The sequence below is a fragment of the Tamandua tetradactyla genome, chromosome 5 (assembly GCF_023851605.1).
Source record: "Tamandua tetradactyla isolate mTamTet1 chromosome 5, mTamTet1.pri, whole genome shotgun sequence".
NCBI lineage: Eukaryota > Metazoa > Chordata > Mammalia > Pilosa > Myrmecophagidae > Tamandua > Tamandua tetradactyla.
The window spans coordinates 109,257,268-109,329,356 of NC_135331.1; the positions used below are offsets into that span (position 1 = coordinate 109,257,268).

Sequence of the window (72,089 nt, forward strand, 5' to 3'; positions counted from 1 at the left end):
TATGGGTGGGGGTAGAGGGAGTAATTATGGACTGCTATTCAGAGAAAAGGCAAGGGAGGAGACAAAATTGTATTTTAATGTCAAAAATATTTCAAAGACGTTTTTAGAAAGGGAAGAAGCTGAGCAGGAAGGAAGACGTAGAGCTGTCCCCAAAGAGATTTGCTTAGAGCTGAGAGCCCTCCAGATCATTCTCTGGAGAATGGTCTTAGAGTTAGAAAGAATCATTGAATACCTGAAGCTTGAACTTTATTCCCTGCTCTGTCTCTGTCTGGAAATGGCACTTCTCTTTTCTGTGTTTGCTTTCTCACTTTAAAAAAATTCTATCAGCCCTGGCTATTTATTCCAATTCAGAGAATTTCTTTAATTTATAATGTTCACCAACATTCTTTGCATTCAATAGTCATTAAATCAGTTTTATTTCAGTCGGTTTCTATGTCATTTAACTCAAATCAGAACTGAGGACTACATTTCTAAATGCAGGTGCCAATATTGGAGCACATAAGAATCGCTCTTCTTGCTACTAAGCGGGTTAGGTGCCACATATAGCACCGTCTGTCCTTGTAGAGAAAGGGCTCACTTCTCCATGTACGAAGCAGAGATAGAAATCCAAAGTTTGGCTATAATTCACCATGACTCATGCAAAGAAAGATGAGCAGACTGGTGTAGTGGGAAAAAATAGGAACTCTGAAGTCAGACAGGCCTGCCTGGCTCATCCATTTACTGGTTTCTTGGTCCTGGCAAAGTTGCTTAAACTCTAAACTTCGTCTTCTCTCAACTGCAAAATGGATTTATAATATTTATATTATAGGAATGTTCTAAAGGGTTAATGAGTAGGGAGTGCAAATCACTCAGCACAATATCTGGCAAATCACAGATATTTAAATCGACATTAATTGAGCAAATCCCTTCCTGCTCTAATCCATTCCTCTCACCCCAAATAAAAACACTTACTTTAAAGGCAATGTGTTCTATGAATTGTATACCACAGCAATTGTTCAATGAGGTGGACTCTTCGTGATGTAGCTGTATTGGGTGATGAATGGTGGTGCTCCTACCTTGGTGGACAGAGCTACTGCCGACTCTCACCTTTTTCTTTCTTATCAGCACCCAGTCCTCTAGTTCTCTGTCCTCAGGGACACATATCTCTGTCCTAAACAGTGGTAAACTAATTCAACTCCCTGTTCTTAGTGGCTGGGATAAATTGGATTATGTATCCCAATGTAGGCATGTTTTTAATCTTAATTTGCATTCCTGTGGATGTGAACCTATTGAAAATAGGAGCTCTTAAAGATGCTATTTTAGTTAAAGTGTGGTCCAACTGAGTGCAGGAGGGGCTTAATCCGGATGCTGGAGACTTCATACAGAGAAAGAAACCAGAAGTGAGAGTGAGAGAAAGGGAGGGTCTGGAAGATGGAAGTCATTGGAACTAGGGAAGAAAAGGAGACACCATCATTATGTGATGCAAGACAAGAATATAAGCCAAGGAACCCCAGGGATGGTTGACAGTCAACACCTGAATAGTACAGACTCTGGAGAGGCAGTATAGCCTTGCTGATGCCTTGATTTTGGACTTCTCTAGCCCCTAAACAGTGAGTCAATAAACTCCAACTGTTAAGGCCTATCCATTGCATGGTATTTGTCATAGCAGCTTTGCAAACTAAGGCAGTGGCTTATAAGTAAACCATCTGCCTGCACCTCAGTTAGTGATTCAGAGGGGTTAATAAGCAATTGCCACCTGCTGAGCTATATCCTTTCTCTTTTATATTTTTCTGTATTTAAACTTCAATTTTACCATATTATTCACTATTGTCTAAATCATTTAATACTTTATTAGTCTTGTATATATTTTTATATTAATAACTACAAATACATAAAACTATATATAAACCATAATATATGTAGGATTATAGTGACACCAATATTTTTCAGAGTAACATATCTTGTTTCTTCCTTTTTATTTAAAGGCCCCTGGTAAGGAATTTGATTTGGCAATGAACCCCAGGGATAATACCTTGCTGAGGCTGGGGGTCCTGCAAACTAATGTTAATTAGGATGAGACTCTTTTACTTTGGTCATCAGTTTGCACCTAAGTAGCTGAAGACAGCTGGGCTTTCAATATAAATCTGGCTGTTGTACCTTGACTATAATACAATAGCTTGAGTTTGGTGCCAATGTCATGTTTCAAATACAACTATGATGGCTTTTAGTTATATATTTTAAAGGGATAGTGACTTTTCCTGAGCCTGGCCTGAGCCAGGCAGGACTCCAACCAACTCACTCACTGGGCCAATTCTTTGGGACAGCCTGAGGCTACAACTAGCTCCCATGCTCGCTATAACCAGCTGACAGACATTTTTTTAGCCTAGGAACCCCCAAAAGGAAAGTTCAAGATAAGGGCTAGTATTCAGGTTGCTCATTATGGGAAGTGAGCCCAAGAAACAGGACTAAGAGTAAAGCAGAACAACAAAACCAGAAGAGGGGAAAAACCAATCAAATGGCATGCTATGGAACTGACAATCGCTGCATGACAGTGGTTTGCTCATGCTGGAGACCATTCAGAAGAGGCTGGTAGAACTCACACTAGACATAAGAGAGGCACCCTATCTTCTAGCGGCTAGTCCTTTGGGTCCAGAATTGTCCATCCCCTCACCCTACCCCACCCCACCCCTCCCCGGAGCGCTCGACTTGTACTTTCAGGTGTGCGCATGCGTTAGACTTGCTGTGCGTTCCCACTACGCAGAAAGCAAAATGTAAGCGGTCCCTCTGAGAGGGCTTTTCCTGGCGTCCTTGGGAATATCCCGAGGTAACAGAATGTTGCAAGAGTCATAAGAAGTATCTAGTACAGAAGTGCTTGTTAGGTTCCAACCAGTTGAAGAGGGACGTAGTTCCCCTGGGGACCTGACTGGTGTGGTGTGAAACACAACTTTTGATATCTAAGGTCCACGGGCTTCAAATACTTTAGGGGGAGGTCTTAGCTGGATTCCCCTGACAGCAAAACCTGTGACAAAAGTTTGAATGGGGGTAGTTTATTTATGTGTTTGGTTCTAAGGAGCCAAAGGGGTCCAATATTGGGAAGCAGGGAAAGTGAATGCAAGGATACATCAGGATGGATTTTTTATTTGGCCACCCCCCAGGGGCGACTGGGACTTGATTCTACCTGGACTTGTGAGGAACCTTATGACATGTGACTTTCATTGACCCCAAAACTTAAGGAAGGTAAGTATATCTCCTGAGGTTACAGGGTGTGGTAGTTGTGGATTCAGTTGTCAACTTGGCCAGGTGAAGGTACCTAGTTCTGTTGCTGTAGACATGAGCCAATGGTACGGTGAACCTCATCTGTTGCTCATTACATCTGCAGTCGGCTAAGAGGCATCCTTGCTGTAATGAATGGCTTTTGATTTAATTGTCTGGTGCTTAAATGAGTGAGCTCAACATAGCACAGCCCAAGCAGCTCAGCAGACCTCATCTCAGCACTTGCAGCTCAGCCCAAGCCTTTGGAGATGCAGAAAGAAATTACCCTGGGGAGGGTTGTTGGAACCCAGAGGCCTAGAGAGAAGGCCAGCAGAGATCGCCTTGTGCCTTCCTTCCCACATAAGAAAGAACCTCAGTTGAAAGTTAGCTGCCTTTTCTCTGAAGAACTAACTAAATAAATCCCCTTTTATTAAAAGCCAATCCATCTCTGGTGTGTTGCATTCTGGCAGCCAGCAAACTAGAACACAGGGTTAATATGCGGAAGAGGATGGAATTTTAAATTTTATTTTATATTTTTTATTAAGAAATCTTCACATATATTCCATACATGGTGTACAATCAGTGGCTCACAATATCATCACATAGTTGTGTATTCATCACTAGGATAATTTTTTAGAACATTTGCATCACTCCAGAAAAAGAAATAAAAAGAGAAAAGAAAAACTCATACATACCATACCCTTTCAGAGGATGAATTTGAATCCTGGTCTGTATGACTCCAAGGCCTTTCTCATAACTAGTAGGCTGTAATGATGCTTGTGTTCATAATTCATGCCTGTTCAAAACCTGAAAGCATGAGCAATAAAAGAAAAAATAGATAAAATGAACTTCATCAAAATTAAAAACTTTTCTTATGTTGCTTTAGCGTCTTAGCTGCTTTGACAAATACCATAGGAATTTTTTAAATCTTTTTTTTTTTAGCTTTAATAGTATAGGAATTTACTGGATTAAGAAATCCAAAGAAAGATTTAACAAATGAGACATGGGTCAGCCAGGGATGAAGTTAGGCCTCAAGATTGATTCAAAGAAAGGACACTAGTAAAAAGCTTTCTCCTGACTCTTGAATCTGTTCTTCACATTTGTCAATTATTTTTTATTACTGAAGTTGTGGGTTTTTAGAAAAATCATGCATAAAATACAGAGTTTTCATGTACCACTCCATTATTAATACTTTGCAATAGTGTAGTGCATTTGTTATAATTCATGAAAGACCATTTTTATAATTGTACTTAAACTATGCAGTCCATTGTTACAATGGACTATACAATGAGGTTCACTGTGTGTTGTAGAGTCCTGTTTTTTTTTTTTAATTTTTATTCTAGTAACATCTACACAACCCAATAATTTCCCCTTTTAGCCACATTCAAATATATACTTCAGTGTTGTTAATTTGTGTTCAGTGTTGTGCTACGATCACCACCACCCATTACCAAAACTTCACATTCAGCCCAAATGGAAACTCTGTACAATTTAAGCATTATTGGCTCCTGGTTTCAGAGACTGCAAGGCTTGCTTCCTCTGAGGCTTGATATCTTCTGGCTGGCCAGCAATCTTTGGGGTTCCTTGGCTTTTCCATCATATGGCAGTGTACACAGCAGCATCTTCTTTCTCTTCCAGGTTCCATTGACTTCCAGTGTAGTTGCTTCTCTCTGTAAGGCCTCCAGCTGTAGGATTAAGCCCCATTCTGATTCAGTTGGGCACACCTTAAGTAATATCATCTTCAAAGTCCTATTTACAATTGGTTCACACCCATGGGAATGGATCAAGACCAAGAACATGTTCTTCTGAGGTAGATGACTCAAAGCCACCACAACGTTGAAGGGCATTATCCAGAAAATGAAAAAACAACCTACAGAGTGTATAGAATGGGAGAAAATGGTTGCGAACCGTATGTCTGATAAGGTTTTAATGTGTAGAATATATAAAGAACTGTTATAAACTCAGCAACAAAGTGACAGACAACTCAAAAAATGGGCAAAGGATGTGAATAGATATTTCTCTAAAGAAAGATATATAGATGGCCAATAAGCACATGAAAAGATAGATACTCAATATCATTGGTCATCAGGGAAATGCAACTCAAAACTACAACACAAAACTTCATATCCCGTAGAATGGCTGTTATGGGGAAAAAAAAAAACAGAACATAACAAGCATTGGCAAGGATGCAGAGAAATAGGAATGCTTGTACATTGTTGGTAAGAATGTAAAATGGTGCAGCTGCTGTGGAAAACAGTTTGGAAATTCGTCAGAAAGTTAACTTAGAAATGCCAAATGACCTGGCAATTCTACTTCTATACTTCTGTGTATATACCCCAGAGAATTGAAAGCAGAGACTCAAACAGATATTTGTACACCATTGTTCATTGCAGCATTACTCACAACAGCCAAAAGGTGTAAGCAACCCTGAATAGATGACAAAAAAAATGTGGTATGTAAATGCAATGGAATGTTACTAAGCTATAAAAAGGAATGAGTTTCTGATATATGCTTCAATGTGGATGGACCTTGAAAAAATCATGTTCAGTGAAATAAGCCAAACATAACTGGACAAATATTGTGCGATTTCACTTAATAGGAGTTATCTAGAATAAGCAAATTCTTAGAGATAGGAAGTAGTTTTCAGTTTACCAGGCGCCAGGAGTGCACGTGTGGAAGAATACGAAGTTATTGCTTAATGGGTGAAGAGTTTCTCTTGGTTATGATGAAAAAGTTTTGATAGTGGTTGGTGGTGATGGAAGCATAACGTTCTGAATGTAATTAATACACTGAATTGTACATGTGAAATTGACTAAAATGAGAAAATTTGAGTTGTATATATGTTATCCTAATAAAAAGTTAAAACAGAACTCCAGCAATCTAGAAAAAATTAGATTCCAAGTAAGAGCAAAATTATCACACATCCTTATCATCAGTCATAGATTGGCTCTCCAATGGAATCTTTTGTAAACGTTGTCATGTCATTATGGCTTTTCAATTCTGTGTCTATCATTAGACTGCCACCAGAATTTAAGATAATAAATAGATTTGCCTGCCACTGGTGACTTCATGTACTATTGTTGTTTTGTTTGTTTATTTATTTTTTAACTTAGGAAAGAATTAGGGAATCATTTAAGTAAATATGTGCCACCATAATGATTAAGAGATATGAAATTATGTATCTTGGGCAATTTTTCTATGATGAGAATAAGTAGAACCATCAAAAGAATATTTTGTATTATAGCACAGCTGGTATTTTTCGATCGAGAGTTGTTTGTGTCTTCACTGTTTATGTTACAGGCAAGCTAAAGCATCTGCGGATGCTGATTTTTGATGTTAATGGAGAGATGGTTTATCTGTTTCTACAACTGCTTAGGACTTGCTTAACCAAAATGAAAACGGAGCAGAGTTTGTCTTTGATATCTTAAGGCTCTTTTTTGCTACCTGTTCCATTTCTCTGCATTCTCAGATGTCAGGTACCTCTATTCTCTCAAGACAGTCTTTGTCATCCATCATATTTATAGTTTAGTGGGGACTTAAATCAGTGGGTAGCCTGTACCAGAGATACTGGCATTTACTATCCCTTGCTTCTCCTTGTCTTTCTCTTTATGTTCCAACAACTCTGAATTATCTATGGTAGCCTAAACCCAACATGCTGGTTCTAACCTTTGCTCTACTCATATATCATTATCTCTAAGACCTTTTCTCCCTCCTTTTTCTTGGCTGGTTTCTGCTCATCTTTTAAGACTCAGTCCAGGGATGCGTATTTCCAGGAAGTGAACCCTGATTCGCCCATCCCTTCCAGAAGGTTTAGAAGACCCTCTTTGCTGGTCCTATAATGTTCTTTGTCTGTATCTATTCTTATACTCACCACATTATTTTGTAGCTGTTGCTTTCATTACACAGTGATCATATTAAAAATAACTGTTGTGCTTTATTCACATTTATTGGCTCAGCAACTACTAAGTAGGAGGCACTTAATAAATGTTGCTAAATTGATTTTGAATTAACTTGAATATTTTTTGGTTCAGGAGATCTTTCTGGAGCTCCTAAAATAACATGATAAAACTGCTACTTCCATTTCCCCTGGTGGAATATCAATGTTTCCATTCTATAACATCTTGCTTTCAGGGTTTATAACTTGGTGAAAAGTTAAGCTTGATCTACATAGTTTCATTTGATTAAAATAATTTTGCATAATAGTGGTGAGGGGGAGAATGAGATTGGCATGGAAGAGAAAATGTGTTTCTGAATTTTAAATGACACCAGAAACCATTTTCAAACCAAAAGCGTATCCTTTGGGTTTACTGATATTGTGTGCCAATTCTGAGTATTGCATAGCTTACTAGAAGCTTCAGAATAATTAAAAAATATGCATGCTTTGTAGATAGTGGAATGTCCAGAAAGTTGCAGCCTTGAACTTCTATACTCATTGTTCCTTTTCCTTCTTATAATTCCTTCATGTATGGGAATATTACCATATATATGTAGTCATTTATATTTAAGTGTTTGAATTCAGTGCTTAGGCAACCTATATAATTCTGAGTTTTAAAGACTGTATAAATACATGCTCATGGATATTAAGGGAATTTTCAATTCCCATTTCATACATAATCATGTCATGCATTCTAGAAACACAGTGTTGGGGGAAAATTGCAAATAAAAGTCATTCATATCTAATGCCATTAGTGAGAAAACTTTAATATTAAAATGGTAAACATCAATTATTGCTATCAATATGACCGCTTGGTAGAATGAACTAAAAAACTTGAAACATAGGCAGTTAGAATACATATTCTGTGACGTTTTAAATATTTGGAACTCTGTTGAATGAACGGTCAATTATGTGCATATATATGTGATTTACTGTTTACTTGTACTGTCAGTGTTTCTGAAGTTATTTTTCTCCACTATTATCTCTACCAGTCTTCTTTCAATGCTTTCTAATGACTGTTTTCAAAAACTTCTTTCCAGAGTATTCCTTAAATTGTACTAGCTTACCGAAATGATTTTTTCTGTATTTATCATAATTTGTTTATACAATTTATTGCACATACTTTTACATGCATACAGTACTCTGTGACCATTTTAGTGTCTTAGGTTTATTCAGTGGAATTAACTGTCTACTCCAATGTACGTGTGTGTTCGTATTTTGTTACACATGGTGCAAATTTCATAAAGAAGAAAAGGTTCTATCTAGTTCACTATGTGTATCTGTCAGGGTTGAACAGAGCTGCAGACCAGGAAGATGCATATATGCATATAAGTATGTGTGTGTGTATAACTTTGTATATAACTAAGAATTGACATTCAATTGTGAGGGCTGGCTAAGCAATTTCAAAATCTGTAGATTGGTCAGGAAGGGAAGATCATTGAGAAGATAGAATTTCATGGACATTCATGAGGAACAAATGTAGCTGTTGTGTACAGGGGGAGTTTCTTTTCTCTCTCTCTCAGAGTTCTCAACCTTGCTTTTAAAGCTCAGTGAAATAAGTCAGGACTACTGAAATTATCCAGGATGCTCCCATTTGCTTAAAGTCAGCTGATTGAGGATTCCAAGTACATTTGCAAAATCCCCTTAGAGCACACCTAGATTAGTGTTTGATTGAATGACTGGTGCCTGTAGCCTAGTGAAGTTGACACATCAAAAAAGCCATCACACTACATTTATACTATGAATAGGGGGATATGGTGCTTATTTGTGAAGTAACTAAAGAATAATTTAAGGCAGAGCAAGTATTTTTGAAATTCAGGGGATTTGAAATGTTGTTAAGTGAAGTAGATTTGAAGTATGGGAGTTGACTCTGCAGGGAGGCCATGGAGAATATTCCAGATTAAGAAAGAAGGTTAAGTAAGGGGCAGGAACACTGCTGGTTGGCAGTGGTTGCAAACTCAAATACCTCTGTGGGTCACACAGGTAATGCAAATAAATGAAGTGGGCAGGCATGTAAAATAGTCAATGGTGGGAATTGTGCTTACCTGAAGAGCTTATACTCATCTTGAAGTAATTTAAATTAAAGCAAGTGCAAAAACATACAGAAAGCACTGTTTCAGCCAAAGAAAAAACAAATACAAATAAACATACAAACAAAATACACTGGGTCATCTATCAAAGGATCTACATAGAGAATGCTGGTTGCTAGCTGAGTGATGTTGGGCAAATTACTTAATTTCTCATCTGTTAATGTACATTGTGATTTCCTATTTATTATGCTTATTTTTTTTTTTTTTTTTTTTTTTAAAGGAAAGACAGAGAGAAGGAAGGAAGGAAGGAAGGAAGAAAGGGAAACATTTTTAAACATTTTCTTGTTTTATTGTATTCTGTTTCTCCGTTTTTGTTACATGGGCTGGGGCCGGGAATCGAACCGAGGTCCTCCGGCATAGCAGGCAAGCACTTTGCCCGCTGAGCCACCGCGGCCCGCCCTATGCTTATTTTTGTTGCCTGTTTTCTTCCTATGAATGTAAGTTCTACATTACATGTCCACTGAAGTCCCCCAAGTGCCTGGAATAATACTTCACGCATAAGAGACTATATTTAGATGTGAATACAGATATAGTACAGATATTAATATGTATTTGAATGAATGATTTAATTCACAGTCACTTAGGTCACCCATGTCTTCAGCTCAAAGCCTGAGCAGAAATCCCCAGATTCCCAGAGAATAGGGAATATCCCATTTAATATCCTGATACGTACAGATTTTTTAAAAAACAACTTTTTATTTTGAAATACTTTCAAACTTATAGGACAATTACAAAAAGAATGCAAATCCCATACAGAGAATTCCAACATCTCTCCAGATACCCAGATCAACCGATTTTAATACTTTGCCAACTTTGCCGTGTCATTCTGTTTGTCCATCCATCAATCAATTTATCTAACTATCTGTTAATTAGTCCATGAAGTGTAGGGAGTATACATTATTTTCCATGAACACTTAATACTGCCAAGTACATTTCCTAAGAAAAAGACATTTACTTATGTAGCCACCTTAAGTGTAGTTATCAAGTTCAGGAAATTTAAAATTTATATAAAGCTTAGAGTCTATATTCCAGTTTTCTCTTGGATCCTGATAATGTCTTTTTTGAGCCTTTTCTCCTCCTTTGTTAGATCCTGTCCTGGATCATGAATTGCATTTAATTGTCACTGTCTCTTTGGTTGCCTTTTCTTTTCTTCTTTTCTTTAAAAAATGTTGGGTACGTGTCACAACATGAACTTTTCCATCTCAGTCAGCCCCAAGCATACATTCAGTGAGATTAATCATATTCACAATGTTGTAGTACCCTCACCACTTTCCACTGTGAAAATGTTTCTATTTCTCCAAATAGAAACCCTATACCAATTATGCATTAATACCCCATTACCCCAATCCCCTGTGCCTGGCACCTTTACTCTACTTTCTGTCTCTATGAACTTGTATATTCTCTGATATTGTTTTGTAGTTACCATGTGGCCTATATTTAACATACTACAGCAGTCTAATTTGTCATGATACCAACTTAACTTTAGTAATATACACAAACTGTGTCGCTATACTCCTTTATCCTCCCATCCTTTATGTAGTTCTTGTCACAGATTACATGTTTATACATTATAAGTTCAAACTGATTGATATACTACTTTTTTTTTGCATTTGCCTTTTAGGTAAAAAGTGGAGTTACAAACAAAAATACATTAGTACCGGCATTTATATTTACCCATGTCATTACCCTCATCAGGATCTTTATTTCTTCATGCAGTTCTAATCTATTGACTATCGATCTTTCCTTTGAATCTGCAAAACTCTCTTTAGCATCTCTTATAAAACTGGTCTAGTGGTGACGAACTCCCTCAGCTTTTGTTTATCTGGAAATGTCATAATCTCTCCCTCATTTTTGAAAGACAGTTTTTCCAGATATAGAATTCTTGGTTGGTAATTTTTTTGCTTTCAACACTTTAAATGTACCATCCTACTGCCTTCTTAACACTGTGGTTTCCAATGAGAAGTTGGCTCTTAATATTATTGAGGCTTCCTTGTATGAGATACAGATCTCTTGCAGTTCTCAAAATTCTCTCTTTACTTTTGGCATTTGACAGAGTAGAATATGCTGCAGCATGGGTCTATATGGGGTTATCCTATTTGAAGTTCATTGGGCATTTTGCATGTGTATATTCATGTCTTTTATTAAATTTGGAAATTTTTTGAGCCATTATTTCTTTGAATATTCTCTCTTTCCCCATCTCCCTTTCTTCTCATTCTGGGACTCCCATTACCTGTATTGGTAGTGTACCATAGTTCCTTAAACTTTGTTCACTTTTCTTCATTCTCTATTTTTTCTGTTCCTCATACTGGATTATTTCATTTGTCTTATCTTTGGAGTTTACTGATTTTTTCCATCGGCTCCAATCTGCTGTTGAGTTTCTCTAGAGAATTTAAATTTCTGTTACTGTGGTCTTCACCTCTGTTTCATTTTCATAATTTCCATCTCTTTATTGATATTCTCTTTGTGTTCATCTGTCATTTTCCTGATTTTCTTTTGTTTTTTTTGTTCAGATTTTCCTTTACTTCTCTGAGCACTTTTATGACTATTTTAAAAATGTCTTTTTTTGAGTGCTTACTCCGTACCATACTTTGCCAGTTTGAATCTGTTGTATACCCCAGAAAAGCCATGTTCTTTGATCCTCATTCAATATTGCTGTGTGGTATCTTTTTTATTGTTTCTGTGGAGATGTGACCCACCCAGTTGTGGGTGGTAACTTTTGATGAGATGGTTTCCATGGAGATGCATCTCCACCCATTCAAGGTGGGGCTGCTTACTGGAGCCCTTTTTGGAAAGAACCATGAGAGCCACCAGAACCAACAAAGCCAACAGAGCAGACAGAGCCCCAGGGAAGCTGTTGAAGAGAAAGCGATCAGGTCTCATCATGTGCCTTTCCACCTCAGAGAGAACCCTGAACATCATCAGCCTTCTTGGACTAGGGTATCTTTTCCTGGATGTCTTAGATTAGACATTTTTATAGCCTTGCCTTAATTTGGACATTTTCACAGCCTTAAAACTGGAAGCTTGCAATTTAATAAATCCCCCCTTCTAAAAAGCTGTTCTGTTTCTGGTATATCACATTCTGGCAGTTTACAAACTAGAACACAAGCTCAGAATGGTTTCTAGATGAGGATAAGATGGGGTTTCATTTTTATTTTCCTACAGGAAATACTGAGATGGGGATAAGTACTTGCTATAGGGTTTCGTTGGGGATGCACAAAAGCCATTAGTGGAGCATCAGTGACCCCTTCTTGGATAAAGTGATGTCTAATCTTAAACCTGAATCATAAACAAGCATTAGCTAAGTGAATGATGAAGAGTAGTAGAGGTATTTAGAGCATTTCTGGCAAAGGAGATAGTAGATACAAAACAAGCAGTGCATGGTGCTCTCTGGGAACCACAAGTAGTTCACCTTGTATACAAAAGAAAGTGTAGGCATTAGTAAGAGAGAGGAGCCAAGAAAAATATTTTGAAGGCAAAGAAATGTAGACTCAAAGTTTTATATCACCTTCTTATGGTCACATGGATAATATAGTTGGAACCAGATTATTCTAAGACTCTTTCCTGCTTCATTGGACTCGCCACCATGCCATACCTCAGGGACATCTTGCCTCTTCTTTATTACCAATATTGGAGAGAGGCAAATGAAGAATATCACTCCATTCATCTTGTCTCCTAGAGAATTCATGGGAAAAGAGTATTTTTCTGCAATTTCCTAATCAATATCCTTCTGAGGGAATGTTCTGCAGATAAAAGCTATTCAGAGGGAAGTTTTTTGACCATATGGACACATTCCTTTTTTTTTTTTTTTTAAATCTCTTATGGCTTTTGGCATTATTTAATATTTTTACCTTTTGGAATTTCTTGCTTCCTTACAGATTTATGAGTTTTGCTTTTTTAGTTCTACACCATAGTGAAAACTGGCCTATTTATGGGGAGAGTTCTTGTTCCTGTGTGGAACCTCACTGTTGGCCTTGGGTGCAGGCATCTTCCGGAGCTTGAATTGAACTGTGGCACATGGTGATATTGCTGTATTTCTGTTTCAACATGACACCATTGGTTTATTCAATACCTTGTTCTCTGTATACTATTTATATGCTGATTATATACTTTTTAACAGGTTTGAGAATATATGGTAAACAACCTAATAATGAAATAATGATATGCTCCAAATTTTACTCTGGCCCAAGCTGCTTTTATGTATTAAAGATAGAAATGTTCTAATCCTAAAATGATATTTTTAAACTGATCCAAGTAGCCAGTTTCTTGCAATATGGCTTGAAAACTTCACAGTGTGCATGTGGTTTCAAGTCTCTATTTTGCACAGTGCTGAAAAGTTGATTTTATCAGTTCTGGTGATCTGTTATATTTGCAAACAATTTTTAAATCATAGAATATACTATGATGTGCCTTGTGCTTTCTGTTTTACTTATAGATAAAATTTGGTGGCAGAACCAGGCTAACTGGAGACAAGGTTAGGAAAAATGGAGTTTTAAGCAATTTACTTAGAATATTGTGATTTTAAAAATCACCAGAAAATTCTGCAATTCATGATCACAAATATATTGAAGTGCATAGAAAGAAATTCTAGAATGAGATCTATCAAAACATTTATTTGTACATGATTTGGAATTGTGGAATAATGGTCAATTAAAAAGGCTTTTCTGATTTTTCCAGCTTTTCTACAATAACATGAATTAATTTTACAACATAGCAAAACAAAATAAGTGTCCATTTAGGCTGTGCATATTGATAAGATTTATGGACCCGTTGCTCCATTAACAGTATCACTTGCTAGTAAGTTGGATAAGTTGACGATCATTTACTTTTTTTTTTTTTTTTTTTTTTTTTTTTTTTTTTTTTATGGAAAGACAGAGAGAAGGAAGGAAGGATAGAAGGAAGGAAGGAAGGAAGAAAGGGAAACATTTTTAAACATTTTCTTGTTTTATTGTATTCTGTTTCTCCGTTTTTGTTACATGGGCTGGGGCCGGGAACCGAACCGAGGTCCTCCGGCATAGCAGGCAAGCACTTTGCCCGCTGAGCCACCGCGGCCCGCCAGATCATTTACTTCTTGAATAAGCAAAGCATAATAATGAAAAGACATTTTAGTCCAAACTGTTCACAAGAAGGACTCCTGTGGATGTCAGGATTGCTTTAGAAAAGTTGAAGATTGATTGGGAAAATCTCTGGGGATTTCTGCTTTTGAGAAATTAGAGATAAGGCTAGAAGGAGTCCGAAGTTTTGATTAGTGAGTATTGATGGTGAAAACCTGTTTTTAAATATTTAAAACTTTTGGAGTCTGTGTTGACTTCCCATTTTGTAGCCCCACTCCTTCCTTTTCTTTTTTTAAAGACCGCACTACAATTAGATTTCAAGTCCGTGGGGAGTTTCACAGTTATTCTGGTTATATGCCCTTTTCAGAGACGTAAAGCACTGAAGTCATTATCTGACATTGAAGGGAAGTTCCAGGACTTGGACAGTAGTTGGATCCTGTACTTCTCAAAATGGGACTACTGTTGGATAAATCTCTTCCCAAACTTTCTGATTTCATCCATGTAGTTTTTCTTGCTTACAACTCTCCCCTCTACCAATCCTCATTTATTCATACTTGAGTTAAGCTCTCTCTAGTCTTCTTGCCTCTATGAAGCCTTCTCAGGAGTTTCTATTCATTTCACTCTTTCTGTACTTCTATAACACATGACAACCTGTAGCCCTCAATTTAAAATTTAAATATATGCTGTATATTAGTATTTGTTGATGTTTAAAGTAATTTGATCCTGTCTCCATAATTGGAATGTAAATTTCCAGAGGGTAGTGATCAGAGGTATAGGGGCCATGTATGTTTACATTTCTTTGGTAATTCCTACATCTAGGCGTGCGTAATACTATCTTCAAAAGCATTTTAATACATTAATCATATGGGATCCTAAACTAGATATTAATAAAGATATGGCCTGTGCCATTCAGAATGACTATTTGCATCTTCATGTTCACTCTTTCAATCACCAGAATCTTTTAGACATTGGGACTTTAAATCTATAAAATGACTATAAATCTATAGAAAGAGCATAACTATTCATTAAATATTGGCTAAACATAATTTACTTGAATTCAGAAGTTATATGAGACTCAGTAGTTTCAGTTTTTGAAAGAAACAGCAGGGACATGTTTATGATATGTAGAAGAAAAACTAGATTGTCAAAATTTATACCTAAATCATTAACTTTTACAACTCTAAGGTGAATATAGTGAACGATTATTCAATGTTTTAAATATATTGATAGTGCAAATAAAAGGAAATAAAAATATTTTCTTATAAACTTCCTAGAGATCTATAAAGTGGGACAAAATTCATTTTCCTTGAGCCTCAAAACCACATTGTAAATAAGTCAAATAATTTTGTTAAAGGTTATTCTAGATAATTTCTTGTGATCTCTCATGACTCTAAAATCAGGGATTTTCTGATATTTTTATGTTTTCTTCTGCATTGGATAGATAAAGTTTATTTATGTTGTTTGCATGCGTGTGAGTGTTGTCTTCCTGGTAAGATTTTTCCTAAAGTCAGATTGTACAGCCAAAGTGTAACTCTCCAAGGAATATGTGGAAATATCCACAGACTTAGCAGCAGGAATAAATTCTAGGGGTTCACCTTGGAGTTCAGATGAAGGCACTGGAATCACTGAGGCAACTCTGAGAGAGATTATATTATTAAAGGAATTTGGTTAGAATATAAAGTATTGCAAAACACCATCACTCTGGCAGAGGGATGAGTTGATGGCATAGCGAGCAGTGTTCAGCTGTGGGTGTGTCTCTTGGGAGTGGCTTTGTAGAGGGCCAGTGAAGAACCATCATCTTAGCAGCATGTGTGCATTGGTCCTTCAATTTATGTACCATCTCATATTTTTAGGAGAAGCTTTATCTAAGTTTTTCTCCTCCAGGTAGAATATAGCCTTTTGTTTGTGGTATTTGTGGTATTGTTGTGGTTCTCTCCACAGTACTCAAAACTCAGCACGTAGTAGGTGCCTGACAACTTGTGAAGTGATAATGTAATTGACTGCTGGGAAGCTGCCAAAGAGTGGGGGTGGGGGCGTGTCTCTTCACCTGCAGCAGCTACAAATAGGAAGAAAGTGTATAATCAGTGAAGAGAAGGGCTGAACTATTAAGACATATGTCCTGTGAACGGAAGCTATGGCTCTGAGTCAACAATGTAAAGCCAGACTGAGAAGAATCAAAGTGAGTCTCTGTCCCACACAGGTAATTGAGACAGGAAGCTGCCTCCCACCTGAGGGGCTACATCAGCGAACCAGAAGGCATAGTTCTGGGGTCATTTTCTTAACTTTTCTTTATGGAGATGAATGGTCATTAATGATTGTATCAGAAACTTAAGTTTAAATCTAGGTCATTCTTTAAAAGAAGATAAATATTCTAATCTTTATAGCGGAATAGACTCCACCTTAAAGGCACTGTCTTAATCCCAGTGATTGAATTATATGTTTTGTATTACATGTGGGTTTGGCTGTTATTGATTCCTAGGGACAACCTAAATGGAGGGACCAGGAACTGAATGGTGTTCAGTCCTCACGAGGCCTGTTGTTTCTGGGTGCTTTATAGTTGCTCTTTAGGATTATGTGTTTTTAAGACTTTAGTCATTAATGCCTTCATACTGTTTTGTGGCTGTGTTATTGTTTAGAAATTATTGTCCTACAAAGTCAAGGGCCATGCAACGTAATCACAGAATACTCTGCTCCTGTTGAACTAAATAGCTAAAGAGATAGTAATCAGAGGTGGTGGAATCACCCTTTGCATATTTGATTCTAATGGAATAGAAACATTGAGGCAGATTCCCAGGAGACTTTTAAACCCTCTGAAATTCTAGTCTATTACTTTTGAAATAATAAAAGTTTCTGGAACATTGTGGGCTCTTGAGAAATATTTACTAAATGATTGAATTAATGATTTCTCCAGCTAAATTTTAAAAATTAAAAAAAATTTAATAGTTCTCCCCTAGTTTACAAACCAGAAAGCTCTTAGCTTTGTCTGTCTATCAAGGGCTTCTTGGCACCAGAAACTTTGCTAAGTACTTTATATTATTTCATTTAATCTCTACTCTGACACTGTGAGGTAGGCATTTTAACCATATTTTCAAAGGAAAAATGGAAGCTTTCACATAATAAAATGGTTCAGAGTCCCAGGATGGTTTGTGAAGAGCTGTCTCAATTCATGTGGCTGTTGCCTGATCATTGTAACCACCCGAATTAAGATGATAAACAGTAAGAATAGCTCCTCCATTCCCTCTTCCAAGAAAATCTTCCTCCTCCATTAGTCTCCAGTCTCCAAAACATCTATCTGGAATAAGTTTTACAAGAACTTTTCATAGATTTAGAAAAAGACTATGAATTTATTTTTGAGAAACAATAGCACTTTTCTCAGAATGTTCTCTCAAATATTTGAGACAGTACTATTCCAGGGCTGATAACATCATGTTCAGTAAACTAAATAATTCTTCTAACTTTCACTAGAAATGACATGCTTCAAGTTGTCAAATTTTCTTATGGTTGTGTAAAACATCATGTCAGTAGATTAGAGTACACCCTTTAGGCAGACTGCCTAGGTTTGAATCCCATCTCTTGCACTTACTGGGTGGAGACCTTGGACAAGTTACATTACTTCCCTGCTTCTCAGTCTCCTTACCTGTAAAATGGGGATAGTAACAGAAACCTAGGAGGTTGTTATGAGGATTAAATAAGTTTAATTTATAAAACACTTAGAATAGTATCCAGCACATCTCGATACTAAATAATTAAATAAAAAATTTCTGTTCCTTAAATTGGGTCCTTGCTTAAACAAAACTCCTCCAATACAAACCAACCTCAAAATACCATGTGTTTTCTGTTCTTGGAAAGAAAATGAATGAAATCATACTTCAGTGAAGACCCCCACGTGAAAAGAATTAAAATATTTGGTTACCTACATGTCTTAATTATTTCATTTGCTTGAGAAAAAATTGGGATGGAGAGAATTTATTCTTTTGAATTTGTCTCTGTTTGACAAAAAAACACCACAGTGACCAGTATACAAGTTTTAATCTTAATAAAGTTTAAAGAGATGGGAGTTTGGGAAGATCAAAAGCACCAAGTGGCATTAGATTACGAAAGATAAAATAGTTTCTGAGGTTTTAACTAGTTAAGAAATGGTTACGTTTGACATGAGACATGATAATTTCCGCTGAAAATGTTTTCTTTTTTTTGAATTGAAGTTCTAAGTTACCAGACAAGGAAGCCTTTTCTAGATGACTGAATTCCAATCACTTTGGAGAAAAGTGATAATGAAGGGACTAAGTGGATACTTGAGCAAGATGTCCAAAGATATGTTGCTTTCAACCCTCATTTCTAGCAGATGTGGCCTCTAAACACAAGCTAATAGAGCATTTATCCAGAATCTGTTCTTCGAAGGTTTTAATTATCTGTATGCACCTCAGAAAATTTCCTTGGACGAAAAAAAGAGAGTAAGGGACATGGAAAAACTGCCTTGTACCCATAATCTCTCTTTGGAATCCTGGGTCCCAGAGTACTGGATTCTGTGGTCATCAAGTTGTGTTGCTTAAAGTAATTCTGACCTTTCTAAGGTTCCATTAGGTCCAGAGATACTCCATGTTGAGTACACTTATTCTTCACTGGGAAGGCATTCAGATTGCCTTGGCCACCAGTTCAGAGAAACTTCTTCCAAGAGTTTTGACCAAATGGTGATGTCTTGATATTTAGTGTTTAAGGGGCATGTGATGGGTTAATGCTGAGATACTTGTGGCCTAGATTTCTTGACTGCCATCAGTGACAGTCGCCAAATAGAGGTTATAGCATCAAAATGCCTCCTCTTGTGGTCCATTCAGTGTTCTGATAAATACCCAGCTCCTTTAAATAGGAACCACATATCTGAGAGAAACAAACATAATTAGTATTTACCGAGTCATATTGAGGGTCAGATTATTAACTAAAGCAGAGGAAACTATGAAAAATAAAATGTGTTTTTTTTCCTATGGAATGTTCTTATTTAAAATTTTAGAAGATAGGGATTTGATTCTGTATTCCTCTGCTGAGTCACTATACATTCTTGAAAAATCACTTAATCTCTCTGGGCATCAGAATTCTTATTTCAGGAAAGTGAATATTATGCCATTTCCTGGCCATTTGCACATGTTAGATGTATAAAGTTTTATCTAAAAATGTTTTTTAATGAATCAGAATAGACACGATTTATTTGAATATTAAAAGAACAAAAAGTTTATCTTGTTTATTTTAAAATTCATTTGCAGAATATTATAGTTGGAATTACTGTTAGAGGTATTCTAGTCTATGCCCCTTCCTTTTAGAGGTGAGAGAGTTGTGCCCCAGAGAGGACTCGTGACTTGGGGGTCTGTAACTGTAGTAAAACTAGAACCTAGTGCTATCAAGCTATGCGTAGTCTTAATTTTGCCTCACAAAGAGTACTGCTTAAAATAATTGATTCAGATTTTTTAAATGTCTTGGTGAAACCTAGAGGCAAGCCAGGTGTTTTATGATTTTTTTTTGTTTGAATTATTAACTCTAATTTTGCATAAGTTGCTGTTTTATCAAAAGGGGCTGTTGGAAGATGGCAGGATTCATAGGTTTTAGACTGCAGTAAAGCAATGTGCAAAGAGAAGGGGGCTTTGGGGCAAGTAATGACAAATTCAGTACAACACAACACAAACTTCTGCCTACTCCAAGAGCAAAATGTGAGACAGCCAAAGCCTGAAAGCAAGCCTAAAAGGGAGAGTCTCTTCTAGGAGGCTTCCTCCACAGAATAAAGTTATAGCTTGCCAACTCCTGATTTACTTGCGGTATCAAGCCCTGATTGTCTAAAAAGGAATAAACTGTAATCTATTATTATTGTGATAAAACAAAAACAACCTTCATGTTAATGAACAGTAAAGCAATTTGCATGCTTGGTAACTTTAGTTTAAAGGCTCTTTTAGGAAAATAATTAAACTTTATACTTTCTTTTGCATTATCTACTCTACACTCTCATGGAAGCTTCATATTATCCTAGTTTATCATCGCACAATCACAATATATTGTAAATTGCTTGTTTAATTTTCTGTCTCCAGGACTAGACTTTTCATTCAGTTTCCGTAGAGGTCCCCAGCCTCACCTTGTGCCAGCATGTAGCAGGTGCCTGATCAATAATTTGCTGAAATAATGAATGAATGAATGAATGACACTTCCCCATCCCTAGTGACTGATAATGGCACCAAGGGTAAGATTAAGAAACAAAATTCTGAGGAATGAGGAATAATCTGCTTCAATTAATCCATCAAATAACCTTCATGAGCCTCTGGCAGAATAAAGTTAGGTAATATTTACGTTACTTTTTCTGGCGGCTTATTTTGGAGAGTCTCCCTTCATTAATGCCTCTGTCCACAATTTTTGGGTGCTTATCTTCCTATAGAGCAGATAGAAGCTGATCTCTAATCTTAGTAGGGAATTGGTGTCTCCTAAAATCGTGGCCCCAAATGAAATTTTTCTAAGGCTGGTTTGGTTGTTTTCAGGAATTGCAGTGATTGCACACTGTGAGGGACCATTAGTAGGTTACAATAGAGATGACTGGGATCATGGAAAATGAAGGGTGCCCAGCATACCCAAAATAGCCATCAGAGGGGTGGTGTACTGGGGGGCATAAGGAAGGGAGTAGATATTTGATCTGATAAACTCAGGCTATGATCCCAAGGAAATAAAATTAAACACCCAAAACTTAATTTCCGTGAGAGTGTCTCACCCTCCATAATAGCTAACCATTCGAAGAATGGAGTTCTTATAAGCTATCAAAACAGGGCAATCCTCACCACCCCCCTACCTCAAGGAATAGGCCAATAAACCAAAATCAATGGTTTGGAGCTTCCTACCATTCTGAAACATTCACAGTAACTTATAGTAATTTGAATGGGAATTAACAGTATGATAGTAGCAGAAAAGATAAAGTAAATCATATCAACTGTGTTTTTTCCAGCATCACACAGAGTCTATCGTATAATGTAGTGATACAGCTTGCAGGTTTTACGATTGTATTTTATTTTTCCTATCTTCCCACTATTGAATGGATTATCCAAATATATATTTTCTAGCCCAACTCTCTTTCCCCATAATACTGTAGCTAATGAAGCAAAAGGCAGTCCTACCCATCTAAACATGGCAGTTTGGCAACTTTTATTTCCTTATTTCAGCTGATTTTGTTATTCTTGTACATTTTTATAATTGCTATTTTCAACTATCAAGTTAACGCAGGTAGAAGAGAAGCCAGAATGAATCTGAACCTAATGCTTTGAGGTCACAGGAAGATTACATAACAGGACTGAGAAGCTTTGCAAAGTGTTTAAATAGCAGAACATTTCTAGAAGAGTGCAAGTGAAACCACAAACCCAAAACCTTTTGCAATTACTGACAAAACTGTGCCTTGTCAGATAATGCCGGGGATAGCTCGAGTGGAGGAGAGAGTGGCTAAAATGGCAATAGAGAGCATACATCTTGATTCTGTAACAATCAATTGCTTGCATCCGATTTCTTGCTGTAATGGTTTCCCTTGAAATTTTGTAGAATACATAGGTGGGACAAAAAAAAGATCAATTCTTTATGCGAAGGAAATGATAGAGATTATGTGTTCTTTTTGGAAGCAAACTCTAAAAATCTTAGTTCAGAAGCTTAAATGTGAACCGAGGGACTGTGTCCTGTTTCTCCCTGCTGGGTTCATTTAGGATAAATCCCAGGCTGTCCTGCGTTTTAGTTGGAGACTCTCACAGTGGGGGTGATTGGACTTTCTCTGCCCTAGGCACAACATATGCTACTTCCCATCCCTTTAATAGGCATTAGTTCTGCAGACAGCACTGGTCAAATGTACATTATTCACAATCACTTTAATGCAAATATGCAGGGCTCTGGGAGAAAATATGTCACAAAGAAGCAGTCATCCATTTCTCCTCTTTTCTGGTTCCTTCTTTCATAGACTCTCTCTGTTAGATTTAAAAATAAATACAGTATAAAAATAAAAAGGAACATGTACAGTCCACTGTGAGAGCTATAAACAATTTCCTAAAAATTCCCTAGAAATACCTTCTGTTAAATGTCATTAACTAGAACCCTATAAATTGTTTTGATTTTTTAATTGTTGTTCCTTTTCTCTTCTTCTTTTTTTTAATTCAGTGGCATGCCTGCATGTATCCTGACACTGTTGCATTTGTAAGAATGAGAAGAGGAATCAAAGCAAAGTCTAGAGCTATATTTAATCTGCTAAACGAAAATAAAACACACAATTGCATTTGTACTGCAAAAATTAGCTTCTGCAGCATTTTCAACCTCTATTTAAAGAACTGTTTGATTTCTCAATAACAAGGCATCTGATCTGTATCACAACATTTCTAGGACAGATTTGCAAATGTATATTACAACAGGCATGCATTTTAAATCTGATTAGAGATTATAGGGTATTTGTCTGTCTAAACCTTGAAGATATAACTTATGTTGTCAGCGGTGAACCTGAGTCTTATGAAAGCATCTGCCAAATATGGGAAAGACTTCTGGATTTCTGATACCCTATTTCTGAGAAGTTAAACATTTCTGTTTTGTTTTAAAGTGTATCCGGTGTATTTATTTATATATGACTCTGTCATACACGACAGCTTGACATGCTAAGGCACGCTTTACATTAAGCACATGAAAGTTCTTACATGTGTGGAATGAAAAACTAAAATGTAACCATCTGTGCATATTTTGAGGTACATAAAACTGTGTCAGAGACCTTGAGAAGCCCACATGCATGAACAGCAATACAGATCTAAAAAAAAATATGCAGAGTAATAGAACATTTGGAAGACATTGTACTTCTTAAAATAATACAATTAAAATGTTAAGCAAATCCTATGTTAGTTTAAGGTACCAGTGAAGCAAACATTTGCCATATGAAGAAACAATATGGTTTTATCGTGACTTCATTTTGTTAATTTAATGATCTATGTCAATGTGCCTACATATCATGTAATGTACTTTCCTGTCTTTCCAAAAGCAGACTCTCTAGTCTACCTTTATGCTTGCTTTCTTATTGTTATGCTTATGATTAACTTAGGCAGGGTGGGAAATACAAACCAAACCAAGTGTTAGGCTTCCCATTACCCCTTACCATGTCATTTTAGTGTAGTCTTAACCTAAGATAATTACATTGAGAACACTCCTTTTCCCCCCCCAAATTATTTTTTAGCTGAAATAGCCAATTACCCAATAGATGGGGGAGATCTCTTCAGCTATTGGTGCCTGGTGATTTACGCGGACACTTATTAATGCTAATGGCAGGTATGTGCGTAAATCTCTCCACTCCAAAAGGATAATGGCCTCCTATTAGTCTCCTATAAAAGAAGAATAAGGAAGGTCTGTCCTTATAAATGACCCAAGTAGTGAATTACTTAACAGAGATTTACATCACATGTAATTAAATAGTTTTAACGATTTTGGTAGCATTTTGTTTACATTGTTATAAATTTAAAAAATACCAAACTGCCAAAATTAATTCAGGGCATTATCATTAATTAAATGCTCACATTTTCTTAGGCACATATGTTGTGATTGTGATAATAGATCTTGAATTTCTCCTAGGAAAATGAATATATGAAATTTTAATTTTATTTCATTAACATTGTTTTCTAAAATATTGGCATTTGCACAATCTTGACTAAAGAACCAAAAAAGGCTCTTTTAGATTAGACTGCATGCATTTGCCTTTAAATTTAAAATGAATGAAAAATAACTGATTTTGAAATAAGAATGAAATGGCTTCATTTAAGTTAATAACAGCTATCAGTAGACACAGGGTGCTGTGAGATGGCGATGAATAGGAAGGAAGGGTATGTGTGAAGTTTTATTTTGACGACTCAGCTAATAGATCTTGAGATAATTCCTAGGCCCTAGAGAGGGTCACGATATTACAGCAGTTAGTTAGGCATCTGCACAGTGATAGGGTTAACACTGATGCAATTTGTTTTCATCATCAATACCCCATGTCTATAGTAGCTTCTCCTTTCTCTGCTACTCTTTTGCTTTTCTAAGCATTTAGATCTCAGTCTTATCAGGAACTGTTTTCTTTGGGAAATTATATTGCAAATGAATCATCTATGTCTTACTGGAAATTCGTCGAAGTGTAACATACCTCTAGGGGTATTTGCATTTTAAACCGCATCTCTAGTAGTTTACTTTTAGAATGTTTTGCCTTCTATTAAAGAATCCAGTTGTATAGGCAAAGTCCTTGAAATTATGTAAAGATATTGCTGCCTGGATTGCCTTTGGCTTATGGCCTGACTGAAATATTGCTGGAGAGATTGGGGAGCAAAAGAGGGGAAGAGAATTGGGGAATCCTGAAAACATGCCAAGGCATGTTTTCCTTTTGGGAACTTGCAAGTCTAGGGATATAGATGGGATTGTCTTATTCTAGATTTAAACGGCCACGACTGCCTCCCATTCGATCTAGATCTGCCTTTCTAGTCAGTATTCATTAGTGCTGGTGCCACTTGATTTTGGGTCTAAAAATCAAATATATGGGACCAGATTCCGAGATTTAGTCTACTATACACAGTATTTCTTTCATACTCTCAAATATAGGGCTATTCAGGTTATCTCTTTATAACTGAGTGAGTTTTGGTATTTTCTGTCACAGAAAATGTTCATCTGAATTGTCAATTATTTTGGCATAACTTTGATCGTGATCATTCTTTATTTTTCTTTTACTTTCTTTAGGATATGTATGTAGTGCTGTCACCATTTGCATTTCTGATATTGGTAATTTGTATTTTATCTTTTTTCTTTATGATCAATCTAGCTAGAGATTTATCAATTTTATTAATTTTTTCAAAGAACCAGCTTTTGGGTTCAGTGATTTTTTTTTGCTGTTTGTCTTTATTATTTTCTTCCTTTTAGGTTTAATTTTATCTTTTTCTAATCCTTTAAGATCATTAATTTTGTTGAGATTATTTTGAGGCCCTTCTTTTCTAATATAAGCATTTTAAACCTATAACTTTTCCTCTAAGCACAGCTTTAGCCACATACCACAAATTTTTCACATGCTGTGTTTTCATTTTCATTCAGTTCAAAATGTTTTCTAATTTCCCTTGTGAGTTCTTCTACATGGGTTATTTAGAGTGTGTTGTTTAATTTCAAAATATGTGGGAATTTTCATATTTTTTCTCTTATTAATTCCTAGACTAATTCCATTGAAATCAGAGAACATATCCTGTATAATTTCAATCCTTTTAAATTTAATTTGTTAAAATTAATTTTTTAATTTGTTAATTTAATTTAATTTGTTAATTAATTTAATTTAATTTGTTAATTTGTTTAATTTAATCTGTTTCTCTTTGATTTTTGGACAATTTCTAGAGTAATGTCTTCAGTTAAATTATCTTATGCTAGAGTAATGTCTTCAGTTAAGTTATTTTATTCGTCTTCAGTGTTTAATCAGCTGATAATCCCCTCCAGTGCATTTTTCTTATTGAATTTTTCATGTCTAGACATTCCATTTAGGTCTTTGATTATATCCTGCATTACTCATTATCATATTAATATTTCCCTCTACCTGTCTGAACATCTTAGCATATCTATAATAGCTGTCTTAACATCCTTTCCTGATAATTCCATTATCTCTGTAATCTCTGGGTCTGTTTCTTTTAATTGATTTTTTTTTTCTGAGTTATGGTTCAGGTTTTCCTACTTCTTTGTTCACCTGGTAATTTTTGACTGGATGCTGGACATTGTAAATTTTATGTTATTTGTTGCTATTATGTATTACATTCCTTTAAGTAATGTTGGATTTTTTCACTTACACTATTAAGCTACTTTGAAAATTTTTTTGTTTGAGGTTTGCTTTTAGTTTCATTAAGGTGGGGCTAAAGGAGCTTTTGTTTGAAAGGCAGATTTAGCCCTTTTATTAAGAGGATACCTCTCTGAGGCTAATCAATGTTGTATGATTTAGGAAGTTTTTCTCTCTGGCTGATGGAAACATGAACTCTTCCTAGCCCTTTATGGGTTCTGAGTATTGCTCAGCTTAATGTTTTCTGGTGGTTCTTTTCCTGGTCTCTCACACATGTACAAATCAGTACTCAGAGCCAAAGACTTTAGTAGACCTCTATACATCTCTATTGTTATTTCTCTGCAACTCCCTCCTCTTTCGTACTCTATCTCACAACTTCTAGGTGCTTTGCCTTCCCTGAAATCTAACACCATCTTTACAACTCCTTGAAACAGTAGGGCTCTGTTTGGATTCTGCATGTAGGCTGGAAACTTCATTTAGGTGGTAAACTGAGGCTCATGAAAGGCTCACGTAGTGACTTCCTTTCCTCAGTGGTCATAGTCTTGCATTGCTTGTTGTTCAGTTTCTGAAAAATGTTGTTTCACATACAAGTTTGGGTAGTATTGCCGTCTTCCCATTCATAAACATGGGATGCCTTTGTATTTATTTAGGTCTTCTTTAATTTCCTTCAACAATGGTGTGTTTTCAGAATATAAATTTTGTACTTTTTTGACTAAATTTATTCCTAACTATTTTTTTCTTAATTCTTTTATTAGAAAAGTTGTAGGTTTTCAGAAAAATCATGGATAAAATAGAATTCCCATGTGCCACCTTTTATTAACACCTTGTACTAGTGTAGTATATTTGTTACAGTTTGTGAAAGAACATTTTTTTTTAATTAGAGAATTTGTGGGTTTACAGAAGAATCATGCATAAGCTACAGGATTCCCATATAACATGCTATTATTACCACCCTTCTTTGGTGTAACACATTTGTTACAACTGATGAAAGAGCATTTTTATAATTGTAGTACAATGAACTATAATGCACGGTTTAATTTAGAGTTCACTGTTTGTTTTGTGTAGCTGTATGGATTCTATTTTAAAGAAGAAAGAGATAATTTTCCCATCCTATTACTCATAAATTTCAAAGCAAATTATGGTTGTGGGAAAGGAAATAGTCAGGAAATAAGAATAGTGAATTTTTAAAAATCTATTTTTTTCTGCTCTGTAGTACATATGCTTATTGTGTGTTTTAGCTTAATGTATGTTTTACTTTATTTTATTTATTTATATTTTTGATCTCAATCTTTTCACTGAAGCTAAGGCTTCATGGGATTTCTTAGTTTAGAGACTGATAAATAGATAACAGCGATAGCCACCACCTTCTGCCTGTGATGGGTTTGCTATGTAGAATTTCATTCCATCTGTCACATGACAATAGGCAATAACACTTCGAAACAAATGAAAGGAGGAATTACTGTTCCAAATCCCATGTAAGCCACGAGACTTGACTATTTTTGGCTATATCTGATATAAATAACAAAACCTATGTTCTTTTAGAAAAGGGTTAGTTTTGATAAACCAAGGGCAGCTACTTTCCAGACATTGAAATGGGACTTTCAGGAGGGAAAAAGATATTGAGTATCTTCTCCACAGATTTTTCAGTGTTTCGTTGGCCTTTGGAGAAGGACAATGTTTTTAAGCTGTTTTCAGCAAGATCTTTTTGGTGCATAAAATGGAGTAGAGTGTTTTTCTGTTTAAATCTTTCATCCCAAGTTCATTTTAAGGTTGAAAATGGAGGATAAAATACACGAACAATTAAACAATTTATTATATAACCCATTATAAGACTATTCTGGTTTATCTCATTTAGTCATTTTTTAACAAGTTTTTCACTTCTAAGGCTTCCAAGTGTCTTAAATCTAAGATGTATATGTATATATATATATATATATATATATATATATATATATATATATATATATATAAAGACTTTACTAAGATTAACTGTGCTGCACTTGAACGAGAATGGCATTTTGCATTTTGGTACATTCACCAGTTCACTCAAGAAGCCTAATGAATACCTATTGTATATTTTGAGCTGTAACAGACCCCAGGAATACACACTTGGAGCTGGAGGAGCTGGAGATGCTAATAAGGGGAGTTTTGTGTGATGGGAATTCTGATGAAGGTGTACCCAGTAATTTTAGAAGCATGGAGAGAGAAAGTTTTGAGCAGGTAACTACTGTTTTAGAGGACAAGAAAAGCTAAGCAAATGGAATAATTGGATAAGTGGGGGAAAGGAAAGGAGACACCTCTTTAAGCAAAGGGAAAAGTGTGGCAGAGGTGGGCCCATAGGGGAAACTGTAGCGCATGGGACTATGTAACTTGGTTCTGGCCAATGGACTATGGACAGAAGTGATTCACACCCTTTCCAGACCTATCCCTTAAGAAAACCTCCTGTTTGATTTTCCAGGCATTCTCTTTCATGTTCTCTTTTTACCTTTGGTGGACTTGGTACAGATTAACTAAAAACTGTATGTCCTCAAGCAATGGTTCTGGACTTAGGTCCCTGGTGATTCTAATATGCTGCCATGATTTAAGACAGTGTCTTGAAACAGCCCACTTTAAAGGAATTCATGGAGAATTAAACCCTAGAGAAGATAATTTTAGTTGCTAAGTGGTACTTAGCAAGAATCATTATACACGCGCAGGCAATGGTTAATTTATTACATGCAGTGGAGGTCTTAGGGCTTAAGGGTTAAATTCAATGTCATGGGACCCTGGTTGAGAAGGACTGCCCTAGAGAATATTGGAGCCAATGGATGGAAGGAGCACGGGTCCCTGAATAACCAAGTGGAACAAAGAGCCATACCACTGCCGAACTGCATTAGATTGTGACTTGACTGAAGAAATAAACCTTAATGTGTTAGGTGACTGAGATGTTGGAGATAGATGTTACATGAGTTAGTCTACCTAGCTAATGAAGAGAGCAGGTGCAGAAACATTGTGGTTGCAAGAAACGCAGGGAAATGAGGACATAATTTATCCCTGTTGAAATAGTGGTTGAGTGTTTGGGATAGGGTTGAGTTGGGGAAGAAGAGGGTATGATTAAGGTAAAGCTGGACGCCAAATCATCAAGAGCCTTTTATGCCTTTGTAGTTAGTTTCAGTTTTATCCTGAAAGTGATAGCATTCCATTTAATCTGAGCCTTCTCACTGGATAGATAGTTCAACAATTTCCAAAATTTTGAATACTAATTTCTAGTAAGTATTCTATAATCAAAGTGAAACCAAGGGTCTAATGTAATTAGAAACCTAAAAATGAGGACCACCTTCCAGTGTTTGATATACAGTGATGAAAGCAGGAAAAAGCTATAATCAGATTGGGAGAAGGTCTTCACATCGCTGGAAATCAGGTTATATTTGCCCCTCATTTTCACTGACCAATAGCCTTAGAGATATTCAGAGAAGGCATCCAAGAAGCCACTGCTTAAACAAACATGTTTTTATATTTTCTTTTCTATGCTGTTACACGATTAATGCATCAGCTTACTGAACCAAGCAGAGCCACAAAACAATACAATTAGGAATAGTAAGCCTAGGGCAAGAACAGCTACTCATGCTTTATGTAGATACCTCGGTGTTAGAATCTGAAGTGGAATCCTGAGTAAGCAACTTCCGCTGGATGTTCATTCAGTTAGGAATTTTAGTGCAGAGGCAAGAAATCGAGGAGGCTGCTAACCTTCACCTCCACCTCAAAGTGCAATGCTACTTGAATGAAACCTCTTGTGCTTGATTTTGCTTGGCTTTTGTTTTTAGTGGTCGATTTATTTTTGATGTTTGAAAAGTGGGGATAATTATATAAATCTACAAACATTCACACAGAAAGACCCTCTTTCTCAAGCTTATATTGTTCTCCTAGGTTGAAATATAGGGGAGGAAGGAAAAAAAAGCCTCTTTGGAATATGCTAGTGTATTTCCTTCTAGATGCTTAAAGACCATCCAGAAGGAAACCTGAGAAATTAGAAGCCAAATCATTAAGGATGTTTTTCTAAGTCATATTTTCCAACCTATTATGAAAAATCTGACCAGGGCAGTCATTTTGAGGATAGCTTTGACCTTTAACAAGAAAAAGTAGCCAATAACCTTTAACGCTATCTAGATCTCAATCAGTCATTGCATTGACTGGTTCTTTTCTCAAGGAATGCCTATTTTTCTACGTTTTTATTGCTCATAGATCTTGTCCTTGATATTTGCTGTTATTGGAAGTCCCATAGATATTCCTTAAGCTTCTCAGAGAGAAGACAAAATACATGTTCCATTTTGGAAAGCAAAATGTCCTTGGAAACAAGGTGTTTTGCTTATGTTTAGATGTCTTTCCTTATTTTATCATGGAATATTCTAGATATTTTAAGGGTAATCAGTTTCCTGGATTATTAATATACTTTTTAGCATGTTTCTGGCTTTCCCAATAACTGAATTTTTAGATCTTTCTGTAAACTTTCTCATATGTAAAGTCAAATGCCTTTTTCTATGTATTCAAATGATTTGTGTTACTCACTGTCATCTTAAGAAAAAATTGTTTCTCCTTGAGCTGACCTGTCTCTGGGTGGGCACTTCTAGAATATTTGATCAATAGGATTCCCAGAGATCATATAGACTAGCAGTAGAATTGCGAGCGTGAACTAAAAAGGAAAAATGGAGGAAAACATATGTTAATATGTTTACGATAACTTCTAGTTCTGCAAACATGTAAATATTTAACATCAGACTGATTCCTCACTAGGCATAAAGTTAGCTTTCCTAGAGCAAATAAATACCATTACTTTTCCTGATTTACTCACACTCCTTGCCTTTAGGCTGGATCGTACCGCATCATATCAAACAGATGAATGTCTATTCAGTTTTTTGCTGTGGAAATTTATCAACTTGCATTTAATTTTCAACTATACAATGATTTGGAGAATTATATAGTGATCTTCTTTGTCTGAAATTCTTGTAAATGAAATCACAAGGTAGTGTGCAGCAAGTTGCAAATTGTTTTTTATTTGCTTGTTTGTTGATTTGTTCAAGGCCTTTGTTTGTTGCATTTATTGACCTTTGGTTTCTTCTCTGAAAATGTGAAATTTCTACTAAATGGTCTTTTCTAGAGTCATGATTGTATGAAACTTTAAAAATAATTTTTAAAAAGAATTTTACAATTACACGAATTTAAATCCTGATGAGACTATTACATATTTTTTAAAGTCAAAGACTCAGATAGAGGAAGAGATCCATTAGATCTGTTTTATCCTTTCAACGCAAATGAGAGCAACTGAATTATCAAGCGTGAAATTTCCATCTGTACTCCCCCCCACCCCATGTCTTAAATAATATTTTAGCAGACCAGGTGAAATTATAAATTTGTTCTAGAAAGAATGTTGTCATTGTACAGTTGTATGTATTCATGAAGCTACTGGGGTCAATAGATTGTCACTATAGAAACGTGAATAAGTTAAAATTTTCTCTTCCCCTCTGTTTCCCTGAACACCAGCCTCATACTAATAATAACTGCTACTGTTTTTTAAATCATTTGGTGCATTCCAGGCACAGTGCTGAGTGCTTTATGTTCATTATTTATCTTTTAATCCTTTTAAGAACCTCATTTGTTGGCTGTAATGGTGTAATTATTCCCACTTCTTAGTGAGGGCACTGAAACTCAGAGAGGTTAAATAACTTGCCACAACACATGGAGCTAGCGACCATGGTGGGTATCTCTCTATTCTTGTTAGATTGTTCTTTAGCCCAAGAATATATGCTGAATATTCTCAGATTTGCTTCTTTGTGTATAATATTCTGTCTGCCCAGGTTTTTCTTCCTCTACCTCTGCCTATTGAAAAATCAACCCTATCATCAAGGCCCAAAGAAAGTCATTGCTTTTCTGTACTCTTCTGGTGGCCTTGTCAAGATTAAATATTCCATCTTTAGGGTTTCCTTCCATAAAACTTTTGTGTATTTTATGCTTAATTATGTTAATGCTTTTTTTAATCAACACATCCAATCTTGTAGCATAATTATTAGTGTAAACGTCTGCTTTCCCCCTAAGATGTGAGGTCCTGAAGGAAAGGACTGACTTTTCATTTGCTACAAGTTCTTTGACAGTAATGCTCATGTCTTAGTCATTTGTATGGTTATTTACATTTATTTATAGCTCATCTTGTTTTAGACAGGATTCAAAGATAATCCAAGAACACATAAAATGTAATTAGATTCCTCAAGAAGGATTAATAAGAGCAGATATATAAGTGGAACCAGGAAAGAGATTTTTGACAATACTTAGCATAATGATCAACATATGAATTTATTTTGAAAATAAGTTTTCTAGAAGCTCACTTATTCCTTTTTTGTTCTTAATGCCAAGTGCAGAATCTAGCACATAGGAAGGTCAGTAAAATACTTTTTGAAATGGACACCTACATGCAGATGAGAGGTATACTGGTGAAAGTAATAGGATTTGATGTCAGGCACACTTTATTTTAGCAACATTATTAGGGCATAATTCGCAAACAGTAAACTGCACAGATTTAAAATGTACAATTCGAAAATTTTCGACACATTATAAACCCAAGAAACCATCAGTACAACCAAGTTAATGAGCATAATCATCATTCCCAAAAGTTTCCTTGTGCTCTTTTGTAGTCCCACATTCCTACTCTTTCCTGCCCCCTCCTACTCCTAATCCTCAGGCAACCACTCAGCTTTCTCTACCTATGCCTTGTTATTTAAATGTAATCATACATGATGTACTTATTTTTGTCTGGCTTCTTTCATTCAGCACAATTATTTTGAGAGTCATGTATATTACAGTGTGTATCAGTAGTTCGTTACTTTTTATTGCTGACTATTATGCCATTGTAAATATTTCCTGTAGTTTATTTATTCACTCATCTGTTGATGGATGTTTAGATTCTTTTGACTATTACAAATATAGCTGCTATGAACCCTCAAGTAAAAGTGCTTTTATAGACTTATACTTTCATTTTCCTAGATAAATACTTGAGTGGAATGGTTGTATAATATGATAGGTATATGTTTGACTTTTTGGGAAACTGCTAAGCAGTTTTTCAAAGTGGTTTTGTTATTTTTATATTTCTATCAGTAGTGTGTGAGAGTTCCAGTTTCTCCACTTCTTCACCAAAACTTGTAGGTCGGTGTTCTAGTTTTCTAGCTGCCAGAATGCAATGTACCAGAAATGGAATGGCTTTTATAAAGGGAAATTTAATAAATTGAAATTTACAGTTCTAAGTCCAAGAAAATATCTCAGTGAAAGCAAGTCTATAGAAATGTCCAATCTAAGGCATCCAGGAAAAGATACCTTGGTTCAAGAAGGCCGATGAAGTCCAGGGTTTCTTTCTCAAGTGGAAGGGTACATGGTGAACACAGTCAGGGTTCCTCTCTCATCTGGAAGGGCACATGGTGAACACAGCATCATCTGCTAGCTTCTTCTCCTGGTTTCCTGTTTCTTGAAGCTCACTGGGAGGCATTTTCCTTCTTCATCTCCAAAAGTCACTGGCTGGTGGACTCTGCTTCCTGTGACTCGGTTGTTCTGCTTTCTCAGAATCTCTCTCATTCTCAAAAATGTTTCCTCTTTTATAGGACTTCAGAAACTAATCAAGACCCACCCAAATGGGTGGAGACATGCTTCCAGCTAATCCAGTTTAACAACCACTCTTGATTAAATCACATCTCCAGGGAAATGATCCAATTACAGTTTATTGAGCCATTGACTTGTGAATATAATATATTTCTTCATTAATTTAGGTCATCTCTCAGAAAAGTTTTGTACAGGCATTGCACGTGTTTTGTCAGATTTATCCCTGAGTATTTCATTGTTTTGGATGCTGTTGTAAATGATATTATTCTTAATTCTGATTTGAAATACATTTGATCATATGATTTTTTCTTTTTTTTAGGTTGTTAATATGATGAATTACATTGATTGATTAATTGATATTAAACCCACCTTGTATTCCTGGGATAAGCACCACTTGGTCATGATGTAATGTCCTTTTTATATATTGTTATAGTCTATTTGCTAAACTTTTGCTTAGAGTTTTTGCAGCTATGTTAATGGGAAATATTGGACTGTAGTTTCCTTTTCTTCTAATTTATTTGTCTGAATCCATTATCAATAAATTGTAATATCTTTGTTTGAATTCATTATAGATCTTCAATTATATTAAATATTATCAGTATAATACTCAACTCAGAGAATGAGTTGGGACATCTCTCTCCCTTTTCATCTTTTTTTGGAAAGAATTTCTGTAGATTTGTTTTTATTTCTTTCTTAAATGTTTGGCAGACTTCAGCAATGAATTCCTCTAGTCTTAGAGTTTTCTTTGTGGGAAACTTTTAACTACTCTTTTAATTTCTTTAATAGATAAGTGATTATTGGGATTATCTATTTCCTCTTGAGTGTGCTTTGATAATTTGTGTCTTTCAAATAATTTATCCCTTTCACATGAGTTTTTGAATTTTTTCGCATAAAGTTGATCATAGACTTCTCCTTTTAATATTTGTGGAATATTTAATTATTTCAACTGTCTTTTACCTGATATTGTTTATTTGTGTTTTTGCCACCCCCTCCTGTCAGCCTGGATAGAGTTATTTCAATTTTATTCATCTTAAGAATGAGCTTTTGGTTTCACTAATTCTTATATCATTTTGTATTTAACTGTCATAGTCCCTCTACTTGCTTTTCTTTTAAATTGTGGAAACATGTATACAACATTAATTTTCCCATTTCATCTATTCCCAAACATACCATTCAATGGAATTAAATCACGATGTTGCAGTACCCTCACCACCATCCATTACTAAAACTTTCCCATATCCTCAAATAGAAAACTTATAGCCATTACACATTAACTTTCTATTCTCCCTGCCCTTGCCCTTGGCAACCTCTACTCTAATTTCTGACTCTATGAGCTTGCACATTCTCCAGTACTTTCTTTTGTAGTTACCTTCTGGCTAAATTTATAGCATCCTAAATCTCTGTATCTCATTTGCTTTGGTACTAACGTAACTCCAATAGAATAAATAGACTATATCCCTATAACCATCTGTTCTCTACTTTTATGTAGTTCTTGTCACAGATAACATGTTTATATGAGTACAAAGCCACTGGTATATCATTACATTTATACATTTGCTTTTTAGACCCTGTAGGAAGTAAAAATGGACTTTCAAATAAAAAATACAACAGCACTGGCATTTATATTTACCCATGTCATTACTCTCAGAAGAGATCATTTTTTTCCCCTTCATGTGGCTTTGATTTGTTGTCTATTGTCCTTTCCTTTCAACCTCCAGCACTCTCTTTAACATCTCTTATAGGTCTGGTCTGGTGGTGATGAACTTCTTCAGCATTTGTTTATCTGTGATGTCATAATCTTTCCCTCAGTTTTGAAAGATACTGATACAGAATTATTGGTTGAAGAAAAATTTCTTTTTTGCTTTCAGCACTTTAAATGTGTCATCCCACTGCTTTCCATGGTTTCTTATGAGAATTTGGCACTTAATCTTATTGAGACTCTTATACATGACCCATTGCTTCTCCTTGTGGCTTTCAGAATTCTTTCTTTGTCTTTGGCGTTTGGAAGTTTGATTATATCCTGCAGCAGGGGTCTATTTGGTTTATCCTGTTTGGATTTTGTAGAGGATCTTGGATGTGTACAGTCATGTCTTTTTTAAATTTGGGAAATTTTTGGCCATTATTTCCTTGAGTATCTTCTCTGCCTCTTTCTTACTTCTCCTTCTGAGACTCACATTATGTATATATTGTTATATGCTTTATGGCGTCTCATGGATTACTCAGACTGTTTCCTTTTCTTCATTCTTTCTTTCTCAGACTGAATAATTTCCATAGTCTTATCTTCCGCTTATCAACTGATCCTTTCTTTTGCCAGTTCTGATTTGGTGTTGAACCCCCATAAGGGAATTTTTAATTTTTTTTATTTTGTTCTTCAGCTGTGTTTGGTTCCTTTTCATAATTTCCACCTCTCTGATATTCTCTTTGTGTTCATGTATTGTTTTACGGATTTCCTTTAGTTCTTTGTTTGTGTTTTTCTGAACATTTTTATGCCATTTTTTAAGTCTTTTATCTGATATATCCCAGGCCTGATAATTTTCATTGATGGTTTCTAATGCTTTGGGCCATCACTTCCTGTTTCTTTGCATGTTTTGTAAACTTTCATTGATACCTAGACTTTTTAAATATGCTATGGCTGAAATATAGGCATCTTTTCCTTAAGCTTGCATCTAGTTAGTATTATGACAGAGCGTTCCTTGAATGCGAGGAGCTAACAAAAAAAAAAAAAAAAAAGAAAAAATGAAAATACCTTTCCCAGTCCCTACAGTTGATGTGCATGAATTATTTCCTTCAGGACATATCTATACTATGAATTTTGAGAATCACTACAGGCCAAAGCATAAAAGCTTCCTTGATCCCTTCTTTGCATATGTCTTGCCTTGGATATTCATGTATGGCCGTAGGAATTCCCTCATTCACAGAGTTCCAAATATCTCCTGTACCCTAGGACAGTTTCTCTATGCTCCTGGGCACTGTGCTATGTGGCCTACAGCCAACAATCCCTTGCTGAAGGCTACATGACTTGACTTTTCTCCCATAGCATTCTTTAGAAGAGTTCCTTGAGCTTCCATCTACACATAGGGTAATTCTTGGACTGTGAATATGTCAGGCCACCACTGAGCATACATGGGCCAGACCTACATGTTCCTACAAAGTACAAAAGGGTTACTCTACTTTCTGTGGAACCAGAAGCAAAGTTCTGCACTGAGAGGATGAACTGGCTCCATGCCAAGCTGTTGAGGGGTAGGGCATGGGCCAGCCAGGGCACTATGAGATTCTGTCACTTTTTAGTAGACTTTTCCTGATTTGGTGCTAACCCTGTTGCAGCATTCCTTTTTTTCTCAAGGTTCAAGAAAGAGGTTTCTGTTAGTTCTTCCTGGTTGTACAAACCATCTGTGGGGTGGCATAATTCTGAAAGTGCCTTACTCCACTATCTTTATCAGCGTGGGATCTCTTCAATTCTCTTTTAAAACATTTAAATAAGAAGATAAAAATCAATATATCTACTGATAAAAGTATCATTTCTGATATCTTCACTCCTTTGTATTTCTTCATATTTTCATCTGAAATAATTTTACTTCTGCCTGAATAGTCTTCCTTTTGTAATTCATGGAGTATGATTCTGTGGGTGATACATTCTTCTAGCTTTAATGTGTTTGAAAGCATCTTGACTTGGCCTTTGTTTTTGGAGAATATTTTCACTGGGAATAGAGTTCTAGTTTATCAGTTTTTTTCTTTTAGTAATTTAAAGATTTTTCTTTTCTGTTTTCTACTTGAGTTGCTTTTAATGAAAAATGTGTTGTCATCCTTATTTCTCGTTTGCTTGTTTTTTTTTGTGCATAAACTGTCTTCTCTTGCTGCTTTTAAGATTTTTTTTCTTTATCATGGCTTTTAAAGTGGATGGTTAGATGTGCCTTTGTGTAACTCTCTTCAAGTTTCTTGTGTTTTGGTTTCATTGACTTCATGGGTGTGTGGGCTTATGATTTTCATCAAATTTGGGAAATTTAGGTCAGTATTTCTTTAAATATTCTTTCTGTTTTATGTAACCCAATTCAGGGACTCCAGCTACATGTTTATTAGGCCACCTGATTTCTTCTCTCTGTTTACTGATGCTTTTCTCTTTAGTTTTCACTTTCCATTTTCTTTTTGATTCTCTTTTCACTCTGATTCATTTTGGATAATTTTTATTGCTCTAACTTTGAGTTTACTGAGTTTTTCTTCTGTACTGTTTAATCTATCATATTATATATCACTGATATCCAATGTATATTTTTCTCACACACTAGTTTTATATCTGGAAATTCAAGTTTGGTCTTTTAAAAAATATCTTCAATGTCTCTGCTTTACTTTTCTTTTTTAAAGAAATAAAATCTGCTTTACTTTTTGAATATATGGAAAATAGTTATAAGTGTTTTAATGTCCTTGTCTTATAATTCTAACATCTGTGTCAGTTATAGATTGTTTTTGATCAATTGATTTTTTCCCTCATCGTGGGTTATAGTTTCCTGCTTCTGCCTAGTAATCTTTGAAGGCATGATGGTTGTTGTATATTTTACATATTGGAGCTGGATATTTTTCTATTCTATAATTATTTGCAAGCTTAGTCCTTGGATCAGTTAAAGTACTTGGATATAGTTTGACCCTGTTAAGTGTGACTGGAGCAGTGCCCATTCATGGGCTAATTATTTCCAACCACAGAGGCACAATCCTTTTGTGTATTCTACTAATGTCTCTTCAGTCTTGAGGCTTGTTAGTTTGGCTTGTGACAGCAGCATTCCTGGACCCTTGTGAATGTTGAGCACTGTTACCTCTCAATACTTTTCAGTTGGTTCTTTACCCGTAATTTCCTCACATGCCTGTGTTGATCAGTACTTAGATGAATATTAAAAGAGACTCTTAATAGAGCTTCATGATTCACTCTCTGTATGCAGTGCTCCCATTTTCAGCATTCTTTCTTGAAGATTCTAGCAGACTTGGTCTCCTCAGACTCTCAGATCCATCTCCTCAATTTAGGGAATCTGTTGGATTCTACCTAGATTCTCCCACTTTGTACTAGAGCCTGGAAAGTTGCTCAAAGCAATAAACTGGAGAAATCGAAGTGCTCACTCCATTTGTTTTCTGTTTCTTAAGGATCGTTGTCATTCTTCACTTGATGGTCAGTGTCTTGAAAACCATATTTCATATATTTTATGTAATTTTTAGTTTGTTTCATGCAAAAGGGTAAATCTGTTCCTTGTTACTCTACAGAGCCAAGAAATAGAAGTCTCAGATACAACTGTTTTGAAATTTTTGCTCAGTACTTAGTTACTTTGAGAGTTTAGATATGTTTCATAAGCTCTCTATTTTTTTCACCAGCAAAACTAGGAAAATACCAGAGCTCTGTTATGATAAATGTGATATCATTTAAACTGTGTCCATCATGATGTTTGGCACATAGTAGGCATTTAATGTATATTTCTTTCCTCTCCTTTTTCACTCCCTCTTGTTTGTGATAATTGTATAAGTATCATTGTATTATATTAAATTAATTCTGTGACTCGAAATTCAGTTTATCTTGTTTTCAAAATGTGAAGATTCAAGTATGTCCATACTACTGAAGACTGCCCAAACTTCTTTTCCTGTTAAGTGGTTTTATTGCTAAAATGCATCTAAATTTTCTGAAGAATTACTAACTCTTACTCTATTACTGTGAATGGTAGAGAAACATAAGTGGGACTCATGGAACAGTTCAGTTTTTGATCCCTCATTTCTGCCTTCCTTTTCTTTTGCTGACAAATGATAGTTTGCAAGTGTGTCAGAATTACTTGAATTCTGTGTCTTAAATATTTTGTAGCAGAAACAGGTATCCAGAATCTAATTAATCTGTAAGATTTTACTTAATTCACTCTATATTTATCTTTGAGAAGGTAATTAGACAAAACAATGTATTTGAACATGTTAATTGCATCTACCATATGGTATTTGTATTAAATACACATAACTATGTATCTATATACATATATATTATATATAAATGTATATAATCAATATATAGAAATATATTTTAGATTGTACATGCTTATTGTAGTGAACTTAGAAAAAAATATCATTAGAATAGTTTGTCTCTCTGTCTCTTAAATGTGTTTGTATACTGGCATTTTAAGATCTTGACAATATAATTAATCTATTGTTTAATAATAACTTAGTTAAAAATATATCAGAAGGAGGTGCAATGGTGGCTCAGTGTCAGAATTCTTGCCTGCCATGCTGGAGACTCGGATTCAGTTTCCAGAATCTGCCCATGCCAATATACCAATATATATATATATATATATATATATATATATATATCAGAGAAGTTGTAGGCTTACAGAACAATCATGCACAGAATATTGAATTCCTGTTTATGGCCCTACAACCAACACTTTGCATTGGTGTGGAACGTTTGTTACAATTAATGGTAGAACATTTTATAATTGTATTATTAATTAAAGTCCATGGTTTCATTGGATTCACTGTTTGTGTTGTTTATTTCCATGGATTTTTTTAAAAAACATATTCTGTTACCCTACATATAATCTAACATTTCCATTTTTAATCATATTCAGATATATATTTCAGTGCTGTTAATTGCATTCATTATATTGTGCTACCATTACCACCAACCATTACCATAAACATTTCTATCGTTCCCAAATAGCAACCCTATACATTTTAAGCCTTAACTTCTCATTTCCTATCACTACTACCCCTGTGCTCTGATAATGTATATTTTAGTTTCTGACCCTATGAGTTTGCTTACTATAGTTGTTTCAAAACAGTCAGATCATACAATATTTATCTTTTTGCATCAGGCTGATTTAACTCAACATGATATCTTCAAAATTCATACATGTTGTCACCTGTATTAGTACTTCATTCCTTTTAACAGCTGAATAATATTCCATTGTATGTATATACCACATTTTGTTTATCCATTCACCAGTTGTAGGACACTTGGATTGCTTCCATCTTTTGGCAGTTGTGAGTAATGCTTCTGTGAACATCAGTATGAAAATATCTGTTTGAGTTCTTTTTTCAGTTCTTTTGGGTATATGCTTGGTAGTGGGATTGCTGTGTCATGTACTAGTCCTACTTAGCTTTCTAAAGAACCATCAAACTGTCTTCCACAGGAACTGCATCATTTTACACTGCCATAGGCAATGAATGAGTGTTCCTATTTCTCTGCATCACCTCCAACACTTGTTATTTTTAAAATAGCAGCCTCTCTTAGTGTGAAATGGTATTTCATTATGACTTTGATATGCATCTCTCTGATGGCTAGTAATGTTGAACATCTTCTCATGTACTTTCTGCCCATTTGTATATCTTCTTTGGAGAGTATTCTAATTTGCTAGCTGCCAGAATTGGTACCAGAGAGTGGGGTGCTGCTGCAGTTTGCAAATACCAAACATGTTGGAACAGCATTTTAAATGGATAAGGGGAAAAATCTGGAGGAATTGTGAGAATCTTGATAGAGAAGGCTTAGAATGCTTTCAAGAGAATCTTGTTAGAAACATGGACTCTAAAGATACTTCTGACCACAGGCTGTAGACAGAAATGAGGCATGTGCTATTGCAGACTGGAAGGAAGGTGATCCTTGTTTTAAAATGGCTGATAATGTAGCAAAATTGACTAGTGGCTTTGGTTGGGAGGCTGATTTTAAAAGCCATGAACTTGGATATTTAGCAGAAGAGATCTCCAAATTAAATGTCAAAAGTGCAGCCTGTTTGCTCCTCACAAGCTTATAGTGAAATGTGACGGGGAAGAGATAAGCTGAGAACTGAACTCTTGGATACAAAAAAAACTAGAAATTGATATTCTGGAAAATTCTGGGCTTCCAGGAAGGGAGACCTCAGAGAATAGTGCCCCACATGAGGTCTTGGCGAAATGTAAAACCAGTCAGCCATTTCAGAGAGAGCAGGATTGGATATGGAGTTATCCAGGAAGGATTTTTGGAAACTCCTTATGTCTGATGGGCATGATCCAAGGCTACTGCATGGAAAGCCAATGAGAGTGTTGTGGGACCTGCATAAACAGAGCTGCTGCCAGTCTGGACTGGGAGGTTCAGAGAAGAGACCCATTGGAGGAAAAATAACTTCAGAGGCAAAACCATGGAGGCTGAGGTCTGAAATCAAGAAGCCTCAGGCCAGGAGAGTGGACCCACCCGAGCATGTGGAGAGGGTGAGTTTGCCCCAAAGGCAGAGGATGGGCCTTCCACCTCCTTGCAGTGGAAGAATCGGGCTGCTGCAGGCCTTGGAGAGGGTGAAGCACATTCCTTGGGATTTGGGGAGATCCTGGCTGCCACCACATGGAGGGGTTGAGTGTGTGCCCTGGAGAAGGCAGAGAGCCTGTGTGCAGCCCCAGTGCTTGGAGAGGATGGAGCAAAGAAAAACATTCACCCCAAGGTCCCCCAAGGTTACATTCAGAGAGAGGCAGGCCTCTGTGTAGGCCCTTGGAAACAGTGGAACTGCCGCTTTCTGAAGCCCTGAGGATAAATGACTCTCACACTTTGAAATCTGATGGACTTTGCCCTGCGGGTTTTCAAACCTGCTTGGGTCCTGTGGCCCCTGTGTTCCTTCCTCCTTATGGAAATGGGTATATGTATCCTATGACTGTTCCTCCTTTGTATGTTGGCAGCAAATAACTTGTTTTGAGTTTTTATAGGTCCAGAAGCAGAGAATAATTTTGCCTTAGAACAGACTATGCCTGTAACTACCTTTGATAGGAGTTTGTCTGTTTCTGACTTTGTATTTCATGTGTATTGCTAATGAAATAGTTTAAGGATTTCTGATATTGTTATGAAATTAATGTAATTTGTATATGGGGAAAACATGTCTTTTTTAGGGTCCAGAGGGTGGAATGTGCTGGTTTGAAAGGATGTATGACCCCTAGAAAAGCCATGTTTTAATTTAAATCCCATTTCATAAGGGCAGAATAATCCCTATTCAATACTGTATGTTTGAATCTGTAATTAGATCATCTCCATGGAGATGTAACCCAATGAAGAGTGGTTGTTAAGCTAGATTGGGGGGAATGTGTCTCCACCCATTTGGGTGGGTCTTGATTAGTTTTTGAAATCTTATAAAAGAGGAAATATTTTGGAGAATGAAGGAGATTCAGAGAGAGCAGAGAATGCTGCAGCACCACAAAGCAGAGTCCACGAGCCAGTGACCTTTGGAGATGAAGAAGGAAAATGCCTCCTGGGGAGCTTCATGAAACAGGAAGCCAGGAGAGAAAGCTAGCAGGTGACACTGCGTTCACCATGTTCCCTTCCAGCTGAGAGAGAAACCCTGAACTTCATCGGCCTTCTTGAACCAAGGTATCTTTCCCTGTATGGATGCCTTTGATTGGACATTTCTATAGACTTGTTTTAATTGGGACATTTTCTCAGCCTTAGAACTGCAAACTAGCAACTTATTAAATCCCCCCCTTTAAAAAGCCATTCCGTTTCTGGTATATTGCATTCTGGCAGCTAGCAAACTAGAACAGAAAGATATATAGCCCATTTTTAAATCAGATTATTTGTCTTTTTGTTGTTGAGTTGAAGAATTTCTTTATATGTGCTGGGTATTAAACCTTCATTTGATATGTTGTTTCCAAATATTTCCTCCCATTATATAGTTGTTTTACTTTCATGATAAAATCCTTTGAGGAACATAATTTTAAAATTGTGGTGGCATCCCATTTCCCTATTTCTTATTTTGTTGCTTGTGCTTTGGGTGTAATATCTAAGAAACTAATGCCTAATACAAGGTCCTAAAGATGCTTCCTACATTTTCTTCTAGGAGTTTGATAGTTCTAACTCATATATTAAGATCTTTGATCTATTTTAAGTTGATTTTTGTATATGGCATGAGGTAGAGGTTCTCTCTCTCTCTCTTTTTTTTTGCAAAAGAAATCCAGTTTTATCTTCACCATTTGTTGAAAGAGTATTCTTTCCCAACTGAGTGATCTTTGCCACCTTATCAAAAATCAGTTGGCTATAAATGTGAAGGTTGATTTCCGAGTTCTCAGTTCTATTCCATTGGACTAAATGTCTGTGCTTATGCCAGTACTGTGCTAGTTTGATTACTTTGCCTTTGTAACAAGCTTTAAGTTTTGGACGTGTGAGTCCCCCAACTTTTTATTTTTTCAGGATGGCTTTAGCTATTTGGAATCTCTTACCCTTGCATATACATTTGATGATTGGCTTTTCCATTTCTGCAAAGAAAGTTGTTGGAATTTCAATTGGGATTGCATTGAATCTATACATTGCTTTGGGTAGTATTGACATCATAAAGATAGTCTTCCAATCCATGAACATAGAATGTCCTTCCAATTATTTAGCTCTTCTTTAACAATGTTTTGTACTTTTCTGTGTATAATTCCTTTACATCTTGGTTAGATTTATTTCTAGATATCCGATTCTTTTAGTTGCTATGGTGAAGGGAATTTCTTTTTCAGATTGTTCATTGCTTATACCCTGTCACTTTGCTGGGTTCACTTATTAGCGATAGGAGATTTCTTTTTCCCAGAGTTTTTGTATGTAGGATCATATCATCTGCAAATAAGGAAGGTTTTTTCTTTTCCAATTTGGATGCCTTTTATTTCTTTTTCTTGCCTAATTTCTATGTCAAGAAATTCCAGTACAATGTTGAATAACAGTGGAGATAGTGAGCATGCTGGTCCTGTTTCTGATCTTAGAAGGAAAGCTTTCAGTCTCTCCCCTTTAAGCTATGGGCTTTTCATTATATGCCCTCTATTTTGTTGAGGAAGTTTTCTTCTCTTCCTAGTGGCAAAAAGTGTTTTCATCAAGAAAGGGTGCTGTGTTTAGTCAAATGCCTTTTCTGTATCAATTAAGATGATCATGTGGTCTTTTCTTTTAATTCTGTTAATGTGGTATGTTACATTAATTGACTTTCTTATGTTGAAGCAACCTTGTATATCAGGAATGAGTTTCACTTGATCATGGTATATACTTCTTTTAGTATGCTGTTGGATTCGGTTTGCTAATATTTTGTTGAGGATTTTTGCACCTATGGTCATAAGAGATATTGGTCTGTAGTTTCCTTTTCTTGTGGTATCTTCATCTTGCTTTTGTATGAGGGTGATGTTGGCCTTGTACATTGAGTTAAGGAGTGTTCTCTCCACTTAAGTGTTTTGGAAGAGTTTGAGCAGAATGGGAGTTAAGTCTTCTTGTAATGTTTGTCAGAATTCCCCTGTGAAGCCATCTGGTCCTGGACTTTTCTTTGTTGGGAGGCTTTTGATTACTGATTTGATCTCTTTAATAGAAATTGGTTTGTTGAGATCTTCTATTTCTTCTTGAGGCAATGTAGGTGGTTTGTAAGTTTTAAAGAATTTGTCCATTTTCATCTGGACTATCTAATTTGTTGGCATATCATTAGTTGTTCATAGTTTCTTCTTTTTATTTCATCAGGGTCAATAATAATGTACATCTTTTCATTTCTGATATTTGTTACTTGTATCCTTTCTCTTTTTTTCTTTGTCAACCTTACTAAATATTTGTTGATGCATTAATATTTTCAAATTAATGTATTAATTGATAGTATATTAATGTATAATGTTGGTTCTCTCTGTTGTTCTCTATTTCATTTATCTCCACTCTAATCTTTGTTATTTCCTTACTTCTGCATCTTAATGCCTTCTACTATTAATGTAGAATCTTCACTTTCTCCCTTCAGATCTGTCAATATTTGCTTCATTTATTTTGGAGCTCTGCTTTTAGGTGTACATATATTTTCAATTATTACAACTTTCTGTTGAACTGTCTTCTTTATCTGTATATAATAGATATCTTTGTTTCTTGTAACTGTTTTTGACTTAAAGTCTTTATATTCTAAGTATAGCGACCCTAGTTCTGTTTCAGTTACTGCTTGTGTGATGTATTTTTTCTATCCTTTATCTTTGACTTTAAAATGAGTCTCTTTCAGATAGCATATAATTGATTCATTAATCATTTTAATCCAGTCTGCCAATCTCTGCTTTTTTGAAGAGAAAGTTTAATCCATATGCATTTAAAGTCACTACTGATAATACAGGAGGACTTTTGTTAGTTTGTTAATGCTGCTAGAATGTGATACACTAGAAATGGAACAGAATTTAAAAGAAGAATTTATTAAGTTATAAGTTTACAGCTCTAAGGTCACAAAAATGTCCAAACTAAGGCTACAAAGGATACCTTGACTCAAGGAAGACCAATGTCTGTCACATGGGGAGGCAGGTGGCTGGTGTCTGCTGGTCCTTTTTTCTGGTTCTATTGTTTTCACCTTCTGATACCAATGGTTTCCTTTCTAAGCATGTGTGGGCCTTCACTTAGCTCTTCTGGGACATAGTTCTGGCTTGATTAGAATCTCATGGGAAGACACATGGCAATGTTTGCTGGCCTCTGCATCTCCAGACATCCATGTCTAGGCATCTGCTCTCTGTTGGTGCTCCAAGCATCTCCAAATGTCTAGGTCTCTGTTGGCTCTGAAGCAACTGCATTTTCACCAAAATCTCTCTCCTTTTAAAAGACACCAGTAAACTAATCACCACCCACCTTGAATGAGCAGAGTCACATCTCTATCTAATCAAACGGCCCAGAATTGGGCATGCCACATCTCCATGGAAGTAATCTAATCAAAAGGTCACACCTATAATTGACTGAATCAGTTTCCTTGGACACAATCTGAACAGAAGTTTCCAAAACTTACAATACTGAATCAGGATTAAAGGGCATGGCTTTTCTAGGGTACATAGCACTTTCAAACCAGCACAACTTTCTTCTGCCATTTTTAAAATTTAGCTTTTGACAGTCTCCCACCATTTCTGTCCCTCATTTTTGTTAATGCCTGCCTTTCTATTTATTGCTTTTTTTTTTGTACCTTATTGCCTGCCTTATCACTTCTATTTAGATAGATTTTCATCTGTTTTCCTTGTGATTATCATGTACTTAAAATTTAACATCCTAAATATATAACAATTATTTTAGTTTGCTTACTTTCAGTAGCATGCATATATACTTTTCCTATAGACCTCTGACTGCCACCATTTTTTACCAGTTTTATCTTTGTTGTTTTATGTTCAAATTCCTAGATTTATCATTACTTTTTTTTTTCTATAAATAGAGAACCCACAGTTCAGTTTTATTCAACGCAAAGGAAAAAAGAACCTTTTGATCATACTAGAAGAAATTCAGCCATAAGTTTGGAATCTGTACTCAAACTACACATGCAATGAGGAAAATATTCTGCTAATACAATTGATTTACTGCTGCATCTGTCTACTGTTTGTCTAATATTAACAATTATAAACAGAGTAGTGCAACTAGTATTTGGAACAGTCCTTACGGTCTTACAGTGTCAGGCACAATGCTTCACCTTCTCTTCACACCACAGGTTCTCTGTGCATACCTGGGCTTCCTTCTCTTTAGCAAAGTTGTTTTTGATATTGAAGGTCTTGCATATTTCCTCAGGAGTTTTCCCCTTGATCATATTGGCAAATCTTGCATGTAACATCAAGCAAACCCTTGATGTCTGAATAGTTTGCAGGCAGAGTAAGTTCAAAAAGTGTTTCCTGGACAACTTTCAGGAATTCTTGGTCTCAAAGAAGGATATTATCTGTCTGCTTTTCTTTGTTCTCGTCATCCTCAGGAGGAGGAGGGTCATTTTTGTGGTGGGTGCACCACTGAATGACCTTTTTAATATTGATGCATTAACATTTGGTAGAGGAACTGGGTCATCATCTCTGTGCTGGTTTGAAAGGATGTATGGAACCTAGAAAAGCCATGTTTTAATCAAAATCCCATTTCATAAAGGCAGAATAATCCCTATTCAATATTGTATGTTTGAAACTGTAATCAGATCATCTCCCTGGAGATGTGATTTAATCAAGAGTGGTTGTTAAACTGGATTAGATGATGACATGTCTCCACCCATGTGGGTGGGTCTTGATGAGTTTCTGGAGTCCTATAAAAGAGGAAATGTTTTGGAGAATGAAGGAGATTCAGAGAGAGCCAGAGAAGAATGACATAGCTACAAGAAGCAGAGAGCCCACTAGCCAGCTACCTTCGGAGATGAAGAAGGAAAATGCCTCCCAGGGAGCTTCATGAAAAAGGAAGCCAGGAGAAGAAGCTAGCATATGATGCTGTGTTCACCATGTGCCTTTCCAGATGAGAGAGAAACCCTGACTGTGTTTGCCGTGTTCCCCTCCACTTGAGAGAGAAACCCTGAACTTCATCGGCCTCCTTGAACCAAGGTATTTTTTCCCTGGATATCTTTGATTGGACATTTCTATAGACTTGCTTTAACTGAGACATTTTCTCAGCCTTAGAATTATAAACCAGCAACTTATTAAATTCCCCTTTTAAAAGCCATTCTGTTTCTTGTATATTGCATTCCAGTAGCTAGCAAACTAGAACAATCTCCTTCATCATGCATTCCCAAATTTTCTAACATGGTCTTTATAGTCACAGATTGTTTGGCAATTTCCATGTCAACTTCAAAAATATCTCTCCGTCAGAACTGTGCAACTTAACTGAAGGCATGGTGTTTTGTCTCAAGAAGATAGTGGGCCGGAGGCTGACTGAGAGCTGGGTGGAATCAGCTCAATAAGAAGGAAAAGGCAGAGCTTTTTCCAAAATGATTCCCTCTTAAAGGGCACCAGTAAGTGACCCCACCTTATATGGGTAGAAACACTTTTCTGTGGAAACCACCTAATCAAAAGGTACCACCTGCAACTTGGTGGGTCACATCTCCATGGAAACAGTAAAAAAGATCCTACTTAGCAATATTGAATGAGGATTAAAGAACATGGCTTTTCTGGGGTATTCAACAGTTTCATACCAGCGTACTCCCCAGAGCTAGGTTTCCTGGCCTGCTCAGCAAATGTAACCCTTCAGCTCACTGTCCCTTCAACCCTGAGGAAGTGTTCCATCTTTAAATCTACACTGCCTCCACCCCTACATGGGATGGATTGTAAGCAATGGCCTCTTCTGTCTTTGTGTGGGCTGGGTTGAAACAATAGTTACCCTCAGAGCTGGGACCCAATGGTTATTGAATTCACCAATCAAAAACTGTTGTCTGTGATTGGTGGTGCCCAGCCAAGTTCTTGGGGAAGAGGGTTTTTAGTCCCTTCTTGTCATCAGCAGCTAGCCCAGGGATCCCAACCAAACATGGAGAGTAAGTAGTGTGCACCACTGTATGGAGAGAGCAATTTATAATATTTTACCATACTTGTTCTATCTCATCTTCCTGCTCTTCCCTGGATACTGTACAGTGTTCTTCTGGCCTCTGGAGTTTCAAAATAGTTGTTTTAGACAGCTCCTGCCTATTTAAAAGTTGTTTTCATGGGATGGCAGAGTTCTCGAGCTCTCTGTTCCACCATCTTCCCTGGAAGTCAATAGTTAAATTTTTATGTGTCACATGATTTAATGAATTCCTTTCTGTGGTAGTTAGATTCAGTTGTCAACTTGGCCAGGTGAAGGCACCTAGTTCTGTTGCTGTGGACATGAGCCAATGGTAGGTGAATCTCATCTGTTGCTAATTACATCTGCAGTCGGCTAGGAGGCGTGTCTGCTGCAATGAGTGATGTTTGACTTAATTGGCTTGTGCTTAAATGGGAGAATGCAAGGTAGCACAGCCTAAGCAGCTCGGCATTCCTCATCTCAGCACTAGCAGCTCAGCCCAGGCCTTTGGCGATGCAGAAAGAACCCCGGGGAAAGTTGTTCGAACCCAGGGGCCTGGAGAGAAGACCAGCAGAGACCATCTTGTGCCTTCCACATAAGAAAGAACCTCAGTGGGAAGTTAGCTGCCTTTCCTCTGAAGAACCAACAAAATAAATCCCCTTTTATTAAAAGCTAATCCATCTCTGGTGTGTTGCATTCCAGCAGCTAGCAAACTAGAACACTTTCTTAGCAATGAGATTGAGAAACTTGTTCTGAGGTGGCCATAACAGCCATTACATTTGTTTCTAAGCAGTATTAATAGTCAATTTTATAAAGAATAATTGAATCTATTATCTTTACTTCCTCCAATTCATCCTTAATAATCACTGTTCTCACTGCTTAAAAAGTGTTTGGGAGATCTGAGTTCTTATTGGCTTTTACTGGAATACTTTTGCTTTTCTTTCAAGTCTCTACATACATGGTCCTAATCCTTGTAAAAAATCACTTCTTTCTACTTTCTGCCTTATATGAACTTCTCAACCGGTGAGATTTTTTTCTTCTTGGTTCCTGTAATCTGCCAATTAATTTCCTTCTCAGCATCTTCTTACATTGTCTTCCTTCTGCCCATCCCCCCACAATTTCTTTTTCCTCTCTTCCTCAAGTAACTCAAATGAACTGTAACTCAAAGTAACCTGTAACTACTTGAAAATTTCCATGATTCCCCTAGCCCTCATTGTCATCTCCTTTTTCAATTTGTCTAAGAATTTATAATTATAGAATTATAACCAAAGCTATAACATAAGGCCAAGACCATTTAGCTCACCTAAAACCTTTGTTTTTAGTAATGGAGACTCAAGCACAAGAAGTTTGAAACTGGCTCAAGCTCATATGAAGTATGAGTAGTAGAAACTGTTGAGAAGTCAGTCTTCTTATATCTTGGTCTTTACACTTGGCAGACTGGGCACAATTACATTCATTCATTTAACGACTGTGTTTCTTGTATCTTCTTTGACTCAGACCTTTATTCCACACAACAGTTCTAATACCCATCTTATAGATAAGAACAGATCTAAGTCATCAGGGGTTTCATGGCAGAGCTGGGATTCAAACTCCAGTAACTTGACCCAAGAGCCTGCATGTTTCATCACAATAGGATACTACCTCTCTGTGCTAGGTAACCCTGGCTAGTTTTTACTTGAAGGATGAGACCACATCTCATACTTCTGTTCCTTTCTGTCCCCAGATAATGAGTAAGTACAGAGTGTTCCCTCAATATTTTCAGTTGACTCATTTTCTGACCCAGCAAATTGTTCATTAAGACAGCCCCCAAATCTGAATAACTTTCCCACAGTCATATTTCGTAGGAAACCATTTGGGCCCATCCTAAAGCCTTTTCTAAACAGAAATTAAAGTGGATGATAGAAGTAATTTCTCAGATAATTAAAGCAAAAGCCCACATTATACAAATTATCTTGCTTTCTTTTGTATGTAGAATTATGTGACTAATTGCAAGGATGACCTGTTTAGTTTTGTCAGTATAGTACTGCAGCTCAAACCAGTTGACCTGTACCAATCATTTAGATTTTGTTATAGAATTAGGGAAATATGTAGAGAATTTGGGTGGCAAAACCAAAGTCGATTCTTTCAGCTATCTGACCAGTTTTGATTCATTGTTACAATACAGACCAAATATTTCAATTAATTTCCAGCTTTTCATGTCACTCTGGTCTGTGTAGACTCTGTTTAGTCATCTCCATGATTAATTGCTCCACATGAAAAATGTTTTTTTATTTTCTTTAACAAAAATAAAAGCAAATCTTACTGTGTTAAAATAACAAATGAATTTGGGACTATTAGTGGTCAACTGGATCTCGGGGAAGATTTTCTGGATAATTATACAGTCTCAGCATCTGGGATTGAATAAAGAAAGCAAACCCAAAACAACAAAATCCTTCTTGGACTCAGGCCATTCTGGGCCAAAATATATGTAAAATTCTTATTGCAATAGTATACCTGAACATATCAAGATTATATCAATTTATGATACAAAGAACCACATAAAAGAGAACTTTTTTCCCCCATCATTTAACTCGAGAAGAAGATGAAGATGATCTTTTAGCTTTTAAGTGAATGCTGGTGAGCTCAGCAAGTTTATATGACCAGCTGGTAGGATTTATCGAAATAATTAATAGTATGAATCCCAGTTTTACTAGAGATTGGTGTATATGTGTATTGGTGAGCAGTTTTATTAATTCGTTGATTGCTATCTTTTTCTCTCAGGAGTAGATGGGAAATAAAGTTCTTGAATAGAACTGGGAACAAAGGCCCACATTAACCAATCCTAGGGACTGATAGGAAAAGTAGCTTTGATCTCCTAACAGAGTCTGGGATACCAGCCTATTCATTATCTTGAGTCTTCACCTGAATTTTAAAAACTACATAATATTTTGACTCTTTTTGTTTTGGTAAAAAATGAAGATGACTCTTTATATCTGCCCCATTTATTTATTTTAGAGTAATTATTTAGATGTGTTGTTTATTATTAACATTACCATTTAGAACCATTACTTCCCAGTTTTAGCTCAATTTCCATCTATTAGAAGTAAAGATAGAACAGTTTTTACCCCCTGATGGAAATGAAAAATGATGACTGTTAATGTCTTTTAACACAATAACTATGCTTGTTATGGTGATTTAGTTGAACTCATTGGAACAGATATAATGGCTAACTTTAGCTGTGTGTACAGAATGACAGCATACAGATCATTTGCTGAAAAAATGCAATAGTGCTCAGTACATCTCATTTGATTTTTATTATAAACAATAAAATATATCATTAAAGGAGGCTACTACTTGATTTTTATGTATTCCATCTCATCAGCTGGACCCAGAATTGAAGAGTGCAGATGTACACTTGGGTTTCCACATATGCATGGTCTCATTTTTTTCTAGCTGAATATTTCTGTTTATGCTACTTGGGAAAAGACTGCCACTATAATACAAAGTATCACTACTAATCTAAATGATCCTCAATTAAAAAGGATCTGTGAAAGAAAAAGGAGAATTGACTAGAGAAACTCAGCAAGCTTGGCAGGCAACATAGGAGGAGACCCTAATCAGTATGTTGGATCTGTTTAATCGTGATCAGAGATGGTAATTGACTTGGATGTGGCCTACTAAGTACTTGGCAGCGATCTGGAAAACATAACATGGAAAACAGACTGAAAGTTGCTCTGAGGGCCCTAGACTAGGGGTCACATTTGTTCTAAATAAACCTTAATCTGAAGTCTACTCTCTTGGACTTTATGGACATACTTCTTTCATTGTGGAGATGAATGTGCATAGCAATGATATATATATTCGTGACCTTTCCTGTGCCTTGTAATCTGGTAGAGGAGGTTGTACATAGAGGTTTAGTAACTAAAGCTGACTTTATACCCATTACCGGATTTGAATTGAGACTAACATGTTGTAACAGCTGATGTGCTAAAATTGGCAGAGCTGTCACTGGCTGCATTCAACCTTATCGTGTCCAGGCAGTCTGGGTGTTTGGGTTCCATTAAGGGAATGAGTTACCAAATATACTTTTTGGGTTCTGAGGTTGTGGTGGGCAACAACATGCTATGGCTTATTCCCAGTGTCCAGTCAAATATGTGATTGACCATTGAAGTCTTGATGATGGCACAATATGCACATACTTTCGGGTCTTTCAATAAGTGTTCTTTTGCCAACTGTAAGTACTTTGACACATGAACTGTCTATTTCAGCTGCTGCTACTGCATATCTTTGAGGCTTTATTAGAGACAGAAGTAATTGCTCCTATGGTATCACCTTTCACCACAGGCCAAACATGATTCTGTTCTTCAGTCCACTTGGGGTGCAGGGTATTGGAGCCTGTAGAGTTTTGCACACTTGTATCTCACAATAAGACCTTACTACTCTGTTGACAGGATGACATGGTCCAGATGAGTGGTTTTTGAACAATTCCCAATTTATTTGCCCGTTCATAGAAATATTCATTGGTAGAAGCTTGGCCTCTATATGTCTTCTATTCCAGCTATTGAACCAGGCAAAAGGAACTTTGTGAGATTCCTAAGTGATTGACAACTTCATTGTGATTGGGAAAGTGGTGACAGAGCATCAGTCTTGACAAATCCTACTGCATGCTCTGTGAGTATCATCACCTTGAGCACATCCTAATTCAGTTTATTCCCACAGAAATCCAGAATTTGTCAGTTATTTCATTAATCTGGTGACCTAAATACATGCCAATCATTTATCTGGTCTGGAAAATCAGTCTATTAGAAAACAGGCTATGGTCACTTAGTACTCAGTTTCTGTGTTTGTCTAGTATGCTGACTTTTGTTTAGTTCGAAACATTTAAGTACCCTACTGTATTTCAGTTATTTAGAACATATATATATATATATATACTGTGCTGGTTTGAAAGGAAGTGTGCCCCCTAAGAAAAGCCATGTTTTAATATAAGTCCCATTTCATAAGGTAGAATAATCTCTATTCAACACCGTATGTTTGAAACTGTGATTGGATCATCTCCCTGGTTGATGTGATTTAGTTAAGAATGGTTGTTAAACTGGATTAGGGGATGACATGTCTCCACCCATTTGAGTGGGTCTTGATTAGTTTCTGAAGTCCTATAAAAGAGGAAACATTTTGGAGAATGAGAGATTCAGAGAGATTCAGAGAGAGCAGAACGATGAAGCCATGAGATGCAGAGAGTCCACAAGCCAGCAACCTTTGGAGATGAAGAAGGAAAACGCCTCCCGGGGAGCTTCACGAAATAGGAAGCCAGGAGAGAAAGCTAGCAGATGACATCGTATTCGCCATGTGCCCTTCCAGCCGAGAGAGAAGCCCTGACTGTGTTCGCCATGTGCCGTCTCACTTGAGAGAGAGACCCTGAACTTCATCGGCCTTCTTGAACCAAGGTATCTTTTCCCTGGATGCCTTTGATTGGATATTTCTATAGACTTGTTTTAATTGGGACATTTTCTCGGCCTTAGAACTGTAAACTAGCAACTCATTAAATTCCCCTTGTTAAAAGCCATTCCGTTTCTGGTATATTGCATTCCGGCAGCTAGCAAACTAGAACATATACATATATATATGTATCCATCCGAGAATATTATTTCAAACTGGGAGAAAAATCTTAGTTCCTTTCTGTACCAAATATGCAGGAAAAAATAATGTTGCTTTGAGATATCTTATAATTATGGAAATATTTATTGAGCAATACTTGTGTGCCTGGTACTGTTCTTACTCTGAGGATATGGCAGTGAGCAAAACAGGCAAAAGTATATGCTTTGATAGAGCTTAATTCTATGAGGGGGGTTGTTGATAAATAAAATACATAAGTAAAATTTATGGTATTATAGGTGGTCAGTAAGTGTTTCTGTGGAAAGAGGAGGCAATTAAAAAGTACTAGGGTGTTGTGTGGTATTTTAGTTGTAAGGTGGGAGTTCAGAGAAAGCTTCACATTTGAACTAGGCCCAAAGGATGTAAGGAATAGAAGAGTATCTTTGGTGGAGGGGATGGCAAACTAAGAGGCCCTGTCTCCAGGAATGTGCTTGGCATATTAACATGCAGCAAGGAGTGGAGTGTACAAGAGGGAATTAGTAGGAGATGAGGTCTGAGAAGCAGTGGAGAGAGGGGATAGCCTGGAGAGGCCTTGGTTATTATTTTGGTGAACTTGGTTGATGTATTTAATTTAATTCTGTTAACCCAGTTGGAACAATGTAGCAATACTTGTGATGGATTGGCTGCTGTGGTAGTTAGGTTTAGGTGTCAACTTGGCCAGGTGAAGGTGAAGGATCTATTGCTGTGGACATGAGCCAATGGCATGTGAACCTCATCTGTTGCTAATTACATCTGCAGTTGGCTAGGAGGTGTGCCTGCTGCAATGAATGATGTTTGATTTAATTGGCTGGTGCTTAAATGAGAGAGGTCAACATAGCACGGCCCAAGCAGCTCAGGATACCTCATCTCAGCACTCGGAGCTCAGCCCAGGCCTTCAGAGATGCAGAAAGGAATCACTCCGGGGAAAGCTGTTGGAACCCAGAGTCCTGGAGAGAAGGCCAGCAGAGATCACCCTGTGCCTTCTCACATAAGAAAGAACCTCAGTTGAAAGTTAGCTGCCTTTCCTCTGAAGAACTATATGTTAACTAAATAAATCCCTTTTATTGAAAGCCAATCCATCTCTGGTGTGTTGCATTCTGGCAGCTAGCAAACTAGAGCAGTTGCCCAGGGAAATTTAGAAGTAAAATTTCTAACATCCATAAAATCATCTCACATATTACTTTTACACAAGGCCATGCTGACAGATAGGAACTTCTTTAGTGGGGAAGGATGGAGCCAAGACCGGCAGTGCTCTTCTTCATGATGGTTTAATAGATAATGTTTCACCTTGTCTTCAAAACATCTTGATTCAGCAACTGAGCAAAACCAGCTGATTGTAAGTTTGCTAGGATAAAAATTTTTAAGAAGCTTAAAAAAAGAAATTCCTGTTGTTTTTTTGCTTACATGTTTTGGGATACATCTAATATTTATTAATTTTTAACTTAGAACAATAAGTCAGACAATTTTAGGTAAGAATCTCAAAATAAATTGAGGAGAACACTGGGGATCAAGGGAAGCGTTGGTGTTAACATTTATATGAATGGATCGCTAGCTAGAGTGGAGATAGAGTAAAAAATTTTTTCTCTATGTCTTGTTTATTGATTAGCACAATATTGTAACTTCATAATAAGGACTGCATCCTTTTAGTTTTGTTCTGAGAACATTCACTGTCACAGCTATTTCTTTTTTGTCATTTTCAAATGCACTTATTTTTTGAACTAGCACTGAATGATCAACATTGCCAATAATTTTTTTTCTCTAATTTTCAAAAAAGTTGACTGTTTCCTATTTGTTTAAATTACATTTCACACAAGAAACACATCAGGGTATTTTAGCTTTAAAACATTCAAACAGTACAGAGTTAAAAGACTAAAATATGAAATCCTTCTCTCATCTTTCCCTATTTAATACTGCTTCCCTCTCCCAAATTGCTTAGCCGTAATAGTTTGGAATATATCTTACTAGACCAGTTTTTATGAATTCACCTACATATGTACACCTAAAGTGATACATCATACATGAATCATGTTCAACAACTTGCCCTTTTCACTTATTTATGCATCTTGGAGAGCTTTCTATGCCACTATCCTACTTCTTTTTTTTTAAACTGTTGCATAGTATTCCAGAGAATGGAGATATCACAGACACAAGTTATTCAACCATTTCCCTATTGATGATCACTTAGATGGTTTTCAGAAATGGTGATGAACATCCTTGCAGGTTTACCTTTTTTTTTTTTTTTACATGGGCAGGCACCGGGAATCAAACCCGGGTCCTCGGGCTTGGCAGGCAAGCATTCTTACCTGCTGAGCCACCGTGGCCCCCCCTGGGTTTACCTTTTGATCAAATGCACATATTTTTCTAGGAGAGAAAGTTAAAGGGTAGAATTTATGGATTGAAGGATATGCGCATTTTAATAGATACTAATCTTTCCCCTTTTTCTACTCTCCTTTATGGCAACATTTTTATAAAATGTATATTTCTGCTGACTAAAGGTAATTAATTTAGAAAACATTAAAATGATACAGTTTAGAAACTAAAGCTTTTAGCGTTAGTTTTATAGATTGTACACAATGTCTTGAAAATTTACTTGGTTTTTGTATACATTAGGACAGTAGAACTCTTATGGGTAAATTTATTGTTTGCATGGTAATTTCATAACTGTACTCGGCAATGTTACCAAAAAATACACATTCTTAATACAGGTGTTGTGTTTTGATCTGTGCTCCCATCCCTATCATCATCTTGAATAGGTTTATTCTCTTGGTTTAATACTTAGTCCTGCTTGCTCTATACTAGTCTAAGTGAAATCATAACTCCTGGATGATTTAATATGTATTATTTGCTCACCAAATGCTTGTACTTGTGACATTACATCTAGCTATCAGGTAACATTTTGATATTGTAAACTAACAGAGAGACAACTTCTCCCTTTTCATCGCTCTTTCTCAAAAGTGAATTTTCTCTCTTATCTTCCCATTATCATTTTAATAAGGTTCATGGAGGCCTCTTAGATTGCTTTGAGGGATGTGGATAATTTTATGGGCTCTTATTTTATAAAAAACTCTTTACTACTCTAGCAGGGAGTTTTAACTGAGATTACCATTTAGGGAATACTTGGAGAGGCTTCCATGGGTCGCTTTACCTCTTGAAATCATGTACATGTATTTGTGTGTGTACACATATGTATTTTTCTGAGAAGAGGATTTTCTCATCAAATTCTCAAAGGGGTCTGTGATTTGAAAAGGGCTAATACCATTTATTTAATATAAATCCTAATTGCAGGTTGACTTATACTAGGACACTCCATGGCATTAGGTTTCCATATGGAAAAAAAAGGCTGGTTAGGGCATTAAGTATGCATAATTCAATTAGCAGACTTGAGAATTTCTATACCATCCATATACTAAGGAAATAATCTAAGCAGGAGATTTCAAAGGGAAAAATATAGGATAAGATTTACAGAGACTGGTGTGTCACTTATGGATTCAATTCTTGGGCAGGATAGAAGAAAGGGAGTGTTGCGTGCTGTCCATTGCTTTTCATTGCTCTACCAACTTGGAAGTATATACTGTGTTGGAAGTATATCACTGTGTCAGTGTTTAAATACTTCTTTAGGAGCTCAACTTTATTGGGTTAAAGAAAAAGAGCACATTGAGTAGAGTGTTTTGTGGTTTCTGTTGTGAAAAATTACAGAGCAGAAACAACTCCTTTGTAGAAAATCGCAACAGAGAAAGACACATTGAAAACTTTATAATTTCATATAGTACTTTAGCAAGATCCTGGTGGAAATTAAAAATAAACATGGTGTGTTAGTTAGATTCAGTTGTCAACTTGGCCAGGTGAGCATACCTAATTTTATTGCTGCGGACATAAGCCAATGGTACGTGAACCTCATCTGTTGCTAATTACATCTGCAGTCGGCTAGGAGGTGTGTCTGCTGCAATGCGTGACGTTTGACTTAATTGGCTGGTGCTTAAATGAGAGAGCGCAATGTTGCACAGCCTAAGCAGCTCAGCATTCCTCATCTCAGCACTTGCAGCTCAGCCCAGGCCTTTGGAGATGTAGAAAGAAGTCACCCTGGGGAAAGTTGTTGAAACCCAGGGGCCTGAGAGACCAGCAGAGACCATCCTGTGCCTTCCATGTAAGAAAGAACCTCAGTGGAAAGTTAGCTGCCTTTCCTCTGAAGAACTCACAAAATAAATCCCCTCTTATTAAAAGCCAATCCGTCTCTACTGTGTTGCATTCCGGCAGCTAGCAAACTAGAACACATGGCTATGGAGACTAAAGGAAAGAAGTCTTGGGTGTACTCTTTATAAATATCTTCAAGGAAATTAAAAAATAGGGCAAGAGGAGAAACTGTTACTGATGATAGAAGAAGAGAAAGAAGCTATTTCACTACTGTCTTCTATTTTAGAAACTTGCAAATTAGGAGGAAATTAGCCTTGGATTGCAAGGGCTGTAGAACATGGATTAATATGAATTTTCTAAGACGTTGGAAGAATTGCAGCAATGTGAAACACATTTTACACAACACCTCCCCAGCTGAAGTTGTTGGGAGAGAAAACAGTAATAGCCCATATGCTATAATGAAAATATTTTATGATCAGTTCGCAAAGATTGTTTAAAAGCAATAACAAGGGTGGTCAGCAATGGCTACAAAGAGAGAATTTACATTCATAAAAACTTATTGGAGTGGTATAAATACTGAAGACTATAGATTCTTAAAGGATCAGGGAAGACCTGACCCAAAGAAAAAGAAAGCTAAGAAAAAAATCAGAACACTATAATAAAACTTGTAGGTTAATGTTTTTAAACAAATTAAACAAAAATACACTAGGCATTAAAAAGGATATAAGGATGAATACGACATATCAGTGTCTTCAGAGAGCTTTCTAATATAGTTATGGAGCTAAGAATAAATATTGCGGTAGGTTAGAATATGCTATTCAGGAATAGCATGCACAGAGCACTTTGCTTGGGGCAACAAGAAATGCATAGATTAAACTTCGTTTTAAGAAGCTTAGTTTATACAAGTGAGGGGGAATTAAGGCATGCATACAATAATCTTTCATATAGGCAAGAACATGTTAACTGCCATGAAAGACTGTGTTTTTGGTATGTAAAGAAGATGAGCACCTGTCTGACGGGAAAAAGAGATTGGCTTCAGAGAGGAGGTAATGTATGTGGTGGGCTTTGAAGGAAGTATAGAACTTTGTGAGACAAGTGTTTGGGATTAAAAGGAACAGATGTGTAAGTATTGTTGGAATTCCTTTGGTTTCTTCGGAAAATAATTGTGAGACTAAGTTTTGATAAAAAATAATTAGTGCAAGGCAAACAATTAGGTGAATGCATCTCGAGGACAGTAAGTTGAGTGAAATAAGCCAGATGCGAAAAAACAAGCATTATAACGCCTCACTAATATGGACCAACTACAGTGTGCAAACTCTGAGAATAGGAGCATAGGTTGCCAGGAGAAGGCTTATTATAAAGGTTCTTAGACTGTAAGCTCTTATAATAGCCGCATCTGTTCCTGAGATGTAATGGTTATTTCTAAATTCTGAGATGCTGAGCTCTTTATGTATAACCTGGTCATTCCCTGGAAATGTGGGTATCTGTGTGACACCTGAAACTCAGAGCTAGAGTTCTACAGTTATCAGAATAAGCACTACAGCAACTGTTAAAAAAAAAAAAACAACAGAAAGGAGCTCAGACTTCAATTAGAGATATGAATGAAAAAAGTTCTGGTTAGGACTAAGGTAAATAGACTAAAGGGTAAAGGATGATATTGACTGTGTTTTAAAACTTCAACTTCTGTGTGAGACCAAAGAAAGAAGTGTTTACTTGGCACAAAATTTAGTATATTATCTTATTCAACTTGTATGGTTAGTTTATTTGAACACCAAAATTACATGGAACCTTTAAAAGAGAGCGAGGTCTTGTTGGTTTGTACAGGCTAATGTGATACCTTGATATAGCCCTGAGTAATCTGGGAAGAGGATAAAAAACTATTTGCACAGTCCCCTTGAGAGACTAGGGAAAATGTGGAATTATTGAACTATCTCACCTGAAGAATGCCTGATAGTTTCACAAGCATTGACTACCAATTTAATTGGCCAAGCCCTTGATCTTGGAGCTTGGCCTTGTGAAACTGATTCCTGTAAAGGTGAAGCTAAAACTCTTATAACTATGCTTAAGCCGCTTTTATTGCTCAGATGTGGCCTCTCTCTGTAAGTCAACTCTGCAGGTAAACTGACTGCCCTCCATACTACATGAGACATGACTCTCAGGGCTTTAAATCTTCCTGGCCACGTGGGACATAACTCAAGGGATGAGCCTGGATCCAGCAGCATGGAATTGAGAAAGACTTCTTTCTCACTTCAGAAAGACTGAAGTGGGATGAGAAAGGAAACAAAATAAAGTTTCAGTGGCTGAGAGATTTTAAGGAGAGTTGAAAGGTCATTGTGGAGGTTATTCTGATGCATTGTATAGACATCCCTTTTTGGTTTTTAGTGTATTAGAATAGCTAGAAAAATACCTGAAACTGTTTACTTGTAATCCAGTAGCCTTGATTCTTGAAGATGATTTTATAACTGTATAGTTTTTACATTGTGACTGTCTAATTGTGAAAACCTTATGGCTGGTACTCACTTTTTCTAGTGTATGGAAAAATGAGTAAAAAAATAAGGACAAAAATTAAAGAATGGGGGGATAGGATAAAGGGTATAGGATGTTTTATATGTTCATTTTTATTTTTTATTTTTGGAGCTATGAAAATGTTCAAAACTTGACTGTGATGATGAATGCACAACTATGTAATGATACTATGAACTGTTGATTATACATTGGATGATTATATGGTATGTGCAATAAAATTGCATTAAAAATATGCAGTGGCTTCTCTTTGTATGATCTTTTACAGAAAACTGTAAATAATTCCCTTTTAAGAAGTGCGTAAGTGAATAAGATAATTCCTGGATCTTTTTTGACTCTATGATCCAGTGAACTGCTGAAGCCTCCACCCAAGGAAATTAAATGTCTGTTTATTTAAAATAAAATTTATAGCCATACCTAAGGGACTTGAAATTTTTTTTATAAATGTCTGTTAGTGATAATAATGTTAATTGCAGCCATATTCATGAGTAATGATTACAATCCTCACTCTTCAGATGAAGAAACTTTTAGAGGACTTAGAAATTGTGCACAAAGTTATCAAGTGGCAGAACTGGGATTATAAACCATGTCCTCCTGACTCCAAAGATCATTTTCTTTACCACTACTTAACATCATCTTGATTGACTTTTCTGCTAGCAAAGTAGTGGTGAGTCAAGGTGGTTATACCAGTTCTTTTTTTTTTTTTCTAATGGAAAACATTCAATTTTATTTCTATAAACCAGCAATGAACAATCTGGAAAAGAAACAGGAAAGCAATTCACCTGAAGTAGCATCAAGAATAAATATATACTTACGAATAAATTTAGACAAGAAAGTGTGAGTCAGAAACACTCAAAACTACAAAACATTTTTTAAAGCAATTCAAGATGACCATAACAGATAAACATCCTTGATTCATGGATTTGAAGACTTCACAATGTCAAGAGGTATTACCACCCAAAGTGATCTATATTTTCAATGCAGTTCCCATCAGAATCCCAATGGCCCATTTGAAGTCATAGGAAAAAAAGTTCCTAAAATATATATGGAACTGCAAGGGACCCCAAATTACCAAAAAATAAAAATTGAAAAAGAGGAAAGTTGAGAACCCATAGATACTATGTTGAAATATTTTACGAAGTAACACAATTCAAAACACAATGATACTAGCATTAGGATTGTGGTAGTTAGATTAAGTTAAACCCATACATGTATCTTTGAAAGTGACAAATTTGACAGGTGACAAATCCATTCAATGGGGAAACAAGAATCTCTTCACTAAGTGGTTCTGATACAAATGGATATCCACAGGGAAAACATTGCATTGGACCCCTACCTCACACCACATAGAGAAATCAACCCAAAATGAAACCAAGCCACAAATGTGAGAGCCAAAGTCATACAGATAGGGTCTAAATCTTTATGACTTTGAATTTTTCAATAGATTCTTAGATATGACACCAGAAAACAACAAAATGTTTTGAAAATTTAAATAAATTGAACTTCATAAAAATTATTTTTTTCACTAAGAAACAACATAAAGAAAATAAAACGGCAACATAAAAAATGGAAGAAAACATTTGCAAACATTTATCTGTTATGGGCCTAGTATCTAGAATGTATAAAGAAGATTTTTATCTCAACAACACAAAAAAAATCCCATCTCAATTTAAAAGTAGTCTAAAGACCAGAATAGATATTATCTCAGAAAAGGTATAAAAACCAGGAAGCATATGTGATGATCCTTCAGTACTCCTTAGGGAACTGAAAATAAAAAGCATGACATATTTTTATCAAAAAAATATTTAACATGGAACTGTACAACACAAGGAGTGAACCCTCATGTAATCTATGGGTTATAGTTAAGAGTGTAATTATAATATTTTTTGATCAATTGTAAGAAAGTTGCCACATTTATGCAAAATGTTAAAAATAGGGAAAACTGTGTTTGTGTGTCTGTGTGTGTGTGTCTGTAGGTTATGGGAACTAATGCTGTATTTTCTGCATGATTTTTCTGTAAACCTAAAAATGTAATAAAAATGAGAAAAAAATAGCAAAAGATAAGGTTTCTTCTTTTTTCATTTTCTTATGAACAATTAGCAGTGGAGAGCCAAGACAGCACAATGAGGCAATAGAAAGAAATCAAATATTTAACTGTCATTATTCATAGATAATGGGATTGTCCCCACAGAACATTTTTAAAACCATAGAAAATGTTATGAGAGTTTAGCATAAGTGTAAAATCCAAAAATTAATTGCATTTTTATGTATCACCTTCAAAGAGACCTTTTCACAGTTGTTAGGTGAAAACAGAGTACACTGATGAAGGAAAAGCAGGATAATGGTGGGCTAGATAATGGAGAAAAGAATATTATTATAAATTGGGCAGAATACATCACAATGGATATTCTTGGCAGATAGTCTGGGTTGAATGTTTTAGCATAAGCAGACTGAATGGTACTAATTCTTTGCTAGATTAGCTGGCTGAAACTTGACTCAGTGGTCACCCACAGGAATGTGAACACACCACGTCCACCCATCACTGAAGTCTTGAAAAATGCATTGATAAGACTGGGATGGGGGTTTGAACCAGAAATTGTTGTATGACCATGATAACATTGTGTTGCTCTTAGATATACATGGGGAGATGTCAAATAATAATTCTGAGTTCACATTCATTGATGCATCAAAGTTCTTAACAACAAAATCCACTCTGGCTAATATAGATCAAGAAGTAATTTGTTAAAGGTGATTGGCTAGCTCACTGCACTTCCTGGAGGGCCAGGGCGTCAAACTGGAAGGTTCTGCAGACAGAACTGCTGCCCTGATTCAGTAGAGATCTCATGACCACCACTGCTGCACTCAGCTTTGCTCAGGGCACGGTTGACACTTATGTGGGGTGCCACAACTGGGACCTGGACCCCTGCTACTCCTGAACGCTGGATATCTCCATGCTTTTCTTGCTAGAATTAAAGTTCCATGTGTTGTCTTCTTCCTCATATCACTCTCTTCCAAACTGAAGTTGTATGTGGACGGGTCTAATTGGCAGAGCCTAACTCACATATCATGGCAAATTACAAGGGAGCCTGGGAAAGCAAATGTCTGGTTTCTAACCTGGGGAGAAAAGACTCATAAATTGAGAAATTCCCTGAATGGGAAGGATTTTCAAAATGTTCCAGCAAGCTAAAGATCAGTGGTTAGTGAAGGTTCATCTTTTATAGAATTACAGCATTTATCTAAATTATCATCTGCCTGGAGTTTCCATCTGCCCTTTACTTTCTTGTATTCAGAAGGTGACCTTACCAGCATCTCAGTTCTAACACTATGCCAGCAATGACCCAGGCAATAAAAAATATATCACCGAATTAACTTAGTGGAAACACTAAAACATTCATGGTCTTAAAAATTTAACAGAAGCCTGTGTTTTCTCCATTAAAAAAATTAATCGGGTAGGATGTCTTTAATCAAAAGACAAGTCAACTGGGTCACACAAAAGACCAAATAATGGCATTGTAACTTTACAAATTCTCTGACTTTTGGGCCCTTTTTATAAGTCTGAAAAAAATATCAAAAGCAGTAAAAACTTATATTATTTCTGCCAGTAGTCTTTTTCATAAAATGTTGTGAAAACAATCTCTCTAAGAAGGAAGCAACATACTGAGCAACAAGCCTCAGTCACAGGAAGTTCATTTTTTCTTTGGCTTACAGCCCAATGCCATCAGAACTAATTAAAAACAGAGCCATGCTGGTATGGGGCTCAGTGTTTGGATTTTACAATAACAGAGTCACAAAGCTAGGGGATGTCTAATGAGAATAGTTTCTGAGTTTGCTTTGTAGCATTGGGCAACTATGTCAATTACTGGAACTGCAGCTCAGGGCCAGCACCCATGCTGGGATGTGAGAGAGTCTCATTGCCGTACAGATTGAGCTTCTACTTTGATACATGTGATATGCATGTCACTTGTATACTGGTGCTGCTCCTTGGCTGCAGACTAAATCAGAGGAGGCTGATGCTACCTTGATCCTCTCTTCTGAGGCCAGATCAAATGTTACCAGGCCCAGATTTCATCTGCATCATTAGCTATGCTCCAGTTAAAAAATGAAGCATGTCTTCTGGTTGGGAAGTTATTGGATCTCAAGGCTTTGACTACCACAGCCATATGTATCAGCTGCTGGAGAATTAAAGTGGGAAGTGAGAGGGGTGAAGAAAGACATATCTCCCAAGGTAAAGAGAGAGAGAAGAATAAAATAGTTTGGTAAATTAATAGATAATTCAGGGCTAGAAAATATTTTTGTTTTACTTTATGTATAATACTAATGAAAGAATTTTTTTGTTTCATTTTCCTTTTTTTTTCATTTGCTGAAAGAACAAAAAAATTGCCAGAAAAGAAAAAGAACCTTTATTTTCTTTCTTTATATATATGAGTTTTGGTCATTTCAGAAATTGGCTTGCAAGGAAGTGGTAGGGTAATGGAAATAACTGGTAAGGCATAGAAAAAAATTATCAGTAGAGTACTTACAACTATGTGATGATCTCTAACCTTCAAATTACCAATTTCACCTTGTGCTCAAGGTGATTTTTCTACTTCTTTATGTAAAACATGATGGAAGACATTCCAGTACCAACTGAAGTTACCAATGAATATATTAAAATAGAAGTGCATAGGAGCTTAACAAATTTGGTATATTTGTGTGTGTGTGGTTTAGTATATTTAATGATATAGTTGAAATTATTTGTATATCTGTTTCATTTTATTTCTGTTTCAGATTCTACAAAAACATCCATAGACACATAGTGCTAGCAAAGAAATTCAAATGTATATGGAGATTAGTTGATCAGACTTATCAATAATTGATAATTTCAACTATTAATGACTCATGACACATACACCTGATAATATATGATCTTCCTTTATCTTTTTTATGGTGGTGAGAAGATAAGTGTACCCTAGATGAACATGTCCTGAGAGCATGATTCTAGGTAGGTTGACATACATATTCTAGTCAAGCAATATTTATATATATATTAGTCTGATGCATTTAGTGATTTATGTATTAATTCTTAGTCCCATAAAGAATAAGCTAATTTTTAAAGTACATATAATAAGAAAGCATAAGGAATAAGCTACTTAGGAATATGTAATTAAAATTACTTTGCAAAATAGAGCATAGTTCTATAGTTTTTCTCTTCTCACTATTCACTCTCTGGGATCTTTGATCAATATCAGTATTGGCAATTTCCCCTGCTATTATGTATTTTGTTTTCTTCATCACAGAAACATATCTGCCTTTAGAGTCATACATGCTATGCTGGTTTGAAACTGTTGTATACTCAAAAAAGCCACGTTCTTTAATCCTGTTTCAGTATTGTTGGGTGAGATATTTTTTATTGTTTCCATGGAGATGTGACCCACCCAGTTATGGGTTGTTCCTTTTGATTAGGTGGTTTCCATATAGAAGTGTCTCCACCCATTCAAGGTGGGGTTGCTTACTGGAGTCCTTTAAGGGGAACCATTTTGGATAAAGCTCCAGAGCCCACACAGCCAGAGACCATTGAAGATGCAGAGGGAAAACACTCTGTGGGGAAGCATTATAAAATGAGAAGAGAAAGCTAGCAGATGTCGCCATGTGCCTTCCCAGCTGAGAGAGGTATCCAGAAGTCAAAGACATGTACCTTACTAGCTGACTACACGTTCTGGATTACATCAGCCATTCTTGAATGAAAGTAAGCTATTCTTGGTGCCTTAATTTGAACATCTTCATGGCCTTAGAACTGTAAACTTGCAACTTATTAAATTCCCTTTTTAAAAGCCGTTACATTTCTCGTATATTGCATTTTGGCAGCTTAACAAAGTAAAACATGTGCTAAAACCCAATAGTCTGGGATTTCCTTAATGCTTCCTCTTCCAACACTTCCTCCTACTTCAAAGTATTTCATCCTATACCCCAGAAAGAGAACCAGCTATTCCATAAACATGTTCTCAAATATTTTGGTTGACATGGGCTCAAAGAGCAAAACTTTGGAGAGAAGACCATGTGTACTGTGTTTAGAGAATGACAACCACATTAACACCCTGGGATGTTACACGGGAAGACTTGGTGCCATGGCCAAGTGGAGAACGATGCATAGCAAAATGAGCCTTGCAATTCCCGAGGTCTTGGATCAGAGAATGGGACAGGAAGGCTAGAAGGGAAGGATGAAAAGAGATGGAGTCTGAAGGGAAGTTTGATAAGTAGAAATCTGCTCAAGTCAAACTCAGGTCTTGGAACTGTGGCTATAAGAAGGGCCAAGCTCTTCCAATTTGACTCTTTCCAAATAGAAGATACTAAGTAAAATCTGTTCTCAGAGAAAGACTAACAAGGAGGTGGTGATTGCAGCACAGATAGATACCATCAGAGATGAAATGTTTACTGAAAATCACTGGCACTAAAGTGAAGTCAGAATATCAACAGGATGAATGAAAGGGATTTGTCTTTCCCTCAGTTTACATCCAAAAAGAGATTAGAGAATATGAACATGTTTGAGGAAGGTGTGGGGCATTTTGTGATTTTACAATTTTTACTTTAGTTCCTGCGTACATTAACCCTCTTGGATAAATGGAATCCATTTATTTAAGTGATTTTTTTTTAGAGCAGCTCCAATCCCTCTTATAATCTTCTTAATGCAAACATTGATTCTATGGCCTTCAGTCTTACAGCCAGGAAAGGGAAAGGGAAAAGAAAGAACATTTAACCTAATAAATGTTATGTGCTAGATACTTTATGCCTTATCCCATTTATTTATCAATAGCTCCTCCCCATAGATATTACATATTTATATTTTACAAGTAAGAAAACTGAGGCTCAGAAGTAGTTAAAAATTAAGGCCATTCAGATAATTAAAAAGTATTGTCAAAATCCCTTTAGGGACTGGAGAAAAATATGAAACTATTAAACTTTCCCACCTGGGAAACCCCATATACTCTCTCAAACACTAGGGACTCCCAAGTCAATAGGCCAAGCCCTTAATCTTGAGACTTGCTCTTATGAAATTTATCTCTGTAGCGGAGAAGCTAAGCCTACCTATAATTATGCCTAAGAGTTACATCCAGAAAACCTCTTTTGTTGCTCAAATGTGGCCCCCCTCTCTCTAAGTCCAACTCTGCAAGTAAAATCATTATCCTCCCCCTGTATGGGACATGATGCCCAGGGGTGTGAGTCTCCCTGGCAATGTGGGACATGACTCCCAAGGATGAGTTTGGCCCTGGCACTATGGGGTTGACAGTCCCTTCCTGATCAAAAGGGGGAAAAGAAATAAAATAAGTTATCAGTGACTAAGAAAGTTCAAATGAAGTTGAGAGGCTATTCTGGAGGCTACTCCTATTCTGGAGAATACTGTTATGCAAGCTTCAGCTAGATATTGCTCATTGCCCAGGTTTGCCAAACCTCAATCAACATCATTCCTGTTAACCCTAAGGAATACCCAGAGCTCTATCTGAGATCTTACAAAAGTTGCATACATTAAGTTTACTTTTCAGAAACCGAAAACTTTCAGATGGTTTCTAGGCCAGATAAGTCCTGAAACCCAGCGGTGCTTGTCTCTCCAAGAACATCAGCCAGTTCCATCCCCCATCCTATTATTGTTTCAACATGAAAAAGTTAGAATGGGCATAACCCAAATATCTCTGAAGATTGGCAGAAGAATCAAAGGAGAAAGAGGAGTTATAACAGAGAAGGTAAGAATTAACAAATAAATACGGCTACAGAATCATTATATTGATATTTCTTTTTAGTCTCCAGTGTCTTGGAGTAAGCTAGAAGGAGAAACCTGAAATTTTGGAACTGTATACTTACCAAACTTTGATATCTGTTCTGTAACTACTTGTTAAAAGGTACTTTGAAATTTATTGCTTTTTTGTATATGTCTTATATTTCATAATAAAAAATGTTAAATCAAATTAAGACCATTTACGTTTGTAAGGATAAAACTGAGATTTGAATACAATCTTCTTGGATTAAGCAAAACTGGTCTCATTAAAAAAAATGTGAAAGCAGATTGAGTGATGAGAAGTAATCCCAGCAGACAAGCTGCAACTTGAACTCAAAAATTTCAGATCCTTATTCTAGTCCCTTTAGGATGAGATTCATATTAAACAAAATATGCAGACATATGTAGACTGCTCCTGAGGTGGTTGTTGGTGGGAACATAAAATGGCACAGCTGCTTTGGAAAACAGTCTGACAGATCCTCAAATGGTTAACATAGAATTACCATATAATCCAGCAGTTCCACTTTTAGGTATATACACAAAAGTAATGAAAACATATGTCCATGCAAAATATGTACATGAATATTCATAGCAGTATAATTCATAATAGCCAAAACACAGAAACAAATGCATATCAGCTAATAAATGGCTAAATAAAATATGGTATATCCATAAATGGAATACTATTTAACAATTAAAAGAGATGAATTACTGATACCTGCTACAGCATCGATGGGCTCTGAAAACATTATGCTGAGTGAAAGAAGTCAATCACAAAGGACCACATTTATATGAAATGTCCAGAATAGGCACATTTATAAGTTAGATTAGTGTTGCTTAATGGAGAGATTGGTGAGTAATGGCTAAGGGATGAGGTGGGAATTTCTTTTGGAGTAATAAAAATGTTCCAAAATTATATGTGGTAGTGGCTGTGTCAGTCTGTGCTTATTATACAAGCTGTTGAACTGTATTGTTTAAATGGGTGAAATATATGGTACGTGAATTATAACTCAATAAAGCTGTTTATTAAAGCCTGCCCACACAGTCTCAGTATATAAAACCAAACCATTTTGTATTATCAGTTTTAAAACCCTCACTTATATTATGCTAACTGACTTTTGGTCTCTTTTAATAAAAATTTAGCAAGGCTCGTATTTCATTTTGGATATGGTGGATGTATGAGAGCCGAGGGAACTGATTATCACAGAATATCCACCAGCAATTTTTTGGTTACCATGTAAAAGTACCCCCTTTTAACCAAGAAAAATATGATTGAAATTAATCATAAGAGAACTATATTCATTTCAGCAAGATTTCGTAAAAACAGAAATAATTGACAATGATATATATAGGACTTGTAAATATTTATATGTACTTCATGAAGTTTGGTCTGAAACTTCTGGGCTCTTATGTGGTACTATATTTGTTCTCTATTCTTGTATCATAAGACTTCTCAAATTCATAAACATTTAAAATATTTGTTTTTACTTCCTTAGGGTTGTATGTGGATCAACAAATGTGCTTGGCCATATACTCATTGTCTCATCACACAAGTCATAGGATTGGAACCTTTGTCTTATGCCCAGATCATATTAAAGTACTCTGTAGCAAATTCGAACAGACAAAATATATATTTTTCTCTCTCTTATTCATTAGTATCTGTATAATAAAGTGTCAGTAATGGAAAATACCTTGATTCTTTTCTTCTCATGTTTAAGGAAAAAAAAAAGACTCCAAACTTCAATGTCTATAAAAGCAAATGCAATTCTTAAAGTAGCAACAGTATAAAGTTTGAGATATGATCGTCACCCTGCATGTGTTGAATAATCTGACTTTCTTTCAAGGAATACATGAGTGTGGGTCTTCAAGGTGTGAGCTAGTAAGTGTCTAACAACCACCTTTCTGAAAAAAGTTGATTTATAGTGTTCATAGATTTTCCTGGTATAAATATTTCTACCATGGCTGTGTTTAAGCTACCAGTGAGATGTCTCTAACATGAAGTTGGGCAAAGATGCACAAAATGGTTCTTGAGAGCTTCTGTGAACCAACACCAGCATACCACTGAGTGCTTGCTTCCCAACAGACACATACATAAACACACATACATACATGCACATATTTACTACCATTTGTAATTTATAGAACTCTGTTGGGAAATGGGGTGTTTGAAGAAATTGTTTTTCCTTGGTAAATATGAAGCTATTTAAAATTTAACTAGCTTGGAGACTGCTCTTAAATGCATTTTCAAATCCCTTGCTTATGATACGGACTATATCTCAAGAAATGTAATATTTCCTTGATCATTCAAAATCAATTATCAGGGTGGGCCACAGTGGCTCAGCAGGCAAGAATGCTTGCCTGCCATGCCAGAGGACCCGGGTTCGATTCCCGGTGGCTGCCCATGTAAAAAAAACAAACAAACAACAAAACAAAACATATAAACAAAATCAATTATCAGAGTAAAGAAGTAGGACTAAGAAGAACTGGGCTGTCCTTCTAACTCAATCTTTATCTAATGGGTATAATCTTGGTTAGTCAATTGTTTCTTTAGGCTTCGGGTTTACTTACCTATCAATGAGCAAGGAGAATTAGATAAATTCTAAGACCCTGTGCATTTCCAAATTATTGAATTTAGTCATAATGAATTAATATATGTGTAGCTGCTAGCCTCAGTGCAATATGTTTTAGAATTATTATATGTGTTCTTTAGAGTTGTTCTATTTAGCTCTATGTTATTAGACTTATTTCTGTCCTTGATCTTTAGACAAAACCCCTAATCTTAGTTTTTGCTGCTTCTACTATTCTGTGGGCTTGGGAGAATCAAGCTTGTCAGAATGGTATGCAAATCAAGGACAAATAAATCTGATGTTGAGGTACTGGTCATTGAAAGAACAAAGTATGGAGCATTCAATAGTGGCATGGAATGCTTCTTCCTCAAGGTCTTTTCAAAGACTGGAGAGGGGAAGTTGCTATATAATGTTATCTGGATGAGTTCATTATATTCTTATTGTGTATTTTATTACTTAGTGTTTATTCTGTGTTTTGGTTAAGTTGCAGTGTAGTGATAGTTTTGGAATAGAGAAAGTTTCAAGAAATTCAGGTAATTCTTAGAGGGCAGATTTTAAGAAATCTACTTTTTGCATATGAAAGAGTTGAGAAAGAGATTTTCCC

General features: G+C 36.2%; 1 long non-coding RNA gene and 1 pseudogene across 2 annotated transcripts; both read right to left on the minus strand.

Annotated features, from left to right (window-relative positions):
* Window positions 1-408: 408 nt before the first annotated feature.
* LOC143682683 (uncharacterized) lies at window positions 409-35,491 on the minus strand. 2 transcript variants are annotated; one of them, XR_013175230.1, is made up of 5 exons: window positions 35,354-35,491; window positions 30,652-30,775; window positions 23,529-23,656; window positions 3,927-4,038; window positions 409-775 (listed from the first exon to the last, which is right to left on the minus strand). It is a non-coding gene; the product is annotated as an uncharacterized LOC143682683 (long non-coding RNA). The 2 variants fall into 2 exon arrangements; XR_013175229.1 differs by lacking the exons at window positions 409-775; window positions 3,927-4,038 and adding an exon at window positions 22,163-22,270.
* An 11,590-nt stretch (window positions 35,492-47,081) lies between these two features.
* On the minus strand, window positions 47,082-48,265 carry LOC143683280 (S-phase kinase-associated protein 1 pseudogene; annotated as a pseudogene).
* Between the last annotated feature and the right edge of the window lie 23,824 nt (window positions 48,266-72,089).